We start from the raw sequence: 62475 nt of genomic DNA, 5'->3' as shown, positions 1-62475 counted from the left end.
TGCAAAGTCCATTAAAGCCAACATGTTTTTAGAACACACATGAAAACATGTTTCTCATGATAGTTTTCTTTAAATATGTTTTGAGGGTTGTTATAAGAGACTTTTGTGAGATTCTTTTTACACACATTTATAGTAAAACATAATTATGACAAAGTAGTCTATTATTATGTGTAAGAAAAAAAATTGCATAGTTATGCAAATCATGTGACCAATGTACCCAATCCTTGTCTTAACACACCAATTGACATGGAAAAAGTGTTTTAAAAAATGTTTTCACCAATAGTTTTACATGCATTACATATAGAGTGTCATCACAAAAAAAGATCCAGAGGTGCATCTTAGATAATTGAGAGAATGTTATCGAAGTTCTAGAACTAAAGATGTTTTTTTGATGACTAAGCTAAGTTAATAATTCTATGTCATCAAAGTTTGGAATCTGTAGCTATACTTTGGATGACTGAGTTTAGGTAGAATGAGATCATAAGCATTTGAAAGGGATAAGTCATGGAAATGTAGGACTAAGTTCTCATATTTATTGGGTGATTTTTATACCTCTTTCTTTCATGTCTTGTAGGTAATATGTGAGGATGGCTATCGCAATGAGGCGAGTAAGCAAGAGGAATCAACATGAGAGCATTTCTGTCATTTATACATTTGATTTATGAGACTTATGTTTTCGATGTATTGGACCACAAATTAGGTTGTTTTATGTTAGAACATTTTTTGACGTTTGTTGATGCATGTTAATAAAGAATATTTTAGTCATTTTGTATGAAAATTCTAAATTTTGCAATATTTATTAAGTGATATCATGTCATTTTAGTTAGAATAAGTAATATTTCTCTTTAGAAGACAATACATCCGAAGATAAGTGTTACACTAATTACCGTTATTCTATCAGTAAACTATTTTATATTACACTTTGATTAACTTAATAGCAATACTATGGACGGAAACCCTTAAAGCTTTTTGGTCAAACTATCTAAAAATCATTTGTTTTCTCTTTCTACATTTTTTCTTTCTATACTTTTTACATTTGGATCTCACTGATTCAAGGTACTTCTTGTTAATGCCAATTTACACACCAAGTTCCAAGTTGCATAGGCAATCACATGGGCCATCTTTGTCTCATCTTGCACAAAATGGTGAGGTTAGAAGACGCAAATACTCATTGCACTGCTGAATCAATCAAAGTTTATCATTACTTATTTCTTTTTTTCTTCCCAGGCAATTACGTTAATTGGCTGAAACGTAAAACTGAAAACAAGTAAATTTCAGTCGATTCTTTGTATTTTAGGCTATCAGATTGATGAAGGAAACTTTGTAACTGTGGAAATGGCACAACGGTTTTGCACATAATTACTTTCTAAAGGTCATTACGAAACAAATAATTACGAAACAAATAACCCATTAAGGAGGTCACTTTGTCTTCAATGCCAGCCAAAATTAGTGTCCATAAATGATCTTTGACTTTAAAGGCAGTGGGTCAATTCCAATTTGCCAAACTTTAATCTCATGACTCATCAATATGTCAGTGAATTCAATGTCCTCAAGTCAAGAATTTGATTACAGACGGTTGGAAAATAAGCAAATAACTCACTAGAGATGCTAAAGCCTTCACCAGAAAATCAGGCTGCTGATTAGAGGCATTATGTTTCAATTGATTTGCAAAGGCCACATTAATAATTTTGTTGATTCTTATCTTCATTCTCAAATCTGTTTTGGTAGTCATGCTTTAAGTAACAGTGAAGATTACAGTGACAGGTACTACATTTGTGGCAAAAGAGAAAGTAATGGAAGAAGTAGCCCCAATGGTTGTCATTTAGCTAGAGGTACAAGAGAGTTATAATGATCTTGAAGTAACTTAAAAAAAATGGGCATTTGTGGATTCAATGCAAAATTCGTTATGAATTAAACTATAAGATTTTGAAGTTTGAAATGAATATTTGCATACAATATCGATGTTATTTGAAAATAAGTAATTCATATAGAATTTAACTTTCAGTTGATCCCCTTATATCTCTAATGGATGAAGACATATTCTCTTTGAATCCCATTTTATCTCATTTAGAAGAACAACCTTAAAAAAATCATATTGATTCTTATTAAAAACATAAGAGAGAGAGAGAAAATAAAAACATTAATAAAGGTTATTCAAATAGTTATAGGTTAACTAAAGAGGACTTAGTTAACTAAACAAGATTTTCATTGCAATATTAGAGTTACATATTTCAATTTATGAAAAATAATATAGAATCCATAAAAGATGAGAAAATCACTTATTTTATCGATAACATGATAAAATTGAAATGATATATAACATTATATAGTATAATATGATAAAACATTCTTATAACTATGAGAATAAAACGAGATAAAAATAGGAAAATCTCATATGATTTATTATCTTTACTTCTCTTTTTCCTCTGAAAAGAAAAGAGTACCTTTAAAACAATTATAGACATAAACAAAAAGGAAAAGTAATTAAGTACACTATTTTACTTTGATGTGGCATAGAAAAGGGAATTGAACTCCATTGCATGTTGGTACTTATCAAGTATTAACAAAATATATATACTTCTCTTTTTTCCTCTTACTTGAATTGTTTCATTATTACTAAATACAAAAAGAACAAAACATTAGTGATTTTCTTTTTGATTTAAGGGATTAGCTTGAATGTTTAAACGAAATAACTCCCTTCTAAAAGGTTAAAGTTCTAGTAATATCATCTCTCATATAAAGAATTTGGATCCATTAACATGGGACTGAATCGTAGGGTATTACAAAAAACAAAATTTCTTTATCTAAACTAATAGAATGAAAAAGAAAATGGACGGTTCATAGCATAAGCTAATCGAATGAAAAAGAAAATGGATAGTTCATATTTTTTTTTTTTTTAAGGGATATTCACTATGAGTTAGCTTAGGTATATATCTTGTTCGTACCAGCCTATTGAATGATCCTGCTTTAATAGGAATCACATTAGAGTCGCTTGATATAATACAAACTATCGGTAAAATGATTAGCGGTAACTCAGCTGGCAAAAATTAGACAACAATGTTGATGCAATATTACACATTATCGTATTGTTTATGGATAAAGAGATGGACTCCCATATATGGCCACTCTGCAATAACCATGAGGCTACAAATTTTGTTTGGAAAAGTAGTTCGATGCAGTAACTTATGTTATGCATATTGACCTCCATAATTAAGAAAAAGTTAAAGTTAATGGCTCCAACACCAATAGATTATGAATTCCTTGAATCTAAATTTTGGAATATTAGCATTGTGATGAACAGAAATCTACCTTTCTCTATAATGAAACGTACGTGGAAGGGCACTTGCTCATATAATAAATAACATTTCATACTTACCCACCACATTTATAGAAAAGCGATAATTAGGTTACGAGGCTCTATCAATCACAATTTGGTCAACCTTTTTTTCTACGTCTTCCTTCGATTTTGTTCATAAGATGTGACTTAGGGGAAATGCAAAATTATCCATAATATTATTGAATAATATCAATAATTACATTCAATTTCATAAATATGTTTAATATCTATAATTGAAGTCAATTAAAGTATTGATACCGACAACAAAAATAATATTGAATTGATCGTTTGAAATAGCCCAGGGCCATCACTATGTCTTATATTAGGCTTATAGGCTGGGCGGTTTCCGTCATTAATAACATAGGACTATTATTTTTCTTTTTGGTAATGCCTGTTAATTTGAAAGTCAATTATTTCACTTAATCATTGAACTATAATATATCTAATCCATTTGATATATATACACAAACACACCTAGAAAAATATAATCCATTTCACCGATGATGTATATATTTTCTGATATCTCAAAAAAAAAAAAAAAAAGACACAAACTTTATCAGAAGATATGAAATTTCTCTTGTTTTTCTACCAAATATAAAGGTCAAAGAGATATTATAAAAATGAATCATAAAGAATAACATATTTTTACGATCATTTGTTCGATATTATTTATGCAACACTCTTATATCATTGATCCATATTAGTTTTATTAGTAAAAAAATCGAAGATGATCGTATATAAGCTGAAGGTATTAAAATTGCATTGGTTTATTATTGGTTTATTTTATTACAACAAAATAAAAGAGAATAAAAGGAGATATATCAGCAGGTGGCAACCATACCATATCAAACTAATTGTAAGGGTCGTTAGGTTTGCGATAAAAAAAATTATTTTGATAAGTTATCTTTTATTACTTATATTATTTTGTTTGATTTATCAATAATAAAATATTACAGTAATCTTATATTACTAATGATAATATGACAAATAATGCATGAGTAATATGATTATCATCTCTATTTTAGATATTAAAAAATTATCAAAGTAATCTTAATTTTATTATAATTTTTATTATAATACCCTCATTTTTAATTAATATAATAAGTAATAAGAAATATATTTTAAAATAATTATATTTAAAGATATTTAAGTAAAATAATATCTTAGTATTCTTTTATTACCTCTAATCAAACGCAATAATTATTTATACTTATTAATTTTTATCAAATTTTATTAAAAAAATAGTAATTATTTATACCAAATGATCTCTTAGAGAATCTATCTTCAAGATAATTTTTTATTTTTTACAATAAAATATTACTCAAACCAAATACACTAGAATCACCTATCTTTGGACAACTTCTCGGACGGAAAATATAGGGGGCTGGGAATCAATGATAATTTTACACTAAAATTATAATATCTGTACAAAAAGATGGAGATGTTAAAAAAGTTTCTGGTAGGATTCACACATCCACTTGTGTCCTGAACATACAAATTATCATGATTTGTTCATTAAAAAGATTCAACATGCTTCAAATATGATCACAGCCAACCTCAAACTCAAACCACAAAGCCAAACTCAATATTCAATTCAACTATGAAGAAGCAGAGAAACAAGAAACAAAAGGAAGAGGACAATAATGATCAATGTTGATATATATCTTAATTTAAGACAGCATAGCTCCTTCTTCTTTGAAATAAACCACTGTTCTTCTTTACTATGACATCATCGTCTTCAAAGTCACAAGCATGCTCTTCATCAATTTTCCCAATACCAACACTAAAACTCCTCGGTATTTTCGTTCTATTCGATCCATTTTTTCTGACCTGTATTTGTCTCTGAAGAAGATCCGAGTCAATTCTGCTGCCAAGACTCCTTGTAGAAGCAGCTCTAATAAGCTCCCTCAAATCCTCGTTTTTGCATGACGATTTGGAAGAGTTAACACTGTAACTCCGGGGCAAACCCATGTTGAGTTGAGCCGTTGGGCACCCCATCGCCGTCCCAAAAGCAATCTTCTCTGAACAGTCAATCATGCCCGCCACGTACAGGTCCCTCGCCTTCATTAACATTCTTAATGATGCCCTCAGGTATCTGCTGAATATTTTCGGTTGGTTGCTCTTCTTGGATCTTACGTTGCTCATTTTTTTCTCCACAGACAAAAAACTGATATCAATTTGTATATCACCAAAAGGGTGGACTAAATACTTGAAATAATTTCAAGTTATATCCAATTATGAAGATAAATGTGTACACTCATATAGATGGTGTGTGTTATATATATATACATACATACATACATACATACATACATACATATACATATACATATGTATATATATATATTGTATACATTGATTAAGGAGGGTTTGATGAAAGGGACGGAGAGAGTTTGCTTTTGATTTATTACAGGCTGGTCAAACGAAGACTTTGGGCTTGGACTTTTCTTTTGAAATGTACGTGCAGAAAGTTTCGAAGCACAAACAGAAATCTAAACTTGTTTAGATTCAGAATTTTAAGAAGGAAAAAATGGGTATAAATATTGTTTATCCAATAGTGAAACCTGAGCTGGAAGAATAACACTTCCTTCACTGTCTTGAATATAATTTTTGAACAAAATAAATGACCGTTTTTAGTAGTTTAAATTATGGCGCATCATATCAGTTTGATTGGTCAGTAAATGAAAGAGTTGGATTCTGACTTTTTTTTTATTTTTTTTAATCTTTTATTTTACTTTATTGTTGGAGTTTCCCAACATGTACAAATTAATGGATTTAATTAGTCATTATACAATGACTGATTAATTAACATCGATATAATTACACCAACAGTAAAATCGGGCTTAATTAATAAATTCTGATGAACTATGAGAATACAATTCCAGAAAATTAAGCACGATAAAATTCAGGCTTAAAACAGAAGCAAGAATGGATTAATATTGTGATGAATTAACTCTAAGGGTTAGTAAAACTGATGAAGTATTATAATTTTCAAAGTGAAAGTCTAAGTTTGAATCTTTATTACACTTATAAAACTTTGACTTATATGATATAATGATTATTAGTTTGGTTATTGTAGTTATAAAAAAATATATATATTGTAATGAATCTTCTTAGATTGAGCATCTGGTCTTTAACTGATTGGATGTGTGTCTGTGTATATATATACACATTCAAGAAGGAAAGTTTTCAGTTTCATCACTCATTCATTCACTCTTTATATCTTGTGAAAATAATCTTCATATTGATCATTTCATATATGAAATTAGTTTTATTAGATTAGAGTTTTTAGGTAATATATCTAAAATAATTTTAAATTTAAAATAAAATAATATTTGATTATATAAATATATATTCTCTATTATTTAATGAAATATTTAAAATTAAGTTACTGTTTAAGATTCAATTTTTTAATTAGAAGACTTGTTGAATTACCACTATAATTTAATTATGTTATTATTCTGCCGACATCACCAATTACCCACATTTGATTAATTTACTGACTTAGGGATGATAATGAGAACATTTTCTTCGCTACAACAAAAAATAGAGTTGGAATATATTAATAAGTTTACCAAAATTCAAATTCGTTTTACCCACCCAACCTTTCATTCTATATTCTACGTTGGCGAAAGGACTATTTTCCACCCAAGTTTTAGTGTATTCTCAAAAACAAACCTACAATATTTTAAAAACTCAAATACCACTCATAGATCATAAACTTAACCAAAATCATTAATTATAAAGATAAAATCATTATTTTATTACTAATAATAAAATAAATAAAATAATATCTTATTTTTCCTCCTTGGTTTGAAAAACTAATAATTTCTCTATGATTATGTTTCAAAAAATTTATTTTTCCCCCCTAGGGTTTAAAAAACAAATCTTGTTAACTATTCGACAAATGACAGCCTCCTTCATCATCCAGACAATGAAGGCATCATTTTTTGTCGTTTAGACAATGCTTTGTCATCTTTCATAATAGTGGGTGGTCGTCCTTTGTGACCGAATCTGGAAGACAAATAAAAAATGTTTGTCATTGGCTAGAATAGTGGTAGCCAAAGAAGAAAAATAAACTCTCAAAGTAAAATATTAACTTTTTAAACTTTAAGAATAAAAATAAAATATTAGTTTTTAAAATCTAAGAAGGAAAATGATATTTAATTTTAGAGTTTTAGAGTTTAGTGATAAAATAACAATTTTATCTTTATTTATAACTGAAAATTTTAACAGAAATTAGTGCATAATAAATATTTAGATTTTTGAAATGTTGTAGATATATTTTTTAGAATACGCTAAAACTTAAGAGAGGGATAGTCCTTTTGCCTTTTACTTTCACCCAACTAACTGGAGACTGGGGCGTGCAATCAAATCATGTTGAAAATCTGACTACAATAACTAATTTTGTTTTTATTGATAATTGATATTTCAGGCACCTTATATAAATTTGCTCACTCGTCTCCCAAACAATTATACATATTAATGTAAGTTATCCACATGAACCAGTGAACAAATTGAAGGGAAATTTTGACAACATCATCAACCATTTCTACTTCTGTTAGTATAATTTGGTATTTATTTGTTAATATAAGATAGTGGTCAACACAGACATTGATTGTTATTATTGGGTACTTGGGCCTAAACTTGTAGCAATAAATACGGCCCAGAAGAATAAATACGGTTTAATCACACAAAACCCAGAAGAAATTGTGCAAAGTTTTGGACTTTCTGGGCCTTATTCTATGTTGAAAATATGAACAAATTATTCATATTTTGTCTACTTTGATCATTATCAAGGAACAAAAATTTCTCCCCAAATCACACATCCTGTGAAGGAAAATAACACACAAGAGGTTTAATTTAAATTTTACAATGTACAATGTGTGGGGTTTTTGTTGATTTACCATATGGGCCTCATTGAAATTTTACCACAAGGGGCGCAAGGGGGGGCTTATGATATATACTACCGTATGGGACCTTTTTAAAATTTTGCCGTACAGGCACAAAGGGCTTATTAACATTATACAATATGTGATGTGGGTTTTTTTTAATAGTTTTCATACATGGGTCCTATTTAAATTTTACCATGTAGGACATGTGGGGGCTTATAAAAATTGTGTATTTTGGCTATTTCCTTTATCTAACCATTCATTGTAACATCTCCTTTTAATCGAATGCCCTTTAAGTATTTTCAAGGGATGAACTTAAAAGATTCACATCTATATTGAGAGTAATCTAAAACTTTTTGGAAACATAAAATCTACATATTTCTTAAACAACACTCAATTTGCATCCATATACAAATTGAATCTTTTATTTTAAAAACATCAACTAAAATATTAATTTACTTAAAAACATATTGTCTTGCAATAGAAACATAATAAGATGTTCTCAAATAAATAAAACTTTTGTTCATGAAATCAGACTTTCGTGCAAAAATGAAACATTAGTCATTATTCTCTCAAAACAATTCTTTAAAATCTTCCCCTCAGTTGCACCATCCTGACCAAATTCTTTCGCCATCACTCACCTATTACTTGTAAAACATGGGAGACAGTGGAATGAGTGCTATTCACTTTATAAGTGGTTGGTCATTTAAAGATCTCTATCGTCATAATTTTTCATACAACTTAATCATATCATTCATCACATCTTGAGTTACATAATCTCATTTAACATGATCTAATGACTCTCTAGATAAATGCAATGCATAGATGGAATAAATTTTCTTTAAAATGTTTCTTTTTCTTTTTTAAACGTCTCTGTCGATCGGATTAGGCTGATACATAGACCTAAAATCATAGTCATGTTGAGCAGTTGCATAATCTCACTCTTATAGACATTTTGCAATAAACTCTGGTGGATTGTTGTACTCCATTGTCTCATTGTAGGCGTGTGCATGATGATGCTCAAATGGATTCTTCCCTTGTAGCCACCCATGATGAAAACGTTAAAACTCTCTTTGAGCAAAACACAATCTTATGCAAAACATTTACATAAACGTAGTTCTCTCTTTCTTATGCACACGTCGAACACATAACTCTTAAAAAACATGCAACATTGTTTTCATATATTTTTAACTTTGCCTGTACTCTACTAGACTTGATACTTAAAAAATCTTCCACACCATATCATAATCATTATCTAGCATGCCATAACCCTCGTGCATGCAAGAATCTCTCATCGTAATGTTTGGATTTTCAGTGCAAAATATAAGATTTGGATTCCATATTATAAAATATGAGTTTCTAGTGTGAGGTTTATATGACCTTAGGCTTCCCAATATCAAAAGCAAGCTATTGAGATGCAATTCTCCTAAGTTTCATATCACATAAGAATGATACACGTCTTAATAGGGGTAATCTTACATGCAAATGGTAATATCAACTTAGCATGCTTATGTGAATCTTGAACATGTTTAAAGTCTATCATAAATATGCCATTGTCCCATATCTCTTGCATAAATATCCTATGTACATGCATACATATCTTATCTTAAATAAATTTTTAGTGGAATCAGGTTTGGGCAAAAACTCTGCCCAAAAAGTTTTTAGGGTCAGGCTAAATAGTCTATGTTCTAGCTAAAGTCCAACAGAGCCAAAATTTGTATAAATAGAATAACAAAACTGATGAAAGGCATGATTTTATGCAAGTCTATGTTCCTTCGTCACCCAAATAACTCCTTTCTATGCAAATCCAAATTCAATTCAATCAAAATCCATTAACCCCTAAATTCGTCAACATTCACCTGCTCATTCATTGACGAGACTTTTGATGTGTTTTTTGCTAGTTACTAGGTAGTTGATGATTAACTTGATGGTAATTGTGGCGTTTTATTATTATTTTTTTTTTTTCTGCTCATTGCGTAAGTTTTAGGCTATTGGGTAAGTTTGATGATTTGCTGTTCTAAATATTCTTTACTTTGTAAGTTTCGAGGCAGCTGGTATGCTATTTCTTATTGTGTAAGTCAGTGGACAATAAAGTTTCGAAGCTGGCTTATCCATTTGCTTTTCTCTAGTCAAAGGTGTCTCAATTTATTTTCTTGCTTGTTCCTTCCTTCATTTGGTTTTAGCTTCCTTGAATTCTACAAATAAGATAAACAATAATCTTAAATACTTTATACCACCTCATTCTTTATATATTGCTCACATCCAAAAGTCTTGATGTGTTGTCAAATGAGATGGATTCTCAAATTAATTTCTTGGTTGGAGTTGTAAATGAAGAAGCAGCTTAACTTCTGTTTAAGAAGATGGCAGGCGATTCTATTGAAGACAGTTCTTTACAATCTGTAGCAATGGTTGTGGTCGAGGCATGTGCTAGTTTGCCCATTGCCATTGTGACAATAGCACGGGCATTTAAGAAACAAGAGTGTATTTGAATGGAAGGATGCCTTGCTATAACTGAAAACTTCTTCTTCAGAAGACTTTGAAGGAATGAAAGCAGCGGTTTACTCAATTATTTAGCCCCTTGAAATTCTAGGACAAACAAGAAGCATATGTTATAAACTCATAGTACTCCAGGTTATTTTCTTTTGACTTCTTGGATTTTCCTTTTTTTTTTTTGTATATTTGGTATTATTTTTTGGCCCTATCTTTGATGTGTTGGAAATTTTGAATAGAATAAAATGTTAGACCTAGTTCAGCCTGAATTATACTTAAAACCCGAAATATTTGTATAAATCATATTTGAACATCACAAATAAAACTTGAATGGGTTTATCTAAAGCTTGAGCTTAAAAAAATTTAGATTTAAGCTTCAACATATCAAACCCAATATCAGGGTCATTTTCCTCCATTTAAAATAATCAATTTTCAAGAAAAATAAATTATAAAATCAGTAAAGTAGTTGATAACAATGTTTTTAAAATTGGACTGAACTAATTAATCAATTGTTAGATCGATGAGCTATTTAAATAAATATTCAAAATAATACTCAAACTATCCAGTTGGGTGGAACGCTTAACAATCTATCTAGTTATTGTCATGACAGGAAGTCCTCTGCAAAGCCATTCAAACTGAAAAAAGAAAAAAAAATATTTTGTCAATCTTTTTCCAAAATGTTCCAGTTAACAACTTCCCCAGAGACTCCTCATTACCATTTGTTGGGTGGCTACCCTGATGTTGTAATTTATTTAATTTTTTAATAATGATAGTTGTATTTAAATAATGGACTAGTATAGTTCATTGTTTACACATGATAGTATTAAATTTAATTCACTAAAATACAAAAATACAAAAGTTAATCCAGTCAGTGTGGCATGCCAAAGGCACCCAAATATCTATCCGGTCAGTGAATAACTTAAAAAATTTAAAATATTCAACTTTTTACTCTTTATTTATGTAACTGTAGAAGATATTATAGATTTTTTTATTAAAAATGTCATTTGGATGGACTAAATTTGGCAAAAGGACTATTTCGCACCTCAGTTTTCATGTTAAAAAAAAAATTACACACCCAGTAATATTTTAAAAGTCTAAATATCTACTTATGAATTAACTTTAGTTATAATTTTTTATTATAGATAAAGATAAAATCGTTATTTTACCATTAAACTTTAAAACCCTAAAAATTTATATAATTTTCCTCATTTAGTTTAGAAAATTAACAATTTTTCATCAAGATTAAACTTTGAAAAATTATATTTCTCCCCTTAGGTTTTTTCTTCCATCTCCTTCTTCTCATGTTATTTCCACCATTGGTCGACCTTCCCATCATCTTCTTCTCATGTGGTCATTGCTCCTACCAAACCAATTTCGTCAAACGAAGACAAACCGTCTTCATCCGATAAATAGACAAAGACAATTAATCATCTTCGTCCCCTCAGTCAGACAAAGACGATGTCTGACTAATGAATCAGTATTAGAAGAATTTTTTGATGTCGATCCATCAACTAGACGAAAATGATTTGTCTTTGCTCGGTTAAAGAAACGAAGATGACAAATCATATTCATCTCTTCATTAGACAAAGACAATTTATTTTCATCAGACGAAATTGGTCTAGTGGAAATATTGATGGTAGGAGAAAAAGAAGGTGAGAAGGCTAGTCGACAGCGGGAAAGGCATCCGATTGTTGGAGATAGAAGAAAAAACTTAAAGGGGAAATATAGTTTTTTAAAGTTTAATTACGAGGAAAAATTGTTAAATTTTTAAACTAAAAGTTAAAAATGATATAAATTTTTAAGGTTTTTAGATTTAGTGATAAAATAATTATTTTATCTTTATTTTTAACAAAAACTAATTTATAAATAAATATTTAAATTTATAAAATTTTATGAATATAAAATTATCTTTGTATTAATATTTAGGTGATAAATAATCCTTCGGCCACTAAATTTTTTTATCCCATAATACTGAAAGTAAGCTCAAAAAATTCAACAGTTAGACCAAGTAATTGACTGATCACCCTGATCTCCGTTTTATTTCCCCAAAGCCTGTTCCGCCACACCCAGAAAAATGAACAGCGATGATGGACCATGAATTTACAATTTTGGGCTTCCGTTTCAACTGGGCTTACAATTGGTGGTCCAAGTTTTATTTTGTTAGGAGAATATTCCTCAATCTTCCGCATGTAGCCCCCCTGTTTCTTTGACCAGTGAATGATTCTTTCTAATAATTCAAGAACTAGCAATTTGTCTTAACAAATTTGCTCTATTTCTCTCTTTTTTTTAAAAATAATTCTGCCCCAAATTTAATTTACCTTGCTACAATATTAAACCCTAACAAGTGAAGAAGACATAATACTTGTGAGGTTAGGCAAAGTAGATGAAGATTTCTTTGATTTTCTTAATAGAAGCAGTCCAAAACTCCTTGTAATGCCTATTCACAAAACCAGATTTAGTGGGTCATTGACACGTTATACATTCGTAAAGCATATGCTCATGTGATGTGTTTAAGCCTTCAAATTAGATTTAACACCAACTCAACTATGTTCAATTATAGAGATGAAAGGAAACCATATGAACCCTAATAAAATAAAATACCCATTACCTACTTAAATAATATTAGGCTTCCAGTCTGTAATCTACTCAAAACTTCAAAATAGAAAGGCCAAAAGACTTATTCCCACCTAAGGTTTAATATATTTTCAAACTTTCGTCTGTAAAGTTTTAGAAATGAAAATACCTATTTGTCATCTAATTTTTATTAAAATCTACATCATTTAGCAAAAAAATAACATTTTATCTGTTTTTTTATTTTAGTTTTGAAAACTAATAATTTCTCTCCAATTTCGTATGTTTTAATTTTAAAAAATAACATTTTTTCCTCTAGCTCTAGAGTTTCATATTTTTCAAGTTTATATTTTGCGGTCATCCCCCAAACTTTTTGAAGCGTTTATTTCTCCCATAAAGTTTCAGTTAATTGCCCTTCTTTTGGCCAACACCTCCCTTTGTCTCCAGCTACCTCTCTTCATTCAAGCCGCCGTCATCGAAGAAGTCACACCAAGATAATTGTTTTATGTTAATTGTGTCGTCCTAACAAAAAAGAGACAATTTCCAAATCTTTAACCACGAAAAGAAGAGATGAAAAGATAATTTCCAAATCTTTGGCCCCATTTTAGATCTTCGACCACCAAATGAAGAGACGAGCATTATCTAGATAACAAAGACATCATACAAATGATACTTTGTCTGAATTTGTTGAATCTAGAGGAAATTATTGTATCGACGAGTTTCGTGATTGAAGAGATGAAAAAACAGAAATGATTTAAAATAAAAAGAAGAGATCACTGACGTTTAAGAGATGAAAAAAATTGTAAGTTTAAAAAAAATATATAATGTTTTAAAACTAAAAAAATTTAAATAAAAATAAATTTATTAATTTTTAAAATAAATTATATAAATTTTTAATGTTATTATTAAAATAATAATTTTATTTTTTTATTTAATGAAAAATTTTAATAAAATTTAATTCTTAAGTGAAAATTAACCTATAAAAATTTGGGATTACGCCTGCCCTTGGGTCGGAACAAGTCTGGTGGCCAAAGAAAAATCCCTAATTCACTCTAATCAATTTCACTTCAATGTCAGTAAAATGACTAATTTTGAATATCGACTCAACTCCCAACACCAAAGGAATTTTAAAACCATAAAAAACAGAGAGGTGGCCAGATGCACACGTTTCCCGTGGCAACGTGTCCAGAGGTTATTGGTTGAAGACAGAAAAAGAAAGGCCCAGTCAAAATAAAAGACCAGAAAGCCCAGGCATAGGCGCCCGAGGCGTACAGTCAAAGCAAAAATAAAACTGTCACGGTCAAATGCTTAGGCTGGCAACTTTAACTAAATTTTATTTTATTACAAAACTAAACATAAAAGTGGGGGTCCACCTCGGTCTTTGCATCAATTTTTTTAGTAATTTAACACAATTTTAAAAATTAAAAAAAGTCTGAAAATATTCGAATGGTTAAATCGAGAAGGAGATTGTAGGTATGCTTTTAAGTAATACGTGTGGATGGCTCGTACCCAGTTGTTGTGTGCCCGTGGGGGTTTGGGCTGGGGTTTGGTTTTGATGTGAAATTACGTGCAGGTAACCTTTCTTTTATGTGAAAAGACCAAAGGGTCCTTTTTTATTTTACTTGTTTTTAAAGTAATATCCATTTAATTTAATTATTACTTTTATTATTTTCCGTTGAGGTTTTTCGTGCAAAACGCCCCAAAAGAAGTAAGCAGTAAGAGATAGAAAGGCTTTGCAGCGGTTCATGGCTTTTAATGATAATTTCATGTTTTTTTTATATATATTATTTATTTATATTTATATTTTTTTTCTCAAATTTTGAGCCCTGTTGTTGGATTTAGATTAGAATTCAAAGATTGCATTATTCATTCAGTCACTTTATGGTTTGCTTGTAGTACTAGTGCTACACTTTGTTTTCTGTTCATCTTTGAGTGGTCAAGTTTCATTTCCACTATTTCTTCTATTTGCTTTTACAATCTTTATCGTGTATTTTTGGTGAAGCTTCATCAACAAGTGAAAGAAGCCTGTTTCTGATCCGTGCTATCATTGTGGAAATGAGTCTTTTGACCACTGAATAAAAGCAAATGAACATTAGATTTTTATTCAAGAAAGAGGCCAGTTCTAGGAGTAGCATTCTTGCTCTTTGTAATGTGTCTTGAGGGTTCCTATCACCGGTCTCATTTTGAGTGCTGAATTTCTTTTCTTTTCTGCTGCTTCGAAAGTTTGGTTTTTTTTTTTTTTTTTAACTCTTAGAGGGTTGTGAAAGATGCCTATGTTTCAGCAGCCCACAAAGAGGGATGAGGTTGTGAGTGGTGATGGGCAGGTCCTAGATTTGGACACTGCTGTAAAAGATGGGGTTTTGGGTGGTGTTGATGGTGCTGTTATTGGTGGTTGTGGTGCTGAGAAGTTGGATCTGAAGAAGATAATTGAAGAGCTTGATTTGGCTGATGTACCTCCGGTGTTTATATGCCCTATCTCCCTTGAGCCAATGCAAGACCCTGTCACACTTTCCACCGGCCAAACTTACGAGAGGTGCAACATTCTAAAATGGTTCAGTCTAAGCCGTTATACTTGCCCTACTACAATGCAAGAGCTCTGGGATGATTCGATTACTCCTAATAACACCCTTCGCCAATTGATTCTAACTTGGTTCTCGCAAAAGTATTTGCTCATGAAAAAGAGATCCGAGGATGTGCAGGGCAGGGCAAGTGAGCTCGTTGAGACATTGAAGAAAGTCAAGGGTCAAGCAAGAGTTCAAGCCTTGAAGGAGCTGCAACAAGTTGTGGCAGCTCATGCCAGTGCTAGAAAGACTGTGGTTGATGAAGGTGGGGTTGCTGTAATCTCCTCCTTGTTAGGTCCATTTACCTCTCATGTTGTTGGCTCTGAGGTAATTGGAATTCTTGTGAATTTGACTCTTGATTCTGAGTCCAAAACCAACTTGATGCAGCCCGCCAAGTTTTCATTGGTGGTTGATATGTTGAATGAGGGGTCCATTGAGACTAAGATTAACTGCACACAATTGATTGGAAAATTGATGGAGGCGAAGGATTTTCGTCCAGAGGTTGTGTCAAGCCATAGTCTTTTGGTGGGGTTGATGAGGCTGGTGAAAAACAAGAGGCATAGCAGTGGAGTTTTACCTGGACTAGGCCTACTTAGGTCAATATGTTTGCATAAAGAAGTTAGGAAATTGATTGTCAGCATTGCAGCCGTTCCTCAATTGGTTGATTTGTTGCCGTCTCTTGAACCTGAATGTTTGGAGTTAGCACTTAGTATTTTGGAAGAACTTTCAAGTATACCAGAAGGAAGATTGGCTTTGAAGGATTGTGCAAACACAATACCGAATATGGTGAGGCTGTTAATGAGAGTTTCTGAGAGTTGTACTCAGTATGCATTGTCAATCTTATGGTCCGTTTGCAAACTTGCTCATGAAGAATGCTCAACCATTGCCGTGGATGCGGGCCTAGCTGCAAAGCTGCTTCTTGTCATACAAAGTGGTTGCAATCCTGTATTGAAGCAAAGGTCTGCAGAGCTACTGAAGCTGTGTAGTCTAAACTACACAGATACCATTTTCATTTCTAAGTGCAAGCTCACAAAGACTATACAATGAGTGGAACAATATTATTCTTGTTGTCTTACACACCATCATTGGAGGCAAGGTCTGATGGGTTTGACGATGTGATCTTCAGCTAAGAAGTGTAAATAGTGGTTGCTCTCCTGTATATTCTTAATCAATTTAATTCAAGTTATGGAATACGCAGAAGCATACTATCCTGTGGTGGATTCACATCAATTGGTCATTAGCCGGTTCTAGATAAACCCATCAAGAAGTTCTGTAAATTGTTAGATTTTTGTGAATTTGTGTTGCAATTGTAAGTCGAGGAATTGATTTTTTTCTCCCTAGCTTATAGTTTCCGGGAGGAGGTGGAGGGCGGCGGCGCTAAAATCTTCCTTCTGTTGCAGTGGGAGTGTTGACCTTATACCCCACAAATGTAGAGGCTGCCGGAGTGCCCTTTGGCCTCAAATTCTCAATTCAATGTACAAGTAATGAAATTGGGTACCTTCTTATTGTCTAATCTATGAAGTAATTGTTTTTCATTTTACTTGTAAGTCTTGATATTCTTGCTTTAAAGATGGTAACTGTGGCGCATGGGAAAGAAAAAGCGATAATTTTTTGGCCTTTGCTTGGAAGATTCGCTAAGCAATTTCTAGAGCAGTAAGACCGTGGACTCCTGGAGGCATAGTGTACTTTGGTTTAACCCTTTGCGGGGAAGAGTTGAGGACAAGACCTCTTTGGTTACCTCACCCTCAATCACTCTTTCAAATGAAAAGATAGAAAAGTCGGATGGCACTCAACCTCTTCCAATTTCTGAGGGCAGCATCGGCAATTGCACAGGACCACCACCATGTGAAAAACACTGCCTTTTTCCTGTGTTCAAAACTTAGACTAAGACGCCTGTAAAATATAATTTAAACGGTAAAAAAAAAGATTTTATGTATAAAAAAATATGAATTTAAGTTTCTTATGATGGTATTTTAAAATTAAATTTTTAATTTATTTGATATAGTAGTTATAAAGTTAATCATTGAACTTGAGATATAAGAGTTGTCGGGTAGCTTCAACAATTTCACAAAACCACTACCATGTGAAAAACATTGCCTTTTTTTCCTGTATTCAAAACAAAAGTTAAGATAAGGTAGTTTCAGTTACAAAAAGTCAGATTCAATTAAATGTAAACATTAATTCAAGTCTTCATGTATAAAATGGGTGGTCACTAGACTCGAGCTGACCAATTTCGATCACTCTGAAGTTTTACTTGTTCAATACAGTTGGTTTGACCTAGAAAAAATAATTCGATTCGGATAAGATTTCTCAATACCCAAAAATCACAAGCCAAGATAAATTTAAAAAATTAGGGATAGGAAGCTTGTATGGTGCATATTTCCCTGGACATAAACACAACATTAAATGCAATGAGTAGATTATTTTTTACCAAGGGAGGAATTACTGTGTTGTAGTAGTGAAGCATTCATCTGAGGAAACAACTTTGTTTGAATATTGGTGGGGCTTCAAAGTTGCCCTACAGTGAAGACCAAACACTGGCTGCACATTCATGGCTTTGGCTTCTACTGCACCTTTTGTAACCTAGTCCAATTTCTTCATTTTCAATAATTATTAAATTTAACATGGAGAAAGCAAAACAAACCAACCTTCCTTTGAAAACTTGCTTGCCCTTTAAAGGGAGCCCGCATCTTTATTATGAAATCGGACCTACTTTCAACTATGTTTTTTATATTTAATTTTTCCCTCCATTATAATGACTGAACATGTGCCTCATAAATCCCTTTACCCTTTAAGATATAGCTCGTGTTTTCAATAATATTGTAACTTTCTTTATTTCTTTTTCTTTGTATTGAAAGTTGGTGGTGTTTCGACTAATAATGTTTAGCTAAATTAGGGAGGTAACGAGCCGTGGAGTGGCTTTTGTGCTATAATTATAGCCCAATTTAACATGTACTCCGAAATTAAAACGTGCTTGATGAATTGGGTAAAAGAAGCTGTGAATAAAAAAAGAGAAGAGAAAAATGATTCCTCCTCAGTGCGGCCTGTTATAGTGTAGCTTACACCTTTGACTAATGAAAACTGATGGTGGCATTATTTGCTTGTCAACCTTCAAGAACAAGCAAAACCTCCTGTTTCCCTGCTGCCAATAAGTTTTTTTCTTTTTTTCTTGAATGAAACTGTTTTTTTTTTATCGAATCAATCATATCAAAACCTTGAATTTATACCCCACAACTATGAGTTAACTGTATGGGGGCATTTGGTTTGATTGAAGTTTAATAAAAATTACTCTGATAATCTATTTTTTATTATTTATATTATTTTATTTGATTTATAAATAATAAAATATTTCGTCAATCTTTTATTAACAATGGTAATATAGTAGATAATATAAGGGGTACTCTAATTATTACATTTATCTTAAGTATTAAAAAATTATGAAAATACTATTGATTTTATTATAATTATATTTTTTTGGGATAAAAATAATCATACTTTCAATTAATATAACAAATAACATAAAGAAATATTTTAAAATAATTCAACTTAAAAATATTTAAGTAAATTAATATATTAATATTTTTTTATTATTTTTATTCAAATATAATAATTATTTATAATTATCAATTTTTATTAAACATAGTAATAATTATATCTAATAATCTTTAAAATAATCTATTTTTAAGATAATTTTTTTAATTTTTATAATAAAATATTATTCAAACCAAACCCTACAATTCTGGATGCTTTTGTGTTGACAACTGCTGATCATAATGAAAATTCTAAAAATTGAAAAAAAAAAAAAAATGTGTAATTTCTGACTTTGAGGGCGATTCATGCAGTGGAAGGCAGGCCCATTTTGGTTCAGTAATGTTTTTGAATGGAGCCCATTGAATGGTCGCTTTCTATCTTTGAAACCTGAGCCCAACCATATTATTATATTTTAAGAAATAAATATTTTGTAAATAATAGGAGGATTATTGTATGGTTAAATCGAAATATCTTTTAATTTTAAAAATAAAAATAAAAATAAAATATTATGATATTAAGGTAAATTAAAACATGAATATTTTGTCAAAACATCGTATTTGTTTGGGTTTGCTAATTTATTGGGAAAGAAAATATTAATTATTGAATTGTTTGACTGTTATGTGAAGTGACAGTAACTAACTATAAATAATAACACTTCACGGGAAACTTGTTATTTCAAAGTTGAAAACGCACCAACTCTTGAAACTGTTACATTCGGGTCTGGGTCATTTGTTATAGCGGGTCAAATAAATTTTAAAATTAAGTATATAAAATGAAAGATTCTTTTATTAAATTCAAGTTCAAGAGAAATGTTGCTCTGAGTCCTGACTATTGTAGTACCATAGAACAAAAGTAAAAGAAATGAAGGGATAGTTTGAAAGGCATATTTTTTATATACATATTTTTTTTGAGTAAATAATTAGATATATAGATAAAGTGTTATTATATAATTAAATGAATTTAAATTGGTCAAAAGATATATTCCCACCCAAGGTTCAGTGAAATCGTAAACTTTCACTTATTAATTTACAAAAACTTATATATTTATCATTCGTTTAAAAATTACTATTAAGGATAAGGGTTTAAAATGTTATTTAATAAAAATATTTAAAAAATAAAAAATAAAAATTTATCATATTTCTTCCTAAGTTTAAAAATTTATCAATTTTATCTCACACCAAGTTTGAAAAATGCCCATGTCCTCTTAGGGTTTTTGTTTTCCTTCTCTAGCAACAACTTTGTTGACTGACAGTTGAGTTTCCTAGCCATTCTCTTCTTCAATCGACAGTCGACGATTTCAAATAAATTGACGCGCGATGACAATGAAGATCGAGAGATACTCAGGATCGATGTCTCTGTCTGAAGAAGAATCTTTGCTGCACTCTCGAGCGACGAGGCTTTGATTCATCTAAAATCATCAATTGTTGGTCAGAGAAGAGGATGGGTGGGAAGGCCGATTGTCAACAGGCGAAGTTGTCATCGGAGAAGAAGAATAAAAACCCTAGGGAGAATAATCATTTTTTAAACTTTAGATGTAGAGAATTTATTGGATTTTTAAACTTAATAAAGAAATTATGATAAATTTTTAGTTTTTTTAAATATTTTTATAAAATAATAATTTTATTTTTAACTCTAATAATAAATTTTAACATAATAGTAAATATAAATTTTTGAAAGTTAACAAATAAGATTTAAGAGTTTCACTAAACCTTGAATAAAAATAAATATTTTAACCTTTTAAATTAAATAAAAAATAATACTCAATTATCGTATTATCTATATATCAAATTTTATCTTCAAACTTCTGTTCATATAATATATGCTATATTTTAATAAGAAAAAGGACTTAGTCAAACAATTCATGCGAAAATCTCCGAGTGAATGGATCAGGAGAGTTTGGAGACGTCACGTGTTTCATGATGTGTTTCATGATCCTGGCCTAATTTTTGCTCAGATGTACAAAATTGACTGTTTCAAATATGTCTTTTTTTTGCTTTTGAATCATCCGCTCACCATGTAAATCAGCGTTTTTCAAATCTGATCGGTCAATTTATTTGACCCATTAAATCATAAATCAATTTATAATTTAATATAATTTTATAATCCCATTCAATCTTATATATAAATATTAAAATATTTAAAATAATATTTGATATTATTTAAAAAATATATAATAATTTGATAAAAGATTAACCCAATTAATTATTTGATTGAATTCATAAAACTAGAAATATTTAGTTCGTTGCACATGAACTTGTATACATAGTGATAAAATAAGAAACTCTGTTTCTTGGGAACCTAAACACAACAAACACTGTGCCTAGTACATTGAAAAACCTCGATCCAACTTTAATTATTAACGAATAATCAAAGATGGCATAAGGTCAATTTTTCATCTAAGTTTTAGTTTAAATTTAAAATTATATTTATAATAGATAAAAAATTCAAATACTTATCCATAAATTAACTGTTATCCAAATTTTCAGTTAGAAATATAGAAAAAATTATTATTTTATTCATAAACCTTAAAACCTAAAAACTTTATATCATTTTTCTTCTTAGTTTATAAAACTCACATTTATCCTCGATAATTAAACTTTGAAAATTTTACTTTCTTCCTCTTTCCATGTTCCATCTTTGGTGGCTTAGAGAACTAACTGATGATAAAAAAGAAGTAAAAGTTTTCTTCGATGAAGAATGACCCTTCGTTGTCCAAATCGAAAAAACTTAACGAAGGATGACATTTCATCGTCCTTCATTATCATGTTTAGACGGGTTGTCCTTCGTCGTCTTTCTAGCCAAATTTGGAAGATAGGTGGAAAGCGCCAATCATCTATCAGAATGATGGTAGTCAAAGAAAGAAACAAACCCTATGAGTGAAATTTAAACTTTTCAAACTTTGACAATAAGTTAAAATTTAGTTTTTAAACCCTTGTGGGGGCGGGGGAGGGGGGAATGATATAAATTTCAAAGTTTTAGAGTTTATAGGTAAAATAATAATTTTTCCCCTGCTCCTAACTGAAAATTTGGATGACAATTAATCCATGAGTAAGTATTTGAGTTTTTCAATCTGTTGTATATATAGGAAAAAACAAATAATAAAAAACTAACATTATCATAATAAAAGGTGACATACACCATATAACCACTCAACAATAAACCAAATTCATATAAATCACTTCTATTATATTTTGATTAAGCACCTAGAGAAATTTAAATTATTTCCTAGTTTAAAAAGAATAAGTACTTTAACCAAAATTCGTCGAATATTTAGAGTATATTGGGTTTTATATAGTATAAGATTCGACCACCTTACAAAACTTATTTGTTTATGTGTATCCCTTTTACTTCAACTCTTGTGTTGTTGCCTACATAAATCCAACTCACCTCTTTTGAAATTCGACAGAAATCTATTAAAGGTCGTTTGTCATGACATACTTGGTCGGAGGCTTTTGAGTCCATAATCTAGATAGGATAATACTCAGTTAATTACATAGTACTGAAAACTAAAGTTTCATCACTTTATGTAAAATGAGACAATATCATTTCAGTTTCATTCATTTATAAGCGAACTAACTCTTGTTGCTTTTGTCTCTTCTTCTAGTACATTTGCTATTCTGTTGTTTTAAATTCTTGTTCTTTAACCCTTGTACGACCTCTTTCCCTTACTCAGACTTAAGCTATTTACTTATAAATAACTTTTGAAACTCAACTCTGCAACGTATGCATAAGTATTTGCTCAAAAGTACTTGTCCTCTAGTTCAATGTGGTGAGAATTTTCAATAAAAATCTTTATATTCTCATTGTGGGTCATATGCACATTCATACGCTCCTACTTTTGGGAAAAAATCATTCTATTATATGAACCTATTATTCATTTGTCAAGTTGTGATTCGTTGACTTTAATTATATATGATGTTATATCAAATTTAATGATTAACTACCTTCATTTAGGCACTACAGTTCCTCCAAATTTTTTTATTAAAACCATACTAATGACATCTGCAATTGAACATTACTAGTGCTTATATATTAAATCGTTATTCATGGAATTGCTCAAGATATCATATGAAATGAGTTTTGGCTTTTTACATATGTGATATGCGTTCATATCACGTTTATGTAGGTATTACATAGGTTTCTATCCCTCAGTTAACAACGACTTTATCATAACCTAATTTACAATCTCCAAAGTTTTTTGCTCATTTAAGATATTGTGCATCTTTAAATGTCACACATTATAATTATCCTTATTCAATTTTATTTTCATTCGAATAAGTCATCATGTTCTAAAATGTTATGATTAATTAGATCACAAAGATATATCAAACACAAATGTTAATCAATGTAACCAAATACACATCAATTGTCACAATTATGCATTTAAATTTAAAATATTTCATATTAGACATAATCGAAAGTTCGCTATGTTCCCAATCATCTTCCATGACTCAAATACTTAATATTTTAAAATTCAATCCAATTTCACCAATATTAATTCTAGATGCGAATTTCACTAAGTTCTATCAATATCAAAATTCTCATATTTGACAATTATATAATATGTGATATAACAAATACATCATTTATTATGACTAGGACCATTTCATGAAACTTTATCATTCTTAGAATCACTTTATCCATAATAAAATCTCTATAAAATTTGCAATAGGTCAAATATCTCGCATGTTATGAATTTTGGGAATAACGTCGAAGCGATGAATTTCTTCTTGTACATTACTATGCGTCACTTTTTAGCAAACTATAATGTATCCACTTAGTCCAAAAAATTTTCGTATTCTTGTCCTAAACAAGATCATTTATTATAGAGGCTAATGGTCATGTATGAATATGATTAGACTATATATATCTCTTTTTCAATTAAAAAAGTATGACTTATTTTTAAGTCTAAATCTTAATTGTATATATATAGTCTTTACATGCGCCATTAGATTATTATATGATCACATCTTATACTTATTATGATGGTCCCTGGTTAACAAACTTGTTTGAGTTAGAAACATGTGTTTTGAAATATTGATATATGTTTTTATGAGTTGGAATAAGGTATTACATCCCTTTATACGTCATCAGACCTACATAATTATCCCACATGCAAATCCGAACATCACACAACTGCCATGTATCGAAAAATAGGTTTTACGTGCCAAAACGCATTGAAAGCAATAGCTCACACACTGTCACGTGCCAAAATGTGGTCCTACACTTCTTTATGCATCAGGACAATGTCATATGTGCCTCCATGGGTTAAAATAGTATATGCATGTGCGTTCACGCATTGGGAGAAGTCTTTCACGCATTGGTGGACCTGTTATTGACTATTGACTATCATTGACTAATCACTATTAATTGGTCAACCGATGACTAGTCAAACTTTGACCATTGACTGATCAAATGACTAGGGTGGGCATTGACCGATTGTGCTTCAATCCGATTAACCATGGGTTGACTTGTTGATCAACAGGTTTGGACAACCTATTGACCAAACCGATTGGGCAATCAAATTTTTTCAACTTGATTACAACTCGAATCTATGCTATGAACCCTAATTTTCATTTGATTCAATTGGTCGTCTTCTGGTAATGAAACTATAGGGCTTTTGCAACTCTCATGTTGACCATCCTACTCAGACCAATGATAGCCGCCAACATCGTTGGAATCTAGTGATATGATGACAAGAATATAGTTTGGGTCTCAGGTTTTCAATGATTCTAGCAAATTTTAATGCGATTTCAATCTCAATCATGTAACATAATTCTAGGATACAATATAATATGTTTCTAACAGTCAATTTCATGTGTAATTTGACCGAATTCAATTCAAGTTCAAAAACAAATTTTAACAAAATTTTCAATTAAAATTCACAAAATCCAGAATTTAATTTCACATAATATATTACATATACACAACCTATGCTTTGATGCCAATATTAGAAATTTTAAAGTATGTCAAATTGAATTTTGTAAAATTTTATAAAGTGTAAAATGTACTCGGATTCTAAATTTTGTTCGCGTTAATCGAATGTGCTTTGAGGATTGATGTTAGTATTTTTCCATGACTTCATTTGCATGTGTCTTGGTTTATGGGGAAGAGAAAAGATTAAAAACAAATATTTCTGTTTCATTTTTGCGTTTATCATTCGGGGAAGGAGGCAGTGTCCAACTGCTCTCCATCTCTTTTCTAACCGCTTATCAGTAATATAGCAATTAAATCAAATCAACCTATTATGGATAGAGCTATACCCAATAATGAAAAACTCAAGAATGGACATATGATATTATTTTAGTATCAAAATCAGAAGATATTGGCAGTTTATAATTGCTTAGTTCGGTCAAACAATGGCACTCTCGTGACTTTTTGAGGGCGCATGAAATGGATCTATCGCCATTAAGAGGCGGCTGGTCTTACTTTGGGCAGCTGGCCTTTGTTTTTTCTCGCAAATTTTTTTTTTTTCTTTTATGGCGCGTTTTCTTTTAGTCTCCGTGTGTTCCCTATTGCACTAATGATTTCATGTCTTCATCAGTTGATCAATGGCAAAAGAAAATTATGGAGAAAATATTAAAATAATCAAGGGGATGGTCAAAAATTCAGCACTTGACTTTCCTTTTGCAGAAGTCGACTCTCGCTCATCCACGGCTACTATTCATGAAATTCCTGTGACTTCTCTCCACGGCTTCATCGTGCAGTCGTTGGGCTTCTACTTCTACACCCTATATAAAGCAGTTTTATAAGGACTATAATGTCACGTTGCAACAAAACTCTCAAACCATGGAGGCTTACAATTGTTCTTCTTCATCTGCATACTCACAGTCACAGCAGGACTCGGGAGATAAAGTAGAGTACGTGAAAGCATCAAACTGTTATCAATCATCGCTTCATGCGGTGCGCAAGGCTCCATTAAAGCCATGGAAGAAACCAATAGCTCCAGTGCCACCAGCTGGACCAAAAGTGTACAAAGTGGATCCTGTGAACTTCCGGGAGCTGGTTCAGAGGCTGACTGGTGCGTCGGAGTGCCAGTTGCAGCGTCTCAAAAGGGTGGCTCCACCTCCACTGAATGTGACGCCAATCTCATGTCATAGTAGAGAGAACTATGCAGCTGCCCCCCTGCAGTTGCTTCCTTCGCCAGCAAAAACTCCATTGACTGCTCTTTACACAGAGTTGATGGCTGAAATATCAGATCCCAAACCCCAACAGTTACCGGATTGTGGGATGGAATCCAATTCACTTGGATTGAGTTTGTCACCATCTTCGCACAGCTGGTGTACTTTCCCTCTTTTGAGCCCAGGAACTTTTTCCAGTTTGGATCAAAGCACAGTTCTCTAGCTCTTTCAGAAATGTTGCTTCTACTGCTATATGTATTTCTTTTTTTTTCTTTTTTAGTTTGTTGGTAAGGGTTGATCCGTATCAAAACATCCAAACCCTCAAACCCATACCCTAAAATAAAAAATAAATTTATATATTTATACAAATTATATAAATTTATTTTTACAATTTGAAATGATAATTTCTGATTAAATGATATGATTATTTATTTTTTCTCTCTACATATTTAATCAAATAAAATAGATTGAAAATAGGGCAATAATGAAGAGTATAAAATACAATTCATCTATATATATATACAGAGAATATTACGTCATGTTACAAATCTAGTTAAGTTGAAACAGGCTCAATATAAAGTTTCGACATAAAAGCAGAGAATAAGAGAAATGGTTAGGCAATTCGGATCAAAACAATAGCATTTTTGTGAACCAATATTTGAAAGTACACGAGGTTTGACTCTGCCCCTGTTGATCCTAATAGTTCCTTAGCTGTGACATATGCAAGAGAAGCTGCGTCTGCCCAAACCAGTGATACCACTGGTCATGATCCACAGGGGATGTTCTGGGTAGTTTTCTCTTATCAGCTCCAGGGAACTCCTGATGTTCTCATTAGGCTTTCTTCCATTGGCCAAACTTCATCTTGTCACATTTTATGGAAGCAAATGTCATTGGTATTTGAATACAGCAGAAATGCAATACAAAAAAATAGTTTAAGTAGTAAAAGAGTGAGATTTCAACTATAAAAGTAAATGTTCGAATCCTTTTTCATGATACTTCAAGAATAAACTTTTAATTTGTTTGATGCAGTGGAAAAAAAAATGCCAACCAGATTTTCTCTATTTAGAAAATAGCTTTTGTGAATGAGAACCAATCCATTTGAGCAGCATCTGGAGCTTTAGAAAAAATACAGAAAAAAGGAACCCAATAAGTAAAGAACTCTCTTTAGAAGTGTCAGAACATTCAAGGAATTCTGTGCTGAGAATTATAGAGAGAAGTAGGCTGAAAAGGTGTCTACTGAAAATTGATTTGGATTGTAATTCTTGGCAGGGTCATGGGTTACTGAAGGCTCACAAATAGAAACAAGGAACTAGCTTCTTCCCGAGAGGAAATTACTTCAAAGCTTGGCTAGAGAAGCTCAACAATGATAATGGCAATTTCATTAGCTTTTCTCAATGTGATGCTGAGTTAGTTAGACCCATCATTGTTCCTCAGGGAACAAATGTTGACGATCGGAGACTTCTAGTTGAAACTATTATCAACATGAGAGCAACAACTTTGAAAGCAGCACCAATTATGCTGAATTGCCGATTGCTTGGCTTAGCATAGATAGAGCATAGCGCTGATTTGTACTAGAATCAAAGGATCAGATCTAGGCGAAGTTTCAAAAAGCTCTTTTGAGATTTACATAATCTAAATTTTCCATCCAACTTTTCCAAGCTGACAAAGCACTATTCTTCTGTAAGTCAGCAAAATTTGTAGAGGAAACAGGGTTAATTACTCTGTAAGTGAGCATGGTTGGGCTTAGAGGGGCTTCCTTTTCACACATGAAATACAGAAATAGAGAAGTCTTCGAGAATCTGTGCTTCTATTAACGAAATGAAGGAAGATTGTGAGACATGGCCTCTGGATAGCGATGGTAAGATTTTTTACAAATTGCTTTTCAATAATATCACCAAATCTCCAACTTCCCCTCTTTTTGATCCATCAAGAGTGATTTAGAAATCTGAAGTCCCGCACAAGGTAAGGGAGTTAACTTGTTCTATAGCTCTTAATAAAGTTAGCACAAATTACATTATCCGAAAGCGTAGACTTACCTTTTCGTCATCTTGTAGTAGGTGCATTTTGTACAAAAACAACTATGTTAAGTGCAGACCACCTCTTCGATCTGCCGTGTTGCTCTTAGTTTATGGATTTTCTTGTTGAGGAATTCAATCTTTCCAACACAGTATCTTCTCCATGTGTTACTGCTATAGTTTTGAGCATTGTGTTTCTTAAATATGGCAATGAGTTAGATTAGGTTGTATCCAACATAGCTTGTTATATTTTACCCATAGGTCGTGCAGTGCCATAGCTCACTAATGGTGGGTCGTGCAATGCCATGACCCTTGGATTGTGTCTTTATAAATCCTTATCGGGTTGACCCGTCAAAATATATATATTTCTTTAATATTAATATTTTTTATTTTTTAGATTATTTTAGTTTTTTGCAGGCCGACCCGCAGCCAGAACTTAAGGCCTTGCAAAGTCTATGGGTTTGACATGGTCTATAATTTTATGGATTGTATTCTCGTGGGTTAGGTTAAAATTGAGGTGAAGTAGTGCCACGGGCGGCCCAACTCTTTTGATAATGCTTATGCTTCTATGATGACTCTCCAGACTTTTCGAATGGAAAAAAATAAATAATTTCTGAAGATATTATTGGAGAAGAAGTTTCCTTCAGTAGGATACAAAGTAAAAAATTGGCCTCTCTATGAGCCTGTGCCTCCCCAGAGTTGTCTCTTTTTCATCATTAGGAAGTTTCGTTCTAGTTGGATGATTGGCTTATTATTATATATTAATAAAATTCTTCGGGTATCCAAGCAACAACAATTAAATTAAGAGGTGCAGGCGCCACATAAAACTATTTTTCTCAAAAAAAAAAAAAAAAAAAAAAAACATAAACAGCTTAAAAAGAGAAAAGCAAAGTAGTAACAAAGTGAGTGTAAAGAGCTTACTCATGATCAGGAAAATCCACGATACCAACTTTTGTTCACAAACAGATAATTTATTAGTTTGAGTCTTTCCCTGGGTTACATAATTCAATTAAAAACTAAATTTAACAGACAAAACTAAAAAAAATTACAAAGGAAACAAACACCTGATTTTTTTGAGTGTGTGGCAATGTTTGAAGCAATAAATTGAAACTATTAAAAATATATATGACATTAGAGTTTTAACATAATTCAATCTGATAATTAAAATACCTATATCTATAGTGTTTTTATAAGTTTTAATGTAGTATGAGAATGATATATTTTATCTTTATTATTCTATCTCGTCTTCTCTCTCTCATTTCTCTTTTCTTTCTTTCATTTTTCTCTCTCTCCATAACACTTTTTTCTAGACAAATACCTTGTGAAGAGAATATGTATATAACAAGGCATGTTAACATGCTTTACGAAAATCATGTCATTTCAAATTCTCAATGTAACGAAAAATAAACTTATATAATAAATTGGGTATGAAAAAAAAAAATCTTATTAGCGTTGGTGAGTTGGATAAGGCACCGTCAACATAGGTTTCTATATAAGGGACTTCAAGGAAAGAGATATGACTTTGATTGTAACCTTACACCCAAAATATGGATTGTCAAATGCATCAACCCTCAAAGTTTATCGGCACAAGTGATTTGTCTGAAGTTGAGGAGTGGCTTGAGGTGGTTGAAGGTGCAATGTCCTTATTCCATATAATTGATAGGTCAAGTATGTTAACTACATTCTCAAGGTCGATGTTCGAGTGTAGTGATGGATGACCACCAAGACGGTTAATGTGGCAGAGATCACTTGGGAAGACTTTAGAAATTCTTTTGTTGCAAAATATAAGATCGTAGATATAACTTGCTTGTTGGCTCAAGAGTTTATCAATATACACCAAGGAAACAATACATTTGTTAGACCCACTCCCGAGATGGTGAGCATAACATAGATTTGGATGAAAAAAATTCATTCATGAGCTCAACTAAAGATTGTACGAGATGTGACGATAAGAGCCCAACCTTTCTAGACTAATTGTGAGGCATTAAGCAAAGTCTTTGGATTTAAAATCTTTGTTAAAAAGATCTCACATGAGTAAGCACCAATGGCAACAATGGGTAATTATGGTCAGAGGAGCCAACTTTAGGCAAAGAGATTTGATAAGGGCAAGAGGTTGTTCTAGACTAAGGGAAAGAAAAACTAGAAGGACAACAAGAAACAACTGAAGAATGATACCCTAACTTATAAAAAATGCGGGAGACAATAAAAGGGTGAATGCTTAAGCAAACATGGATTATGCTTAAGATATGGACGACTTAGACACATAGCCAAAAATTGTCCACTAGCCCCTACTAGAGTAGAGACCATAGGTTGGGGTATAAATGTCAAGGTCTACACAATTGCTCAAGGACAAGCAAATGTCAGCTCGTTCGTAATTATCGGCTAGTTAATATTCTCTGATTCACTTTTATATGTTTTAATTGACTTAGGGTGCTATATATTGTTTTATAACACATAGCATAGTGGAGAGACTAGGGTTGCATCTAGTTATAGTTGCCTAGAAAGTAAGGATACAGTTTCCTAATGGGGATTCGATTATTAGCGACAATATGCTTATGAGTCAGACCGTGGTTATGAAGGACATACAAATGATGGTAGATCTAATTGTGAATCCTTATATGGAGGTCTTATATAATCTGACAAACTTAAAACATATTTTACCATTCATAAGAAATATGCCCCTCACAGTCTAATTCTATCGAGCCACTCAAGTTTGGCTCTTGAGTTAAGCCAAGCTCAAGCTTGAAGTTGGTTGGTTTGATGTACTTGCAAAATCATGACTCAGTTTGAATAAACTATCAAAAAAACCCTTTGTAGTTTTGAATCTTGATTTACATCCCTAATTTTGCCTTTTACTTGGAATATATGAATAATTGAAAAATATATAAATTATGATATTTTAAAAATTAAAAAGTTTAAATAAAATTTTTTGAACTAAACTCAAACTAAGCTCAAGTCATCTATTTTTGTTTTGAGCTTAAGTTTGAGTGAAAATCTTATTAGTTTGACGAGCTCCAACTTGAACTATCTTTTATTGTAATTTACCTGAGCCCCAACTAAACACCGCTCAACTCGCTCGTCTCAACTACACCTTTATTCAGATGATCAAATAATCATCTTCTGCAATGTTTATCTAACCTTTAATTATTTGGAAGGGAGATTAAAAATGAAAAAAAAGGAAGAAGTTAACCGTTACAGTGAATTTGATTTGTGTTTAATAAATTTTAAAAGCTACATTATAATTCAAAATTTATTTTTACAATAACATTTTAAAAACATTTAACTCAAAAAAATATTAAAAAATTTAAATTCTTTATCAACCATAACCTTAACGTGTAATTATTTAGATAATAAAAAATAAATAATTATCCAAAAATATAGAATATGTCATACTCATTACCTTAACTTTGAATTTATTTATTTTTAGTAGAAAAAGAAAATAACCAAAACTCTAAATTAAATTAAAACTAATCCACAAAACTCATTTTCATGGAAAGAGTGTAACAATTTTTTTTCCCTTTTTCAAAATAATTCAAAGTGAAAATATCAAACATTATCCTATATCTCTTCCTTGTTTGCTTCGATTGTTGTGACTCCAAGCCCAGAGCAAAACACCAGATACGACGCCGTTGCCCCATCTTTTTCCTGCCTGCCGCCTAGTAATTGGAAGTTGGAACTGAGGCAGCGGTGACATTTTTCACTTAGACGCAAACATGTCATGGCTAGCTAGATCCATCGCCAACTCTCTCAAACTCGAAGACGACTTCGAAGACAATCGCTTACCGAACACCGACGCAGACGCCACCAATCCTAAGCCGGAAGATTCACAATCCGATCAAAATCAAAACCAATCAACTGCCGATACTCCACGCGGAGTCAAAGGAGACCTCACCGAACTCACCAAATCTTTCTCCCGCCAATTATGGGGCGTCGCCTCCTTCCTCGCTCCTCCTCCTCCTCCTTCTCCTCCTCCTCAACAACAACCTGAAATGTCCGATCAAAACAAGTCGTCCGATGAATTCTCAGATCCAGATGTTGCGGGTGAGGATGTTATTGAGGGGATCAAGAGCGATTTCGCCGAGATTAGCGGCAAATTCAGGACCGGAATCTCGATGTTGTCGAACAACATTAATGTTTCGGAGATCACGAAAATGGCGTCCAATTTGCTGCAGTTTGCATCTGAAATGGAACCGACTGGAGCCGTCGGTGTGACTGAAGAAGTTTTGCTGTTTGCTAGAAACATCGCTATGCATCCCGAGACTTGGCTCGATTTTCCAGCTCCTGATGATGAATATTTTGATGGTACAATTCCTTCTCAATTATTGTTTACTGTTTGAAAATTGACATCTTAATATCATGTTGAACTGAGTGGAATTAGCGGATTCAGGTTCCTATGTTGGTTATGAATTTATGTGAATTGGCATCTACCTATATGGATTCGATGGTTTTGTGCAGTATGGTTTGTGCATTTTGCCTTGTGATTGAAAGATTGGAACATAAGATACGAGACACAAATTTAGTTGCTGTGTACGGTATTGTAATGTTCGACTATATAGCGTTGGCTACTAATCAAACTTGACTTTTTTCTTTTTTTCATTTTATTTCAGCCGCAACCATCCTTATTTACCTTTTCTATTAATATTCAGTACGTGAAGTTGGAAACTCCTCATCTTTTATTTCTATGTTGGTTTGGATTGAAATAAAAACCTGTTCATTTATCTTTATCAATTCATTTGGATTTTTTTATCTACCATCTTTTTTAACTTGAATGGAAAGCACAATATGTAATTGCTTTTTTTTATTGGGTGTGTTTAAATGTACACATTGGATGGAGTGAAGTAAGGATTTTCGCAGCTTCCTGGCCATTATGAAGCTACATTGTATATGTGAAGAACCTTGTGAAATCAGTTATATCATATTCATATATTTATGCATGTTTGCCTGTTTATTGTTGGTTGGGTTTGCTATGAAGCACTCTGTTTTTTTGTTGTTATTTATCTCTTAAATAAATGAATCAAATTAATCAAGCATTCTTATAATGCATTTTATTCTTCAGATTTTGACATGTCTGACACCCAACAAGAGCATGCTTTGGCTGTTGAACGTCTTGCACCAAGTTTAGCTGCTCTTAGGATTGAACTTTGTCCAGGGCACATGAGTGAGGCTTGCTTCTGGAAGATATATTTTATACTTTTGCACCCTCGACTAAATAAAGATGATGCCGAACTTTTGTCAACTCCCCAAGTAAGTTGCCTTTTGTTCAAAAACTGTTTCATTTTTTGCAATTGCTTAATTCCTGTAGGACTAAATGATGCATATAATGTTGAATTGTTATCTATTGATGCATAATATAAGGCTCTGTTTTATGTTGCATACTGAAGAAGACACTTTTGGAAAACCTTTTTAATCCCATTTATGAGGTGTTTTGTGGTGATTGGTTGTGACTATTGATTAAAATATCATGGAATTATCTGAAAAGGCATTCAATAGGGGAATGAATTTATGAGATCTATAACGTGTAGATTACTGACTAACCTACTTTTATGGTAGTGCTCTTGCTGTGTTCAAACTCTCTTCCTCGCATTTACCATCAAACAATGCCAGTATAATGTTTTTTTTGCATTGACGATCATGTTACTCTAAGAGATATATGTATTTTCCCTTGACATCTCTACTTTCTTTTCTATGTTTTGATTAATAATCTTGTTTGCTCATCTGCTTGTCATTCTCCACATACACAAACTTTCTTCCTATTTCAAGAATCTTAGATTGATTTCCTTATGACTAAGATGTAGCAAGGAGCACCTTTTTTTATTAATGCCCCCAACAAACAAATTTTAACATATATTGGTAGATAGGGGGGCCTATAGTTTGTTGTTTTCTACTTCTGGAATAGTTGATGCTGAAGATCATTCATAATCTTCATTTATTCTTTGGATAAATTTTGACTAGTAGGTTTTTTGATTAAGTAGGAAGAAAATGAGGGATGTGAGTGAGAAGTAGAAAGAATTCATAGTAAAATTTGGGCATCTTTTTATGTGAAGAAAATAATTATTCTAGTAATGATTAGAATGTCTTACATTTAAGAACAACTTTCTTATATACATATTGGAGCGAAAAATGAGAAAATAATTTTCCCTTTATTAGTTAGTAGTGCTATCACAACTTTTGTGCTTCTTTTATTGATACAACTTTTTACGTTCTCTTTCACATGAACTTTTGTTGATGTGGGAACTTCTTTCAATTGCATTCTTCTTTTCTCATCATAAAACTTTCCTTTCAATATCTACTTGTGGGTTTTGACCTTTTCTTGCAATTGCATTTTGATAGAAAACTGCACAAATCAACCCAAATACTCCAATATAAACAATGTTGGCAACAAAAGGTGTCGATTTCTCCCAAGACTGTAACCTCTCAATTAGTCAAAGAATGCCCAAAACCTTATACAATATTTTTTCCCTTCCTTTTATTTAGTTGCCTCCTTTTATTATTCTAATATCCTAATCCTATTTGTATCTTCATCAATTATTAATTATTATCTTATCAAATATTACCCTAATTAATTGTTATCTCAACTAATATTATATTAATTGATAGTATAATTAATTAGTACAATAATTAATTAGGATAATATTTGGTTGGATAATAATTAATATTGGAAGATAATAATTAATATTTCATGAATATTATAGTAGGATATTAAAAAAATAAAAGGATGTAATTGAATGGAGGGAGAAAAAAAGGAAAATACTGTTTAAGGTTGTCTTTGGTTGATTTGGGGGTTACAACTGTAGGAGGAGCTGATACCTCTTATTATTAGCATTGTTCATATTGAAACATTTGGGTTGAATTGTATAAGTTTCTATATCATAAGGTAAACATGTTCTTCAATGTTAAAAAGGCCTGCTTATTTTTCCATTAGCCCAATTGTTGCTAGTGATTAGAAAAGTCAACCCCATGTCGTCTTTCATCGATAGAAATGTCACTTTGACATTGTTTGCCTTAAGCATAATCTAAATTGCCTCAAATCCCAACCTAACGACCCCTATCTCATTAGATGCAACATCTTACATTGCCAAGAATGCACTAAAACTCCAAATCTAGCCTCAATCTCGTGTCTCCCTTAAATTTTAACATCACCCTAGCCTTTTTTATGTTTTCCTACTTTCCATCATTTTCCAATATATGTCCGAATCTTACTACTCTAATACCACTTTGATAGGAATCTATACCAATCAACCCAAACTCTCCAATATGAAAAATGTTGGGAACAGGAGGTGTCATCCTTTCTTAAGGTTGTAGTCTCCCAATCAACCAAAAGTTGCTCAAAATCTTATACAATATTTCTTTTTTTTTTTTCCTCCCGCCATCTAGTTGCCTCCTTTTATTCTTTTGACATCTTAATCATATCTTAATTTTTATCAAATATTAATTGTTATCTTTAAATAATAATTATTATCTTATTAAATATTATCCTAATCAATATTTTCATAATTAATTATGATAGTTTAACTAAGGATAATAATTAATTACGATAATGTTCAACTTTTGGTTTATTAAAAGGCTACAACCTTGTGAGGAGTTGACAATTTTTATTGTCAACATTGTTTTTATTGGAGTGTTAGAGTTGATTTGTGTAGGTTTCTATCAAATTAGTATTAGAGCAATGAAATCTAAGTATGGGTTGGAAAAGGATGGAGAATAAAGTACATGTAAAGAATATTATGGAGGCTGTGAAGGAGAAGTTAAAAGCCATGGAATTCAGGTTGAATAATGTGTTTAGTAGATTTGAGACAATTAAAGGGTGCTTGAAGGAATGGAAGGTGTTGCTTCTGTTACCACCATCGCCATGGTTTGAGGAGGAAGTTGTAAAAAGGGGGTGATTGAGGAAGACATAAAAATGTTCAAGGTGACGTCAGAATTTGGTAGAGATGATGAGATGGAGGTTGGGTTTGGAGTTCTTGGTGTGTTCTTGATGATGGAGGATGTTAGATTTAGTGAGAACAGGATAATACAACCTAGTTGGGTTATCAAAATGGGTGTGTTTAAAAAAAAAAAGAGGACCTTCCAATTTTCCCACTTTGAGTACAAGATGGTTGGCAAGTAATGTTAGGATTAGGATAATAATTAATTAGAATACTCTTTTTTGGATATTAATTGAGGTTACATGCAGACCATTCAGATGGGCATGCAACAAGCACATGATAGGCCGAGACAAGCGCACACGCAGATACAAAAATGTGCAGACTGGTTCAAACAAAAAATCTAACTTGTGGGCTTTGCATTTTTTGAGGGTTTGAAGGCCCAAAATATGACTAGCTAAGCATAAAAAAAGTGGCCTAGACCCAGACTAAGTCAAAGAAAAGATGACACTCCCCAATTGTGCAAGAAACATCTCATTAAACTCAAAGTGCACATCAAGTAAGGACATAGTGACAGGAGAATGTACTAAATAAGGAGGTTGGATAATCCTTGAAGTCAGGTGACAACTTTCCATGAAAACACATATTCTATGATATATAAAAGTGTCTAGGATAGTGCTTAAGTGATTGGGGCTATCAACCACACTTGTCACAAGGCTGTATGTTGATATGAAATTTGCGTCTTATGATGACACTAAGTCTTACACTCAGTTAGCCTACTCGAACACACAAAGAAATGTAGAATATATCATGTTCAATATACGGGGAAAGTACTAAACCTTTTTATCAATTCAAAATGATTTTACAAAGGCTTCCTACAGGGAGTGTTGACAATGATTTTTCCACACTTCCTTGCCTTACACAACCCTCAATTTATAGGCATTATGTGTGGTTGACAACTCTAACCACTTCGGCATTATCCTAGACACTTTAATACATTATGGGACATGTATTTTAATGGAAAATTACCACTTGACTTTAAGGATTATCGAGCCTCCATGCTCAACACGTTCTCCTGCCACTATATCCTTATTTGGTACGCACTTTGGACTGGAAATATACTTCCACAAGTGGGGACTGTCACTTTCCTTTGACTTAGTCTATGTCTTTGCCACTTGTTTGATGCTTAGAATGACAAGTTTTGGGCCTTTAAGACTCCCAAAAATGCAAAGCCCACAAGTTGGTTTTTTTTCCTGGGCTAGGAGTGCATTTCCTTGCCTATGCGTGCACTAGGTGTGGCTTATTGTGCACACGCTTGTCACAGCCCATCTGAATGGTGTGTGCACCACTTATCTGAATGGTGTGTACACAGCTTGTCTGAGTGGTGTGCACACCTATCCACCTAGCCACCATTTTGTGCCTTTTTTTTTTCAGTCCCTTGTTTGAATTATGAATGCCCATTGTAGTTTTAATGTTTTCCAAGTCTCTTGAAGCCATTTGGAAATGTTGCTATGCATTTCCAACATATGGTGTCAACATGTTTGTGCCAGCTTACGCACAGGTGCGTGTCATGTATATTGGTTGCTGGCAAACCCACCCCTACTGGATGAAGTCAACATCCTCATTGGGAGAGTCTCTAAGTATGCTTTTACTTGATCTTTGAATTGTCATAGGTTCATGTCACGCTCCCATATTGTGCTAGCCTCATCTTCACCTTCTCATTATATTAGAAAGTCTGTGCAACAATTTCTCCTGTTGGCGCCTTGTGTTCTATGGTCTAGGATTCTTGCTATCCTCTTATTGACCACAGGAGGTGCCCATTGCACTTGTTGTCGCACGCTATCTCCATGATAAGGCTTTAAGAAGCTGACATGAAAAGTTAGATGAATTTTCATGCATTCGGGAAGTTGTAGTTGGTATGCCACATTTCCAACTCTCTTCACAACCTGGAATGGCCCGCCATACTTTTGCACCAGCCCTTTTTGGTACCTCCAATCTGTGATCTTCCAAATTTTACCACTTTGAGGACAAGGTGGTTTAAAAGGGACGGATAACGTTAAAATTAGGGTAATATAATATATGATAGGATAATAATTAATTAGGATAGTATTGGTTAGAATAATAATTATTTAGGAATGAGGATAATATTGATTAAGATAAAATATTTTATAGGATAATAATTAATATATGATGAGGATTAGAATAGGATTAGGATATTAGAAGAATAAAAGGAGACAACCGGATGAAGAGAGAAAAAGGAAAGATATTGTAGTAAGTTTTGGGTAAACTTTGGCTGATTGGAAGGCTACATCCTTGGGAGGAGTTAACACCTTTGATTGTCAGCATTGTTCCTATTTGAGAGTTTGGGTTGATTTGTGTAGTTTCATGTCACATTTGCTTAGAACTTTTCTTTTATACTAAAATCTTACTTTTACATAATTCCCATCTTCTAGACCTTTTTATATATATATGCAAGGAGGAAAATTGATTTAACTTGGTTTTAGGGTTGGGAGTGCTAACTATTTTGGTTTGAGATCCAATGTAAAGCTGTCTGTGATGTAGTAGACATGTGTTGTACAATAATTGCATAAATATAAAATAATAGGGACTAAAATAAAATAGATGAAGAGTAGAAAGGCTAAAATCTGTTCTTTTCTCATTCAATTGTCCCTTATTTAATTACAAAACTTGCAAAGAGAGGAATTTATATAGGATTTCCTAGTGGCCACTCAAACCAATCAATTTTTGCCATAAAGTGTTTTGATGTCACACATATATCAAACTAAACAAACTGCTGCCATCTTGTGGCATGTGTCTAAAATTGGTACTATGAACATGTATATATTGGTGACAGATCCACTTTATTTACGACACTTCCCCTAAATAAAATTTTGCCTATCATGCCATTGGTAGACATAGGCCATTTTTAGGCATCAGGTACAAAGTGACAACATTTTATTTAGTTTGCTACATGTGTGAGATCAAGCCAATTTGTGGCAAAATTTGATTAGTTAAGTGGCTGGCTGAAAACCATTGCATAAGAGGACCTTCAAACCAAATTTTTTTTTAAACATAGAATCAGTTTTAAATGCTTTTGTTTTTCACTTAAAGATAAGAATTAGAAGGATGAGAATGATTTTGTGTTTAAAAGAAGCTGCCTAATATTAACAAGAATAGGAAGCCTATTAATTTGAAGACAAAACAAATAAGAAGTTTTACTGTAAACAAATCAGGATGCATGTAACTTACCCAAAAAAAGGATGCATATGAAGGAAGTTTCTATATAACTAGAAGTGCATTTGTTATTGATTCTCATGTCAAGAAAAAGCACTGAAAGTGTAGTGGGGTGACTGACTGGAAAGTATGAAACATGATGTTTCGATTTTTACCTTCAAAATTGCAGGCACATAAGAAAGTTATGCTAATTTGTTGTGCTTTTTAATCATTGATTGGATTACTCTCTCTCTCTCTGAAAAAGTACTCCTCCCATGATTATTTGAATTTTCTGACCTTCCAATTAACTTAACAACCTGCAAATAAAGATTGAAGTGGATAAATTGATGAATAATACTAAGGAACTTTGCGAATAAGGGAATTGAACAATAATTTTAGGGACCATATCATCTCATCCATTTGACAGAGTGACTTTATATAACACATTAGGGTTAGATTGCAAAATCCCCTTTTTAAAATTTTGCTCATTAAAACCAACTAATAGTATCTTATGAAAACCTGATAATGTCTCTGGTAGGATCCCAACACATTATTCACTAAAAACAGTAAATAAACTCAAAACACACTAAAATAATAATGATTTTATTGATAGAAGGGGTTACAAATGGATAAATCGGACAATTCAAAGAGTCTGATGCCTCTCATTTTTTGCCATTCGCTGCATTAGAGACCTTCCATAATCAGTTCTAAGGCTACCAAAAATTCCTAATTCTTCTTCCTTACCCTTTGATAGCCCCAACTACCCATTTTTATAACATATAACCTAAGAAGCACGGAAACGCACGGCAGTGTGCGTTTCCATGAATCCGAAACGTTTCGGTTTCCGAAACGGCCCGAAACTGGTACGAAACGTTTCGGGGCCGTTTCGGTAATTTTAGATAAAAAAGGAAACGCGTTTCTTTACCAGAAACAGTTTCCTATGCTCCGTTTTTTTCCGTTGCAGAAAAGAGAAGAATTTTTGTCTTCTTGTTTTGAAACACTTGTCTGCTGATTTAAGCCTTTTATTATTTTTAGGGGCCAAGTGCCCACCGGAAGGAAGATTCTGAGGCGGGCTTCTTACTTCTTGGTACACTTACCTTCCCCCAGGAATTATTAGTAACTCCCCTTTCATCCAAAGCCACTGCTCAATCTTCCTTTTCTGATTGATTGAAAAAGGAAACACAAGCAAAAACTTTTGAGGCACAAGAAGCAAATATGGAATTGGGTAAAATTTCATGTGATTCTGAAAATAAATAACAAAAATAGTTTCCTATGCGGAATAGTTTTCTGGGCGTCTTCTTTTCTTTGTTGTCAATCTCCTGGGCGTCTTCTTCCTCTCTGAATAGTGGCTGGAAGAAAGAAAACTCTGTGAAAAAAGTGTGCGTTCCTCTGGGTCGGTTTGTCCTGATGTCACAGAGTTTTCCAGGAACGGAAACTGCTGGGACTGGAACTGTTTGGCTGTGACATCAGGACGAACGACCCAGAGGAAGTGTGCGTTTTATTGTATTTTTTATAAAAATTTTATATTTATAAAAAAAACCTTATATTTTTTATATTTACATGTTTCCCCACGTTTCCGTTTCCTATTTTTTTAAGAAAATACGTTTCCACGTTTCCGTTTCCACGTTTCTACGTTTCCACGTTTCCGTTTCCGTGCTACCTAGCATATAACCTATAAGATAAGAACAAGTGTCCCGTATCCTATCATTATCCTTCTCTTGAGAACCATTTTGTCCTTAATATAGGAGAATACGTTTTTTTACATATTTTTTATAATTTTTTCCTGCTGGATTTTTTTTCAATAAAATACTTCTTTTGTTTGTTTATTTTTGCTTCTGCCACCTGTGTAGAATAGGTTTCTTTCTTTTTCTTCACTTTTTTTTTCTTCTGCGAACTGCCTAACACATCTTTTTCCTTTTTTTTCTTCTTCCATATTCCAACTTCTTCCATCTCCGCCACTGCCCATTCTTCTCTTCATTTTTAAAATTTTTTTAGCCACTCTCCTAACGTCGATTCTTGCTTCCCTATCACCATACCATGTCGACTCATCTTCTTTTGCTGATGATTCACCTTTCTGTCAACCTCCACCATGACCCTTCGGCTTCTCTCTGTCATTTACCGGCAACTCTTCACCTTTTCAGTCGTAGTTGTTGTTGTGCCCTTTCACCTTTTTGGTGTCAATTTACCTTCCACCATTGTTTTGGGTCACCAATCTTTCCTCTAGCTGTGTCAATCTCACCTCCAATCATGATTTTTAAACTTTTCGACGACTTTACACCTTTTACTGACAATCCACCAACCTCCTTGACCCTCAATTTGTGGTTCCACTGTGACGTTGTTGCACTTTCCTATCTTCTTGGTGTTATTTCAGATTCTTCTTTTTTTTTTCTAATGACTCTTCATTTTTCCACCATTTTCTAGCACCGATTTGTCTCATGCGTCAAATCTTACTACTTTGATACCATTTTGTTAGGATCGTAGCCTATCATTCACCCAAAACAATAAATAAACTCAAAACACACTAAAATTCCTAATTCTTATTCCCATTTTTTAGCTATTCAAGGCATTAGAGATCTCCCACAATGTTGCGTACCTGACCTTGTGGAGTCGTCTTCTGCAGGAGCTAGGTCCTTCTGGAGACGAAATCAACTGCTGCGCACCTGTTACGTGTACTGTATTTATGTAAAGGGACTGTGTATTGCTAATTTGTGGAATGAATGTAATCGACGGAATTATATGAACCAATGGATTGTAATCAACGGCACTATATGAATAAATGAAATGACTGCTTTATTGAATGAAATAGTGTAGATTACAATGACTTATCGAAATGAATCAAGGAACCAAGAAAACCAGTACAACTAACACTGCCGTGCCAGTGAACCAATGACCTAGGCTTAAGCCCCCAAACCAAAACCTAACCAATTATATTTTTTCCCTGGATGCCCCATTCTCACAGCTTCCTTCTCCTTTTAACGCACAGCTCCATCGCTGAAGATCTGTCTCCTTCCTGATTGTATGCTCTTGATTTCTTTCCTTGCCTGTGTGATCTGCTCCTATGTTTATGGCCATGTGATCTGCTACTTCCTTGTTTACGTGTTTGCTCAGCTGTACTTCCAAGTTTGTGTGATGGTTATCCAGATTTGCTAAGTTTGTATGATGATTATCCAGAGTTGCCTTCTGAATTATAGTTGCTGGTGTTGCAATCCCCCTTTTGCCCTTCCTCTTATAAGTCTTGATTATTGGGGGTCTATCACACAATCAGCCTTAAGGTTGTCCAAAATTCCTAATTCTTCTTCTCTAACCTTTGATAACACTAACTACCCATTTTTATGATAAAATCTAGACTATAGGATAAGAACAAGTGTCCCCTATCCTATCAGGCTGTCAGCTAATTTTTAACTTGTTCTAATTTTTGTCACCTTATTTAGACCTTTGTTTTTCTAGCAGTTTCTTACAGATGGCTGTGCTTGCAGATAGTGGAAGCTAGAGCAATGTTAGCACATGTGTTAAAGAACAGAGCTGAGGCAAAGCCAGAATCATTTCAATCTGTAACTGGCTCAACTGATTCAATTAAAATTGATGAAAGTGGTTCTTGGTTAAGTGAAAGTGCTGAAACATCAACTGGCTCTAAATCTGAATCAACGCCCTCTAAGACATCTGCCTCTGATGCATCCCTTTCTGTAGCCACAGCTGAATTCGAAACAGAGAAGTTCTCAGTTCAAACTACTGAGATGCAGGTTGTTGACAAGTCCATTGTCAAGGAAGAGCCAGTGGACACCAAACATCAACATGAGGTATACAGTTCCTCTGCTGGAGTAGTTTCTGATGAGAAGTTTGAAGATTATGGCGATGATTGGTTGAACGAGGAAAGCTCAGAAGTGGTTGGTGTGAGTGGTTCCACAATGCATCTTGGAAATGATGAGGAGGTCTCCTTCAGTGATCTTGAGGAGGAAGATGAAGATGTGCCTGCTAATTATAAGAAACCAACATCTGGGTCCGATTCTTCAACAAAAGATTCACGAGATTGGGTTCAGCTTGGCAGAAGCTCTACTGATTCAGCTAAGGATGTTAATTCTGTTAGTGACAAACCTACCGGATCTCACCAGGTAAGTGCTCACAATCCCAAGAGTAAGGAATCCAATGACTGGCTTGATGTTGATGAAATCGATGAGCTGTGATATGCTATAGAGCCTATGGGGTTGTATGTATTGTGCATTATTCTTGCTAACTTCTTGTGTATAGATTGCATATTTGGTTCTTCTTTTAAAATGATGATATGGGTTCTGTATGTTTTGTAAATAAAGCCCTATCAAAATTGGACGATAAAGTGCACTTGAATTGTAACTCGATGGTATGAAAGTATGCCATGTTCATTTAAAAGTCAGACAGGAAACTGCATACTGTCAGATGTCATCAGCTCTGTCAAAGATGAAACATTTATAGAGAAAATTAAGCTGCTAAAATAAATAAAGGAATATATATAGATGGAGTTAGAAGCTGGAATATTTATTAAAATTTCTTACATGAGATATATAGTGTGTTCATATTCCGCAAAACATAAAGATTGTGTGACTTAACAAATTCAATGCTGTTCTACTATTGCCTCAAGTATTTAGGCTTGCGAATGTTTGGTTTTTATCATATGTGCTTGGAAGAAGGTTTTTTTTGTTTTTTTTTCATCATATACATTGATGATTTTGTGCTGTGAATTGGAGAGCAAACTTAGAATTGATAAAATGTCTTTCTTCAAGTTTATCTTTTACTTTAGCTGATTCATTCCAGCAACGCATGTAATGGAAATGACTGAGCCTAGGTGATTTGGTAAGGCGTAACATCATGAAATTACCTGAGATTCACCCACACGAAGTAAATGTAAGAAAAGAATAACTTAGATATAAATATTTAACCTGATGTTGACAGGCCTAGCACAGCCTGACCCCTAGGCATGGTGAACTGTGCCAGAGTTGGCTCGATGCGATCCTTTGCCATGTCTGACTTGATATAGACTAACATCACCAGTATTTAGAGCCAAATGTATGTTACCCAGTAAAACTCAATATATACCGTTGGGTTTTTTTTTTTTTTTTTGGGGTTAAAAAAAGATAAGGTAATATGAATTACTACTATGATATGAAGTTGAATTTGTGGTAATAGCTTATAAAGTATTTCATCTTTGAATACGTATTTATAAATTTGATAAAGATTATATAGGAGTTATGCAGACATTATGAACGAGAAACTTGAAATTAAATATAGAAAGACTAAATCTTCTTTTTTCTTAACTAGTTGACATATGTGCAGAGAGGTATCGAGAAGAGCATATTATGTAGATCCATTCATTACAACGAATACTAACAAAAGCACAATATAAACATGGGAACTCTTCATGGTCTAATGGGGCTGAAGTTGCTTGAAATGCGCTCTAGGTGAGACCACAACAAGCTTGCTAGCGAGACTCTTGACCTATTGTCTAATTTACCAGGGGATTCGTTCACCACCAAGACGGATCCTCCTATCTCTTGTCTTACTAATTCTATTGTGTGCGCATCTACCTCATGCCCTGAAGCATCCGTAACATGGAAAGACCCAATTGCTCTATCTTCATTTGTGCCTATCTCAGACCTCGACACTGACAGACCATTTTCGCGAAACAGCCTAGTGATGTCCGCCAGCAATCCCATTCGGTTCTTCGTGCTGATGTCCAGCCTCAAACCCTGCACAAAATAGTTAATAATATCAGCCAGTAGCCACAAGGCAATCTGTTTAGGTGGATATAATGTGAACTTACATGCGAGACTCTCCGTTCGACAGCGGCAATCAAGCATTTTGTCAGCTTTATCCTCTCGCTTTCTTTATCCAAAGTGCAGCCATCCTCGTGCCTTATAAAATACTCCTACCATTTCATAATTATACATAACAGAACATCAAAATCAACTCCATGTTAAAAATATTATGCAAAATGAGTGGAAAGACAAGTACCTGATCGGCGAAGGAGCCCTTGGAGCTAACAGCAGCATGGAATACTACATACTGCAGGTCAGTTAAAGCACATACAGTATCAAACAACAACTTGGGTCTATCTAAACATCTCACATTAACTACTGAGTATCCTTTCTCTTTACAATCTTCGATAAATACATGCGTCCGAATACACCCTTTCCAGTGGCCAACGCCCTTCTCACAACCCTGACACTGCTCGTAATCCTTGTCAGCATACATCAGCTGGTGGAGCCGCCTTTCGGTGTGGGTCCGGCCGGCCACCGGGTTGGTTAACCTAGCACTTCTCTTCTCCCCTTCCCTATGATGGGCAGCAACTACAATCTGTAGTTGCTCTTCTACATGCGCCAGCCTATCTGGGTTTGTAATTGGGCCACCGTCTAATCCATCTTCTATGTATAATATGCATGCTGATCTGGAGTTGTGGGTCCACGCCACGGCAGCAGTGACGTGGCATCCTAACTCATGAAGCACAGCTGATATTTCCGACATTAGACCCGGTCGGTCTGTCCCAGTTATCTCTAAGGCTGAGTTTTCAACTGAAACATGCCGTGGCCTCACATCTCTTTTCAGACGGGCTTGTAATTCTTTTGCGATCCCTTCTCTTCTATTAGTACATAGCGCCTGTCAGTGGCCATTTTACAAACCCTTAAACAAGATACTGATAGAAATGTTCAAAGGATTGACTTGAGCCCCCAATCACTAAGTCTCAACTGACCCAATAGTTAATTTTGGCTCAACTTCTGTTAATAATGGTATAATTAAAATAATATTATATATATCTAATTTAAATATATAAATTAAAATATAACTATACGTGTTATTATGTGATTGAGTGTTAATATTTTTTAATTCAAAATTTATTTAATCATATAATCATACATATCAAATATATCTATTTATGTATTTAAAAATATTTAAAATAAATTTGCATAATTTTATTGGCATAAATGGTGTTATGGAATAATTGAGAATGAGAGATACCTGCTGAATGTAAAGAATAAGAGTTTCATCAGAGATTTTGTTGTTGAGCTGGTCTGTGACGTGGAACACTGAGCGCCATGTAATCAAAACAAAAAGGCCCACATGAAATAGGGTCAGCATCATCGTGGGTGAGTCATGTGTAGCTCATAAAGTTACCACTAAACAAATACAACACATAAATAAATACTATTTCCTTTTCATTATGCAAAGAGATAAACAATCAACAACTCGTGTTGATTATGGAAGTATGACAGAAGAAAGCACTAACCATCCATGAACCAACCACCATCAGAGGAAATATATGATTTTGATATAACAAGGTCAAGATCTGTCAATACTTGAACCATCTCCAGCAATATCCCGCGCTTGTTTGCACTGTCAACCTGTTTACATATAGAACTCTTATTTAATTTTATCTTTCTTCTTTTAGGCTTCTGTAGACAAAAGGGAAGCTGATTCCTAGGACCCTACCAGTTGGTTATCTAAGTTGCCGGAGAAAAGTGGTTCCCTAGAAGGCATCAAAGGGGTTACATAGATGGCTTCAGCTTAACATTGCTACCATGCAACGCACTGGTTCTTCTGACATTAAAAATTAAAGTGAACATCAATAATCCTAACTTGCCTTCTTGTTTATACTTTACTTTATTTGTTTTCTGAAAACAACTGATTTCTATTGGCTTTCCACTCAGCTAATTAATCTATGGGGGAAGGGGAAATGTGTCGGCATTGATGCTTTTGTTCCATACTCAAAAAAGTTAACTATAAAATCATATACCATTAGTTTATTGATGCTAATGCTCATATGCTTAAGTAATTAATTATGGATAAGTTATTGTATTTTTCAGAGGTCTCACATAGTGGAATCTCCAACAGTGAATTAAATAATTGGATTATCCATATATTAAACCACCCAGTTTTGATGTGACTCATTTGTATACCTAATTGGATACTCAAAAAATGGTTTAAATAGCAAAGGGAGAAAGAAGCTTCATGTAATCTAATGTATATAATCAGCCGAAAGGATCACTATCTATCAGAATGACGTATTAGTACCAACCTTTACAAGAGTGCAGTCTGGGCAAGTTTCATTATCGATGCAAACCCTGCAATGCCACAACAGAAGCAAATTAAGTTGGAAGAGGAGAAGAAAAAGAACAAAAAAAACAAAGTGAATATGTAGTTAAGCGTTATGAATTTAGATATATGGACCTGGGCGGGTAAATTCTTTCGATGAGTGATTCGAACTCAGGATCGATGTAAGGCTTGTAAGGGATGATCTCCATGAATTGCTATTAACAGACGTTCGCTTTCATGCACAGTGTGGATGTAGTTTTGGTAAACGAAAACCAGGGGCCGCTGTATTTATGCAAAAGACCGACTTATTAGAATATTCAAAACACGAAAGACAGATAACCAAAACGTGTTTAAAAACGAGATAAGAGAGAGATTGGCGTCTAGCTTGTTTTTGAAGTTAATGTATTTTGACAGTTTGACATGAGATATATATATATACGTTAGAGTCAGAAATTCCCTTGGAAATTAAGGGTTTCTCTGAAGTTAGAAAGAAGACAAACAGCTGCAGAAAGAAGAATCTAATAAACAAATCCAATCTTTTAAAAAGAAATCAACGAACACGAATGTTTGTTCATCCAAAACCTATAAAAATAAAAAACAAGAAAGAAACAAAACTTACAACCGAAGGTTACAGTTGTATCACAACTACAAATACATAAACACCCAGATGAAAAAACTCACAGCACAGGCACGTTAATTTAAAAGTCTCCATGATTGTTGATAATATACAATATAAAAAATAATAAAAAGGGAAAATTCTGACCTGGTATTGAAATTGCAGGTAGGTTATTCGGAAATGAAGGAAGACGATGATGTGAGAAATGGGAAACGCGTAGGTAGAAGTTGCAAGTGGATAATATTCTAAGTTTAGAGGAATTCGATGGCAGCTGAAAGACAGAAGCGAAACAACTCTTCTCTTCCCAAACTTAAATCTTTTTTTGGCATCATTCAAAATACTTGAATCTTATCTTTCTCCTTCTACTTTTGTTTTTTCGAGAAAATAAACAACAATATTAATAAAAATTTCAGCTCTGTCTCATTCTCCACCAAAATTGTACGTCAAGGGCAATTTCATATAAATAAAAGTACTGTAAATAAGATTTACGATAACCCTATATAATCTATTTAATTGATAATCATAAGTTAAATCGGGTTTTATATTTAAATGCCACGTATGCAGTGGGTTTACACCTGGCGAATAATGCTTGATTACATGGTGCCAACGTGCGGCGGCCCGCTGCTGGAGTAAAGAACACTTGTTCATTGGGGGCGGTTGGATAATTTTATTGTTTTGAAGGAAACTGGAATTGAGTAGAATTTGGATTGGAGAATTGACATAGTCAAAAGGGCTGGAAACTAGGAACTGAAGAGATTTTTGAATGGACTGTGACTAATTTCTTCCACTTGAGAACAGCCGCGGGATATTGGCCATTGATTGATAAGATTATATCAATTATTAAGATTATACGTTTGGGAAGTAATTTATTAATAATTAATATTGTTTTTTAGTGACAAAACCGGAAATAAAATTTAGAAGGATAACATCAATATTCCTCAATTATTTTATTTATCAATAATATCTACAACAAGACACATATAAAAGATCAAAATAGTATAATGGTGGTGCCATTTTAAAAATCTATAAGAGTTATTATTTACATATTTATTAGTTGAAAATTTTGTTACACTTTTAACACATTCTTCATCAATACATAATATATGATATGAGAAGTTAGTCGTAAAGTCTGGATTCCCTTTTTCGCACCTTCAATTATCTATTCTATGCTTTTCTCTGTTTTTCTTGTTTCATCTCAAACTTATAATACAACATTACGATTATCTGTTGGTTGGTTTCCTATTTTAATTTAAAAATTTTATTGAATATTTATTTTCATAAACAAGTTATAAAAAAAAAAAAGTTTGTATGTGGAGACCACTTAGGAACACTTATTCGTCTTACTAATCATGCATATATACAAAACAAGTTGTAGGTGAGATTGAGATTGAGATTGATATGCATATAATTGAAGACAAAGGCATACACAAAATAATTTGCTACATGTTAACTATATCTTTGTAATATTAACATTCAAATTCACTTTACATGTGCAAAGTGCTAATAAATGAAAAAAAATTCACGTCACTCTACAACAAACAACATGAATACATGTGATGGCGCTAAGGATTCTGGTATGTTTATTCATGTATTTCACATAATTTCGTTGATATAATCTCCAAATTGATGAAAATTTTCCTTTGTTTTCTCTGTAATCAAACAGAAGAGTAAGGAAGCATCACATTCGATGTGGGGACTGCTCCTGTTGGTGTACTTTTTCAAACAAAACTAAATTTGAGAAAGTAAATATGGTATTCCTTCAAAATAATAAACAGATGATGAAATTGAGACCTGAATGAATAACTGAACATCAATATAAAATGGAGGTGGAGAGGAGAAGGGTTGACGAAGCTGTGGAGAAAATTGTGAGAAGCACGACAACCCTAATTTCGTCAGCGTTGTTCAATAAAAGTGGAAAGGTATTTGTGTTGTAAAATTGTAAATTAAAGTAAGAGGACAAGAGTAGAATTGGAAATACATGTAAACTCATGAAATTTTTTCAGAAGTCAAGAAGGGTCACTTAACCCTCCTTGGCGCTTGTTTCGTCTACTACTGCCAAAAATAGAGATTTAATTTTCAAAATTTTCATTGGGTTTTAGATTGTGTCAAGAAAACTTGTATATGATAAAAGTAAACAATAAAACTATGTGTACTTATTTTTGGTACATAAATATATACAAATTTATATATGTCATCATGTGATTGGATGATTTTGAATTAAGAATAAAACAATAACCAATCATATGATGACACATATGAGTAAGTATATATTTGTATACCCAAAATAGATACATATAATATTGCTCAAAAGTAAAACACTACCATGACCAGATTCATAGAGCCACGTTTAAATCAATTATAAGAATAAGCACGAGCAACCTGTCATGCAAATAGTTGTTACTCATTTAGAGAAAGCGAATTGCCGGCCACATTTTGTCCTTATCTCATGCCAATAAGAAAAAATAATAACTTCACATCAAATCAGAACTATATCATTACAATATCTCTAATATAATCAAATAGAAAAATAATCTTTTAATTTAAATTGAAGTCATAATCGATAAAATCATAACTCTTCATTTTTATTCTATAATACAAAACATTTTTTGAATGAAAGGGTAAATGGGCAAGCAGATTCTTAAAAAAACATATTCATCTTCTCTAGAGATTTCTTCAAAATAATATCATTTTTAAAACATCCTTCTTGTAAACAATACGTATGCTTGGTTAGAATTTTTTTTAAAGTTATCAATAACATAACCATTGACGTAGACTCTCAAAAAGCGAGTTGAATCATTTTAAAAAACTTTTTTGTGTCCAATCTATTCACTCTCATTTATTCTTATTTGTTTAACTCTAATTGTCACTATTGTAATCTTTCTTGCTTGAGACTCAAATTTATAACGCCTCAAACTTTCTATCTTCCATCAAAATCTCCTCTAGCAAATAGACAACAAGATGTTTTTGAATATAAGGTTCAAGTCCTATCTAACGTGTGACACACAATGAACCTATAATTGTTCCTTAGGGTAATAACATGTATTAAGTATATATCTTCACTTGTTGTCCAATAAATACTATTTACTTAATGCATATACCATGCTACTCAATGCCGCTAAACCAATGGTCTTGATAGGACAAACAACCCCACTTGTTGAACCCAAGGGCCATACTCTTATCACTCGATAATGACTTTTAATTCGACTACAATAAATAAGGTGACTTATGCTGTCAAGCTCAAGGTTCAACATGACAATTAATGAATGATGTCTCTTAACACATGTATCATGCCTTCAATTGAAAGGATAACAATCGCTAAATGTCCCACACGTTGGTGCTATAAATGGTTTTGATAGGTGAGACAACACTAGTTACTAAACTTGTAAGTCAAATTTGCATGACCATCTAAATACTTATTAGGTCTTTCCAAAGAAGTTTGTCAAATGCAAAAGAATCCATCTTGGCATATAAACCATAACTTGCATCGATGGAAGTGTCATCCCTTAGCATGTATTGCATAACTCGTGTGTTGATGATTTTAACCTTCAACATGTAAAATATATCTTGTATATCAACATTTGATGTTATAGAGGATAATCGACATCATAATAATGTTGTCTTTTGTCATGTAGAGGTATAACTCATGTATATTGAATGTACAAAGACAACTTACTCCTTGGAAGTATCAACCTTTGACATTCCGAATGTAATTATGTAATTCATGTTATGTTGATTTGCATGATATAAAGTACAATTTGCTCCAAGGAAAATTCAATCTTCGCAATGTAGAGTATAACTCACACTTAGGAAGATGGTTTCAACTTGTAATGTGCAAATGATAATTCATGCCAAAAGGATAATATATGTCATGTGTGAAATATTCCAAAGGGATATAACTCATGTTAATTGAGGAAGTACAAACTTACCTCATCAACATTATGCAAATCCTAACTAACACACTTATCTGCATCATACAAACTGAAAGACATATTAAAGAGATGAACAAGAATAAGAGAAAACAAAAAGCTCTGCCAACCTGCAACAATGACTAACCCTCACTAGTCACTTTTGTCAATAATGTCCACAAGATGATACAAATAACCCTAAGGGAGCGTTTGATTTTGAGAATGTTTTGTTACCATAATTGAAATATTACCTTGAAGATGATTGGATATAAATTATTATTATATTTAATAAAAATTGGTAAAAATTGATATGTATAAATAATTATTGTATTTATTTAGAGATAATAAAAGAATACTGACATATTATTTTACTTAAATACCGTTGGATATAATTATAAAATATTTTTTATGTTATTTGTTATATTAATTGAAAATGAGATTATTTTTGCCTAAAAAATTAATAAATAAGGATATACTTATAATAAAATCAAAATTACATTGATAATATTTTAATACTTAAGATGAAAGTAATAATCAAAGTACCCCTTACATTACTTATCATATTACTATTGATAATAAAATATTACCGAAATTTTTTATTACTAATAAACTAAACAAAGTAATATAAGTAATAAAAGATAAATTATCAAAATAATCTTTAATTCTCCTCAACCAAACTTCCCCTAAAGGCCTATTGTATCAAGTGGGGTCCTGATAAGTCTTGTCACTATCCTAATGACCATAGGCATTACATCAAACAAAAAGAAAAACTCCACTTAGAAGACTACATATTTATTTAAAGCATTGCAACAACGTGAACTCCATGTTTGTTCATGACTAGGGGGCACCAAAGCCTCACAAACTAGATGCCTAGGTTCAGGTACACTAACACTTGATTCTTACATTTACATTTCAAGTCTTTGTTCGCTAATTGCTTATAGGTGTATACTAAAATCCTTAAATCATGTAGAGTAACAATTAAATAAAGTTGCAACTTCAAAATTGAGATTTTGTTAATTGTGTCATATTATAATTACAATTTTATAAGCAATAAATAAGAGAAAAAATAGCAAAAAGTGGTCTTCAATGCATGAACTTGGCTCAACATCTTCCTTAGAAGCTAAATAAGAATGGTGATTTCCATCATCAAGATCAATCGCTTGCCCCCTCAGTAGGTGTCAACTTAGTACTCTATGCAACAAACATGTCTTCAGTCTTCACTTCAACTTCTTCTCGAGAAATTACCTCAATGTACTCACTAGTGTATGAAGATAGCTCTTCTCTGCAACTTTGTCTACATAGTTCTCATAAAAGAAAGAGGAATCTTGGTTAGGAAATCAAAGCCGAATCACATGAAACGTACAACTTTGTTAGGATTGTCATCATGACATAATGTTCTCTTACACACCCTCATATGACAATCGCCCTAATTCGCAATGGTATCAAGGGGAGCATTTTTCCCCTATCGGTTGTTTCAAAGATCCAGTAGAATGCTTATCCAAAAAACTATCCCTTTCAAAAAAGAAATCAAATTATGAACTTTTGTTCTCTCACCATGGACAAATGAATAGTGCTCAACGTAAATTGCCTAGTATTTGTGTAAATAAAAGACAAAAACGATAAATATATATATATATATATATATATATATATATATATATATATAAGAATTTCAAGTATTATCATCTAGAAAACTAAATGATAAAGACACATTAGGGATTGATAACTCACTGACCTATAGTCAATGTAAATAAACGCTAAAAGAAGAGCTCCAAAGTTAAAAGATCAATGAAGACTTAAGAAGATTTTGAAGACTCAATGTAATATTCTTTATTTATAATTGAATTGAGACAAATTGAGAAGTTATCATGATAGTTCAAATCATCCCATAGACACGTCATTAATCGTGCTATGCAAATAAGACGTGTCCAATTAAAGTTTGCGGTGACATGAAACGACATAGTCAGTGTAGGACATGAAACATATGAAACATTAACCATACCAGTTGAAGCACTAATGTCAAAAGATATCATCGAAAATGTTGGAATGCCACATGTCGTTCATTAGTACAAAAAGATGAAAAATTTTTAAAGTTCTACTCATACTCCAAAAATTAAGGGTAATAGTTATATGACAAAATTTTTCCTTGACTAAACTCATGAAAATACATTCAAAGAAGCGGCTAGCCACATTAACAGTGACCAATAGCCTATCATGTGAATATATGTCCTTTGTCCAAACGAAATGACCCGCCAACCTATATTCTATCCTTATCTCATGTCAATGTGAGAATACAATAACTTTCCACGAAATTGAGATATATTCATAATGTAATAAAATATGAAATTAATTTTTAAATTTAAATTTGAATTATAACCGATAAAAGCATAACTTTTTCTCTTTATCATGTAAATATAAAGGATTTTGTAAATGAAGGGATAAAAGGGAAATAAAGGGATCGAGCATCATTTGGCACAAAGAATTACATTAGCATCACCTTAAGATAGGTGAGGAAGCTACCAAAAAGATACATCTATTCTCCTATTTCTTCAAAATCAAGTTATTTTCAAGATATCTCCTTTGTAATCACTTCTTACACTCTGTCAGAATACTTTTTCAAAGTTGTCAATAGCATACTTGTGGACATAAAACTTCTCAACAATGAGTCAAATCAATGCAAAAGACTTTCTTATATCCAATTCACTCATACTCTTCTTTCATAGTGGATAACAGGATTAGTTAATTAACTTTACTCGTCACTATTGTAACTTATATTTATTTCTAAAAAGTCTAAGTTTATGTTCTAGATCAAATCAAACAATATTCATTCTTCCTTTTTTTAATTTATCAGGGTTATTTCGTATATAACTAGAAAGTGAGGAGAGATTTGTTTATATGGCCAAAGGACTATTTTCCACTCAAGTTTTAATATAAAGATATATACATATTTATAGAATTTCAAAAACTCAAATATTCACCCATGACCTAATTTTTGTTAAAAATTTAAGTTAAGGATAAAAGTAAAATTATCATTTACTAAAGGCCAAAGGACTATTTCCCACCCAAAGTATGTGGTTTTCCCAAGTTTTTCTCTGTTAACTTTGAAAATCTCATTTACCTACTCATAGACTGTTAAAATTCACTGAGTCTGTTAGTTATATTATTTCCCTTCTACACCCTAAAAACTAATAATTTTTCCCAATCCAAGTTTTCAAAAATAGCATTTCCCCCCTAAGGTTTTCAATTTTTCAAATTTAATTTTCTGACGTCATTTTTTCCTCTGCAATGACCTCCAGGCAACATCTCTTCCTCTTTGGTGTAAACTCCTTCAGACGGTTCTCTTGGGCATCATCATCGACAAAGACGACTTGTTTTGTCAAGACAAAGACGAATCGTCTTTATCAACGACGATGCCCAAGAGAACCGCTAGAAGAAGGTCGCGCTAGAGAGGAAGAGACATCGCCTGGAGGTCATCGGAGAGGAAGAAACAGCGCTAGAAAATTAAATCTGAAAAATTGAAAACCCTAAGAGGGAAATGTTATTTTTGAAAACACGGATTGTTAGTTATTATGGTTTAGAGAGAAAAATAAAATCAAATTTAAGTTTATTTTTAATAATACAGACAAAATGATGATTTTACCCTTGAAACTATTAATTTTAACTACGCACGAGTGGGTAAATAAGATTTTCAAAGTTAATAGAGAGAAACTTGAGAAAACAACATACCTTGGATGGAAAATAGTCCTTTGGCCTTTACCAAACAAATTAAAATTTTATCACATTTTCCTCCTTAAGTTTAAAAATCTTACAATTTTCTCTCACCCAAAGTTTTTAAATTTTTAAAAGTGACCATTTCACCTCTAAATCCCTAAGTTTCCTTTCTCCTCTCTCCAACAATAGTAACCATCTACAGACGAGTGGGAGAGTCGATGACCATTTTTGACAACTGAAGAGACATTTCCATCAACGAAGAGACAAAGTCTAAGATCGTCGCTTCCTGGACGTTGACGAAGAGACATCGTCTCTTTATTGATGAAAACGTCTCTTTGATTGTAGGAGATGGTCGCCAACTCTTCCCTTTATCTTCAAATAGTCACTATCGTTGAAGAGGGGAGAAAGAAAACCTAGGGATTTGGACATGAAATGATTACTTTTCAAAACTTGAAAACTTTAAGTGGGAGAATTGTGAGATTTTTAAACTTGAGGAGGAAATTATAATAAAATTTTAATTTTTTAAATTTTTTTAGTAAATGACAGTTTTACTCCTAACTCTAATTAAGATTTTTAATAGAAATTGGCTCATGAGTGGATATTTAGATTCTTAAAACCTCGGAAGTGTGTATTTGTCTTTGCATTAAAACTTAAGTGAGAAATACTCATTTGACTTATTTATATTATATTGCCTCTAATAAAATCATTCATAGTACAAAATGTTATATGGTATAATTAAGGCAAAAGACTATTCTCACCCAAGGTTTAGTAAAAAGACAAATTCCCACCTATTGACTTTTAAAAACCCAAATACCCATACATATATTAAAAATCACTGTTACAATTAAGGGTAAAAATGTTATTTAGCTAATAATATTTAAAAAAATTAAAAATTTATCACATTTTCCACCTAGATTAAAAGTCTAACAATTTTCCCTCACCCTAAGTTTGACAAGTAACCATCTCCCCCATAGGGTTTTCTTTTCCCTTCTCTGATCAGCTCTGTTTTGGCCGAGAAACAACCTTCAATGTATCTTCCTCCCCTGCCAAAGATCAAGCAACAACATTCATTTTCGTCAAACGAAAACGAATCATCTCTATCCGATGAAGAGACAAATCATCTTTGTCTGATAAAGAGACGAATACATCATTTTCGTCTCTTCAGGCAGATGAAGACGATTCGTCTTCTTCCAACGATTTTGGTCGAAGATTGATATATTTTGGCTAGAGTAGAGGAGTTTGGGTAGGTCGATTGTTAGAGACGATCGTCGAAAAAGTAGAAAAAACCCTAGAGAGAAAATAACTACTTTTCAAACTTTGGATATGAAAGAGTGTTAGATTTTTAAATTTAAAAAAGAGAGGGGGTGAGGCAGAGGGAAGAAATGTGATAAATTTTTTATTTTTTAAATATTTTTAACTAAATAACATTTTTGTATTTAATCTTAACAATTAATTTTAACAAGATAATAAAGATCTAGATTTTTTAAATTTAACGGATGAGAATTTATTATTTCACACAACTTTGGTTGGAAAATAATCCTTTGACCTATAATTAATCCGATTCATTGCCCTTAAATGATGATCGGAGAAGTTGTTGCTATGCATAAAGTTGCCGACACAGACTTGACTTCATCACTATTCACAAGCTTCCCGTTCTTGCCGACCCACTCCCACCCGCCTTTCGATGCCCAAGAATCACTGAGGCGCTGAGCCTCTAGCAAACCAAAATTAACACCTTTTTGCAGCATTTAATTTAACTAATTTCACAGGCGGTTAAAGGATTACTCAAAAAGCCAACTTGATCATTTTCTCTTGTCGTCTCCGCCTTTATGTTATGCCACACGCTCCCCTTTCCTCTAAGGTACGTCACTTTCATCTTTAACTACGTATATGTAATCCTTTGTCTTTTTTGCACTCTCTTTGTCGCAACTAGGGATGACAATTTAGACCCGATTTTAAGGACCCCGAGCCTCTCCGACCTTAACGGAGAGGGGATTCCCCGATAAAAACAGGGAAAGAGGCGGGGATGGGGATGAAAAAAATCTTTGTAATCGGAGATGGGGATACATGTGTCCCACCCCGCCCCGCCCCTCCCCGCCCCACCCCTCTCCCTAAACCTAATATATTAATATAATAATTTCTAAACTATTAAGTTTTAGAAATTTTTACATTATGATTTATTAAAACTATAACTTTAATTTTACTAATTTTTGAATTATCAATTATTAGCTTTTACTAATTTCTAAACTATTAATCTAATATATTAAAAAAACCCCAGAATCTCATTATCATAAAATGCAAATGCACCAAATTAATTTTATTTCAACTTCAAAACTTAGTTAATCAATCCACCAGGTTTTACACACAAAAAATAATAAATTATAAACTTGATAAAATCAATTGAAGTGAATGAAAAGTGTTAAATTTAATGTTATTATAAAATTACCCTAAATCACATACATGAAGAGCTACTAATGAAGAGATTGATTAGTACATATTGTTAGATTTTATGAAAACTTTATATTTGAACTAAAATAACAAATAATATTTTGTAGTTTTTGTAGCAAGTGATATTTTGGAAAAATATGATTTATTTTATTTATTGAAATATATAAAAGAATTAAAACTTATATTTATGGGTATGGGGAGAGGATTTTTCCCTGTGGGGACGGGGAGGGGATTTTCCTTCGTGGGGAGGGGACTGGGATTATTTTTTATCCCCGCAACGGGGACGGGATGGGGACGGGAATTGATATCCCTTACGGGGACGGGGACGAGGATTGATATCCCCTCCCCGCCCCTCCCCATTGCCATCCCTAGTCGCAACCCTGCTTTCAATTCTATATTTCTCTTTTCTCTTTTCATTTATTATCTACCTCACTTTCTGCAAACTCTATTCTTTTTACGATACTGATTTATGGACCTACAGTTGGTAAAAAGGGTTTTGATTTTTCACGGAAAGAGAAGAAATTTATTCTTTTATTGGCAGCTTGTAGTTTTAATCGTTATATTATATACAGGGCTTATTGTTTACCTGTTGAAGCTTATAAGAGAGAAAGTTTTAAAGGTTTTAGGAGCTTTGATTTCGGTGGCAGAAGCAGTCTCTGATTCTGTTGAGAGAATTGGAATCGTGTACAGAGATTTGAAAGATTTCGTGGGGTAACTCAGGTGTGATTTACTTTGGCCAACCCTAGGGTCAGAAATGAGACTGTTTTGAGTCCAAGAAATTCTTTTAGTGAGGTTAAAATTGCGGATGAGTTGGGAAAGTATCTTCCACATTGGAAGAGACAAACTATAGAAGTTTTGTTCTTGATTCAACTGGCCGAGTTCGTTTGAAATGGTGACATCTTTCTTGAGAATTTAAAGGAGAAAATACATGATGCTTTAAAAAGATTTTCTGATGTTTGTGAAGCAGTTGTTAAAAATGGCGTTGAGGGCCTTGTTACTGCGAGATTTGTTTCTGCTAAGTCTTCTACTATTGCTATATTTTGTCTCACACTGTTCTTGCACATATATTGGATAGTGTTTGCATTATGCTGCCTACTTAAGTTCAGTATCACATGGTGTCTTTATAGTAAGAAAGCAAGATTGAAAGGACTGAAGCAGACTCTAATCAGCTCTATAATAAATGACCACTTGTCGCTTGTTGCCTTGTTTCTGGAATTGTTGGTCTCAAATATCTTTAATTGAATGGGTAAATTGCAGAAATATTAAAGTTTCCAGGGTAAAAATCTGTGAAGCCCCAGAAAATGTACTTAAAACTAAATTCTTCTCAATTGCTAAATGGCTATGGATAAACCCCATAAAAATTTGTGGTAATAACATTTAAAGTTATATGATACATAATGTGAATACATACCTTTGCTTGGAGATATTTTTTTCCCTTCATATCAAAGGTATTTCTAACAGAGTTCTGCCTTATAAGTGTAACTGCCCTAACTGGTCTGTTTGGAATTCACTTATCCTTCGTGCCATGAATAATTCTAACACAGGTCTTCTTAACATCCCTGCCATAATTTTATTGTTTTAAGAATTTGACTAGAAAAATGCTTTTGACAATCCAACAATAATTCCTGCAGGAATGAAATAGTATCCTATTAGCTATGAGACCACCAAACAAATTAACATGTAGAAAAAAAAGTCAAGCAAGTAGTAATGGAAATGATTATCACAGCATCATACAGATCAATAACTTTCTATCAGATTTGATTTCAGATATATTTTCTCGTACAATACTATAAAATTTAGATATTATTTAATTGAAACAATTTTCAAGCTCTAACCTTAAATTTAACAAGCTTGAAGATAATATAAAGACAAATTTTCTAAAATGAATACCGGATATATATTTGTTTTAGATAACATAAGGACTAACATTTCTCAAAAAATAAACAAATTTTCAGGTATTATGAAAGGAAATAGTTAATAATTATTTAAAAACTTTACAGTAAAAAGCAATTTTAAGTCTAGCCAAGGTAATCTCCATAAAATTCAAAAGTTATGGTAAGTTTTTATTATTTATTTTATTTATTTATTTTGCAAGTGGAAGTTTGATATCAGCTACATATTTCAAATCAAAGATTTAGTAAACTTAAGCTTAATATAACATAATCACACTCTAATCTCCATCTCAAATCTACATGGGTGAATGTTAAAAAAACATGCATGCCAGAAATCTACAATGTCAGGTCTTCTATAATTCGAATATTCAGCACTGGTGTTTATCAGAACGCTACAACTCAATGTCATTTCAACAATTAAGTTGCCTATAAATTCTGCTTTGACCAGTAAACTGAACAAATGAACTAGTTTCACCTGTTCATAAAAGTATGTATGTAGGAACTAATTGCATACAATGAAGTTGCATCAGCTCCATTCCTATATGCTATAGTCTAACGTCACAAGCAACAAACAACAGAACACAATTCAAGCCTCTTCAAAAAGTAAATGGAAAAAGAAATTCATGCTCACCTTTTACAAAATAATCACTGCAAGAATATTCAAGATGATAGGTCAGAACTTGATTTTGAATCAGATCCCTTGGCAGCTGCCTCTTCCTGAAGCTTCTTTTTCCAATACTCATCAAGTGGTGGTCCAAAAATCGCCTTTCCTGAAACAACTCCAATCCTGAAAAATGATTAAATCATTCCCACAGTAAGAGTATAATTTACCATATGATCAGATCAAGCCTATGCAAAACTCAGAATCGTGAAAAAGGTTCTATTAGATTTACTAGAGTAAAACATGAATGCAAAATTTATGCAATCGCCCATGATAACAAGAACTGAATCATTGAGTAGAAAATAAAATACCATATACAAAAGGAACCTGTGCTCTAAGAAAGAAGAAACAGAGAAAAAATGGTGTCAAGGTTGCTGTCCTGGTTCTATCACAAAAATTGAACACCAGCAAGTTTGTCATTAGTTCTTCCAATTTTCAACAGTGCCCATGAAAAGCTACAGGTTTTCCACATTGTTTAAACCAACTATATGAATTTGAAATTGTGCACAACAGGCTCTATGAATTACAAGGAAAACAACATAGAAATTAAAATTATGAGGCTATATGTATTCAGATAAGCATATATCAGATGCCTAATACAGGCAGGGATATAGATATCCATCTTCAGTTTCTTGCACCACCTGTTGCAAGAATTTAGATCTTAAAGATAGGATCAAATTGGTATTGAACCGCACAACATTCCGGCTTCTGTACAAAGGCTTTTTCTGTGTTAACATCATCAATGTCACACAGTTTTCACGAATCAACCGAATGTAAATCATCCCTCACAAATATTATTTACGAATTTGAATTGGTGAACTTGAAAATAAAATCAAGTACACTAAGGTATAGAAGAAGTAAACATAAACCATAAAGAACAGAAAATATAGAACAGGTGGTTGATTATGAGATTTCTTGCTTATCTGCTTATATTACTACATTCACAAAAAGTATGTCTTCTCTTAAATAAATCTACCCAAAAAAAGCAGCAAGATTACTCTTTGAAACCATGAAACAAATGCAACACATGCTCTAAGTATGGCCACTATCAGTGCGACAAAATAATCTTCATAAATCAGCATTGACAAATCCATCCGCCGGTCAATCTTTCGAATCATTATTACAATGAAAACATAGGAGAAAAACTTTGCAGTCCAAGTTACAAAGAAATTTAAAGATAAATAATAATAGAGCGATTAAGAAAAAGGTATAAACTTACACAACTGCTCCGATCACCATTGGGAACGAGAGAAACCTGCTTCTACCGAACATTTTCAAGCGTCTCCAATTTCAGAGTTTTCGATATCGGTATGAATTTGATTTGAATTATTTGACCCGAAATAAATCTGAATTGCGGATATTTTTAGACGGGCTGCAAAAATGGAGACAAGATCGGCCCGACCCATACTTACCTGAATCCAATTAAGTATCTTTATTTTTCTAGTTGTTTCTTCTTTTATTAAGAATTATTGTGAATTTGAATTAGAATTTGTATGAAATGTGAAGAAACTATAGGTAAATGTTAATACATAATAAGTAATATTTTCGAGATTTTACAAATGTAATAGAGACTCGAACTTAGATCATTTAT

The 62475-nt window shown here is 32.7% G+C and overlaps 4 protein-coding genes and 2 long non-coding RNA genes across 11 annotated transcripts; 4 read left to right on the top strand and 2 right to left on the bottom strand.

Moving 5' to 3' along the window:
- The first annotated feature begins 15014 nt into the window (after positions 1 to 15014).
- LOC123215004 (U-box domain-containing protein 30-like) lies at positions 15015 to 17364 on the top strand. Its single transcript, XM_044635035.1, has one exon. It carries the CDS (start codon positions 15558 to 15560, stop codon positions 16896 to 16898), a length of 1341 nt encoding a protein of 446 aa, XP_044490970.1. The 5' UTR covers positions 15015 to 15557; the 3' UTR covers positions 16899 to 17364.
- An 8648-nt stretch (positions 17365 to 26012) lies between these two features.
- On the top strand, positions 26013 to 26907 carry LOC123216365. The gene has a single exon (XM_044636793.1). It carries the CDS (start codon positions 26172 to 26174, stop codon positions 26724 to 26726), a length of 555 nt encoding a protein of 184 aa, XP_044492728.1. The 5' UTR covers positions 26013 to 26171; the 3' UTR covers positions 26727 to 26907.
- Positions 26908 to 32031: 5124 nt separating this feature from the next.
- On the top strand, positions 32032 to 43980 carry LOC123223867. Its single transcript, XM_044647312.1, has 3 exons — positions 32032 to 32820; positions 33575 to 33762; positions 43070 to 43980. The coding sequence occupies exons 1-3, from the start codon at positions 32232 to 32234 to the stop codon at positions 43772 to 43774; spliced, it is 1482 nt and encodes a 493-aa protein (XP_044503247.1). The 5' UTR covers positions 32032 to 32231; the 3' UTR covers positions 43775 to 43980.
- Positions 43981 to 44824: 844 nt separating this feature from the next.
- LOC123209895 (ACT domain-containing protein ACR1) lies at positions 44825 to 48631 on the bottom strand. 4 transcript variants are annotated; one of them, XM_044627993.1, is made up of 8 exons: positions 48415 to 48631; positions 47787 to 47933; positions 47635 to 47680; positions 46846 to 46960; positions 46578 to 46654; positions 45576 to 46217; positions 45385 to 45489; positions 44825 to 45310 (listed from the first exon to the last, which is right to left on the bottom strand). In XM_044627993.1, exons 2-8 carry the CDS (start codon positions 47858 to 47860, stop codon positions 44981 to 44983), a joined length of 1389 nt encoding a protein of 462 aa, XP_044483928.1. In that variant the 5' UTR covers positions 47861 to 47933; positions 48415 to 48631; the 3' UTR covers positions 44825 to 44980. The 4 variants fall into 4 exon arrangements, with proteins under 4 accessions (XP_044483928.1, XP_044483950.1, XP_044483941.1 ...); XM_044628015.1 differs by having other exon boundaries at positions 46578 to 46645; positions 48415 to 48628; XM_044628006.1 differs by lacking the exon at positions 48415 to 48631 and adding an exon at positions 48271 to 48408.
- A 773-nt stretch (positions 48632 to 49404) lies between these two features.
- LOC123194587 lies at positions 49405 to 50427 on the top strand. The gene is made up of 2 exons (XR_006497295.1): positions 49405 to 49841; positions 49931 to 50427. It is a non-coding gene; the product is annotated as an uncharacterized LOC123194587 (long non-coding RNA).
- Positions 50428 to 52943: 2516 nt separating this feature from the next.
- Positions 52944 to 62260, bottom strand: LOC123213273. Of its 3 annotated transcripts, XR_006501682.1 has the most exons (5): positions 62104 to 62260; positions 60855 to 61010; positions 59743 to 59956; positions 53581 to 53684; positions 52944 to 53466 (listed from the first exon to the last, which is right to left on the bottom strand). It is a non-coding gene; the product is annotated as an uncharacterized LOC123213273 (long non-coding RNA). The 3 variants fall into 3 exon arrangements; XR_006501681.1 differs by lacking the exon at positions 53581 to 53684; XR_006501680.1 differs by lacking the exons at positions 52944 to 53466; positions 53581 to 53684 and having other exon boundaries at positions 59634 to 59956.
- Between the last annotated feature and the right edge of the window lie 215 nt (positions 62261 to 62475).

The sequence above is a fragment of the Mangifera indica genome, chromosome 1, assembly GCF_011075055.1.
Source record: "Mangifera indica cultivar Alphonso chromosome 1, CATAS_Mindica_2.1, whole genome shotgun sequence".
Taxonomy (NCBI): Eukaryota; Viridiplantae; Streptophyta; class Magnoliopsida; order Sapindales; family Anacardiaceae; genus Mangifera; species Mangifera indica.
Note: the sequence above shows the minus strand (reverse complement) of the source record. Positions and strands in the feature narration are given on the sequence as shown.

Coding starts and splice junctions, on each gene's coding strand:
- LOC123216365 (XM_044636793.1), top strand. CDS start 26,172: ATGGAGGCTTACAATTGTTCTTCTTCATCTGCATACTCACAGTCACAG.
- LOC123215004 (XM_044635035.1), top strand. CDS start 15,558: ATGCCTATGTTTCAGCAGCCCACAAAGAGGGATGAGGTTGTGAGTGGT.
- LOC123223867 (XM_044647312.1), top strand. CDS start 32,232: ATGTCATGGCTAGCTAGATCCATCGCCAACTCTCTCAAACTCGAAGAC. Junction 32,821..33,574: donor TGATGATGAATATTTTGATG/GTACAATTCCTT, acceptor TTTATTCTTCAG/ATTTTGACATGTCTGACACC. Junction 33,763..43,069: donor AACTTTTGTCAACTCCCCAA/GTAAGTTGCCTT, acceptor CTGTGCTTGCAG/ATAGTGGAAGCTAGAGCAAT.
- LOC123209895 (XM_044627993.1), bottom strand. CDS start 47,860: ATGGAGATCATCCCTTACAAGCCTTACATCGATCCTGAGTTCGAATCA. Junction 47,681..47,786: donor GAAAGAATTTACCCGCCCAG/GTCCATATATCT, acceptor GTGGCATTGCAG/GGTTTGCATCGATAATGAAA. Junction 46,655..46,845: donor TGGTGGTTGGTTCATGGATG/GTTAGTGCTTTC, acceptor TTTTGATTACAT/GGCGCTCAGTGTTCCACGTC.